Source organism: Erinaceus europaeus, chromosome X (assembly GCF_950295315.1).
Source record: "Erinaceus europaeus chromosome X, mEriEur2.1, whole genome shotgun sequence".
In the NCBI taxonomy this organism is placed as follows: Eukaryota; Metazoa; Chordata; class Mammalia; order Eulipotyphla; family Erinaceidae; genus Erinaceus; species Erinaceus europaeus.
In genome coordinates, this window is record NC_080185.1 from 4,119,828 (window position 1) to 4,190,853 (window position 71,026).

Here is a 71,026-nt window from a genome sequence, read left to right on the forward strand (position 1 = left end):
ATTCATAGATCTATCCATTTGTCTACCCATCTAATAGATCTACTATATAGATATCTCTCCATCTATAGCTCTGCCATATCTTCCTATCAGTCTAATTCATATATCTATCTACCTTTCTTTCTTTCTTTCTTTCTTTCAATCTATCTATCCATATATCTACCCTGTGACACACTGTGCATGTAAGGTCACAAAGTCAATTCATGAGTAGTAAGTAAGCTTTGTTACTTAGAGGTCCTGACTCATGAACCCAACTGCCTGGGTTTAAATCCTTTCTTCTTTAGTACTGAGTACAATTATTTGATTTCTGGGACATAGACATTTAAGAATGGAAATCATTGGGAGTCGGGCTGTAGCGCAGCGGGTTAAGCACACGTGGCGCTAAGCACAAGGACCGGCATAAGGATCCCGGTTCGAACCCCGGCTCCCCACCTGCAGGGGAGTCGCTTCACAGGCGGTGAAGCAGGTCTTCAGGTGTCTATCTTTCTCTCCTCCTCTCTGTCTTCCCCTCCTCTCTCCATTTCTCTCTGTCCTATCCAACAACAATAATAACTACAACAATAAAACAACAAGGGCAACAAAAGGGAATAAATAAATAAAATAAATATAAAAATAATTTTAAAAAATTTTAAAAAAAGAATGGAAATCATTATCATGTATATGACCTACGTGTGTATGTGTGTGTGTGTGTGTGTCCTCTAGAAAGAAGAGTGTTTGGTAGATAGATGGACTGTAGGTAGTTTGCTAAAAGAGATAGACAGACTGTCACAAATGATGATGAGCAACCAGAGATTCATGGTAAACCACACCAGGCATTCTAGCCAGTGTCCTTCTCTGAATCTTGAAACACAGAGCAAGAGACAGAGATATAGAGTTGATGATAGAAACAGAAATAGAGATGGAGGTGGATTTGTGCCAAGGACTTGGTTAGCTCATTTCACTGCAGTCACTTGGTGGCTTGATCATGAGACTAACTAGGAAAGTCTGGAACCCACAGCCAGGCACTCAGAGTGTGAAGTCTCAGGCAAGAGTAGTACTGCCAGCCATGGGGGTGGGGGGGGGTGAGGAGGTGTGCTTCTGGGGGCATGGCTTTTCTCTGGTCTAGAGCTCACACAGAGAGAAGTTAAGTAAAAGTCTCTGCAATGCAGTTGCCTTTGTGACCAAGGGAAAAAAAATAGACAGGGATAAATCACTGTGGACATCTGGGCCAACAACCTCACCTAGACCGTGGAGCACTCACTGGGACGGCGCCTCACTGATCAGCAAAGCACATTCCATTCCCTTGACTTTCGATGGCCAGCTGCCCTTAGCCTTGGCCTGCTTGGGGCTTCCACACAGCTGCATTGCTGCAGTCAGACTCATCCTTCTCCAATCAGGATAACCCTGAAGCATTGCCAGGGGTGTGGGGCCTCTGGTCTGGGAACTCTACGTTGGATACCACAAGGGAGAGCTTGGACTTAAGCAGGCCTTTGCTAGCTCAGCATGAGCTTGTTCCATACACAACACAGGAAGGGAAGACCTGGCTACCTCTCTCTGAGGCTCAGATTCTGCATTCATAAAATGAAGTGGTCTCCTTTATGGGATTCTTTAGTTTTTTTCTAGTTGGGACATTTATTACTGTCTTTTTCATTCATAAAGATAGAAACAGAGAGAGGAAGAGACATCATATCTCTGCCATTCCCATGTGGTGCTGGGACTCAAACCTGGCCCACATGCATGGCAAGATGCATGCCATACTCAATGTTATCTCTGTGACGCCTTAACTCCCCCGATGCTACTTGTGGGTCCTGAAATCAAGCTATGGACATAAAAGAAATGAAAGGTGAATAGGAAGTACTAAGCCTCAGGAACTAACCTGGAATCTGGGTGGAGGTAAACTTCCTCAGCCAGTCCAGAGCCAGTGCTTTGAGCTAGTTTATGTGGGGACTAGAAAAGTTGCTGAAAGAATAGACTTCAGAATGCGTAAGTCAATTTGAATAGAAGAACAACCTTGATATTCTGCCAGACATTAGGACACAATAATGCAAATTTACAGCTCTCTGAAAAGCAGCAGGGGCTGGGAAGACAGAATAATGGTTCTTCAAAAGACTCTCATGACTGACTTTCTGAGGTTCAGTCCTCAGCACCACCATAAGCCAGAGCTGAGCAGTGTTCTGGCATATCTCTCTCTCTCTCTCTTTCTCTCTCTCTCTGGTATTAAAATTAAGTAATTTTTAAAAATTTTTTATTTAAGAAAGGATTAATGAACAAAAACATAAGGTAGGAGGGGTACAACACCACACAATTCCCACCACCCAATCTCCATAACCCACCCCCTCCCCTGATAGCTTTCCCATTCTCTAGCCCTCTGGGAGCATGGACCCAGGGTCATTGAGGGTTGCAGAAGGTAGAAGGTCTGGCTTCTGTAATTGCTTCCCCGCTGAACATGGGCATTGACTGGTCTGTCCATACTCCCAGTCTGCCTCTCTCTTTCCCTAGTAAGGTGTGTCTCTGGGGAAGCAGAGCTCCAGGACATATTGGTGGGGTCTTCAATCCAGGGAAGCCTGGCCAGCATCCTGGTGGCATCTGGAACCTGGTGATTGAAAAGAGAGTTAACATACGAAGCCAAACAATTTGTTGAGCAATCATGGATCCCAAGCTTGGAATAGTGGAGAGGAAGTGTTAGGGAGGTACTCCCTGCAAACTCTAATGTACTTCTGCTTTCAGGTATATATTTTGCAGTAGTTTATGGATACGTGTGAACATAAGCTCTCTCTCACAGAAACTGGTGTATATCTAGGTTATGGGACTTTGCTAGAAAGTGAACTACCTGAGATGAAATTAGAGTGTACTATAAAAGGAAAGGTCTCACCCGAGTAATGAAGCCGAAGGGTTGTCATTCCACATGTGAAGTCTCTGGACACAGTCTGAGGTGAAGCATGTTGAGGTGGCAATCGTTGCGTTGGTTAGGTTGTGATCGGCGGATGCAAATTATTTGGTTTGGATTAGGAGACCCATACGGGAAAGTGGGCCCTGTCCAAGGGTTCCAGGACTGGGGGAAGTAGGGGCTCTATAGTGGAGATGTGAGGTTCCTGCTGTCTTAGGGTTCAAAAGGACAATCGATAGTTAATGTTATCATCACATTATTTGGTAATTGGGTTAACTTTGAAAAGTCCTTTTGTTATGGTTTGCTGTACAGTATCCAGTATCTTGTATATAGCTGTGCTAAAGTAAAATATTTTTAAAGTAACAGGAAAAGCAGTAACAGGTACTGGTACAGGGGAACAAATAGACTGCAAGACTATAGTCAAGAGTTAGCATCTTTTTCCAGCCATGACATCATCTCCCCAGTCAATAACTTGGATCCACCTGCATATCAGATTTCAGGCTCTGGGGGAAAAAAGAGAGAGGAAAAAAACAAAAAACAACTAATATAGCCATAGGCCCTTTGGTATATAGCTAAAATATGCCTACTAGTTATCTACAAAATGGAGACCCCCCCACTCTTCAGCTGCATTATTCCAACCTTTAGATTCATGATTAGTCAATAAGTTGTTTGGCTTTATATGCTAACTCTTTTTTCAGCCACCAGGTTCCAGATGCTAGCATGATGCCAACCAGACTTCCCTGGACAGACAACCCCACCCCACTAGAGAAAGAGAGAGGCAGTCTGGGAGTATGGATCAACCTGTCAATGACCATGTTCAGCGGGGAAGCAATTACAGAAGACAAACCTTCTACTTTCTGCAACCCACAAATGACCTTGGGCCCATACTCCCAAAGAGTTAAAGAATAGGAAAGTTATCAACGGAGGGATAGATATGGAGTTCTGGTGGTGGGAACTGTGTGAAGTTGTAGCCCTTTTATCCTATGGTTTTGGCAGTGTTTCCTTTTTATAAATAAAAAAAGAGTTAGTATATGTGCTAAAACTAGAGTCACAGATCACAAGGAAAGGAGGGGATTGTGAATACACAGTGCCTAGAAAACTGACTACATCCCCATCTCACACTGTTTGTAAAAAGTGATTCCTGATTGATTAAACAAGAAGATGCTAATGTTAAAAGCATAAAGCTATTGGAAGAAAATGTAGACTGTCTTCTTGGCCTTGAAGTGGGAGGGCAAGGATCAAAATTAAAATATAATCTTTATGCCCAAGCCATATATATTGATGCCTCAGAATACACAAATATAAGGATGACACTAAAAACAATGAGTAATGGTTGAGACTTTACTATGTTAATAACATCTTTAATCAAACCAAGAAGAAGGGATCATTCAGCAAGAAGATAGGAATCCAAGTTACAAGAAAAAACAGGTAGAGGAAGAAGGGGAAGAGCCAATTGCTATATTGGCTAATCAAGTAATTCTTCTTCTTCTAGCATTTGCCCTTCTTCCGTAGCCAGTCAACAGCGTCAGGTTGAGCCTGATGTCAAGTTTCGAGACCGCCTTTGAATCTGGAGAGGTGGCAGTCTTTGACTATGTGGGTCATAGTCTGTCTGGAGCCGCAGGGGCAGTTCGGGTCGTCTCTGGCTCCCCGGGGATGGAACATAGCGGCGCACCGGCCATGGCCTGTTCGATAGCGATTGAGGAGGGCCCAATCATAACGTGCTAGGTCAAAGCTGGGTTGACGCTTGCAGGGGTCTGTGATGAGGTGTTATACAACTATATTTCATCTTACTAGCAGCAAGAAAATGTGTATATTTATTTATGGATGGATCACTTATTTTAGATGGTGTTACTTTGTTTACTCTTTAGTTAGTTTTTAAATTTACCAATAGCACGCAGTACTTTAAGATTCCAGGGTAGACTTTCACACCTGTATGTGCATAAGACCCACCACCAAAATTCCAGGGTCATTACACCAAAGATACCCCCACTGCTTGCCCCTCCTCCCCTCCCTATTTTTTCTGGTGACTACAATTTGCATTGTGTGTCAGTTTGGTTATTATTACTGAAAGTTTCTGTGTTTGAATTATTTATATTCTACATGTGAATGAAACCATCTTGTAGGAGCCTCTCACTTTCTGGCTCAATGAAGATGTACACTAAAGCAACAATAAAATGCACTTGACCCCACACAGATTGGCAAGTGTCAGAAAATTGGGAATTCCGAGTCCCAGCAGGGACTGGGTGAAACAGAGGGCCCCAGGTGTTCCTAGTGGGGTGTCAGTTGCTCTACAATCTGAGAGAAAAACCCAGCAGGGCTCAGCAGCATGAAGTCTGTGTGTACTTTGATCCTCAGAGCTCACATCTGGGAGCACTTTTCGATGTTACTGCCTTGGGGACATGTCCTAGGGTGTATGTTTGCAGTGGTGCAACAGGGATCTGGGGCTAGGTCAAGCTGCCACACAAGAGAAAGGCGAGCTGAAACAGAAAACAAGTCAGCAGTTATCAGGAGCCAGATGTAAGTGCAATGAGCACTCATCTGAAAATTACTGCAGTGATTTTTTTTTAAGTAAGAAACAGACCAAGATTTATAGCACAATAACATTTATGCAAATTAAGAACACGTACACAAACCAGCACTATATTTTACAAGAATGCATACATATTCAAAGACTCATCTCAAATACATTAGAGGGGGAACCACGGCATGGGGGGGGTTGAGGGTCTGATATTGTTGGAGAGAAGACATCACATGAGTGAGGGGACCTTGCATAGTGGGCAGGGTGGGGGCAGGGGATGGGGGCTCTGGCAAACTGCCCTGACATTGGGGTGGGTGGAACTCAGTTCTTGGACTTGAAAGACACAAAAGAAGGGGATCAAGGGTCTGGGTAGTGACCTACCTGGTTGAGTGCACACACTACAGTATGCAAGGACCAGGGTCAAGCCCCCAGTCCCCACCTGCAGAGGGGAAGCTTCTTGACCAGTGAAGCAGTGATTCAGGACTCTCTCTTTCCCCTCTCCCTTTCCCTCTCCCCTCCCCTCCCTCTCCCTCACTGTCTCTCTCTCCCTCTCCTTCTTCCTATTTATCCCTCAATCTCTCCTTCATTCTCAACTTCTCTCTGCTTCTATACAAAATAAATGAACAAAACATTTAAAAATGCAAAAAGGAATGGGAAATGGATCCAGATGCCTTAGTGGGGTTTCTTTTTGCAGGTGGTAAGAATGTTCTGGAACTAGATAGGGGTGATGGCCCCATAACATAGAGTGAGCTCCGTGGGTTGACGTGCACATCTTCCAATGGGGAAAGTGTGAATTTCACAGCAACACAAACAGGCCAGAGTGAAGGAAGTGAGGAGAGAAGAGGCCTGCTGAAGCACCCCAGTCTGAGGCTTGTCCCCCCAGCATACTTCATGCTGTGGTCAGGCCCAGGCCACCTTCCCCCACTCTGAGGCAGCTGCCTGCTTCGCTGCTCTGTGGACTGCTCTGTGCCTCTTCGGGCTAAACAGGGGAGGGCTGTGTACAGGCATACTGCCCAGCGGCCTGGGGGAGGGGCCTGGCAATATTTATGACCAGACTGAATTGCTCACAAGGCAATTTTCTCTCCCTTAGTCTTTCCTGACATGGCAGCCAATTTCCATTGCAGCAACTTGGGACTTGGTGGAGGCCAGCTCCAGCCTGTGGCCCTTCCTCTCATTCCCAGGGCTTGCCAACAACCTGCTCATGTATCCTGGGGTCAACTGAAGATTGCAATACAGAGCAAACATACAATGCTAGGGCAGGGGCCAGAGCGCCCACCCACCGAGGGCTCCCCTTCTCCTTCTAGGAGCTCTGGCACACTGCACTGTGTATGTGTGTGTTTGTGTCTGTCTGTCTGTAAGCTCTGATCCACAAACTGTTCATACAATATGTGCCCAGAGGCCTTGCCCTTGTCGTCTCATGCTGCCCAGAGCCCTTTCCAGGGTGAGACATGCCTGGGCTGCAGCACCAGCTGCCATGAGGCACCACTTTTCTTTGCTTTGAGCAACACCTGGCAGCTCTTTCTCTGCTGAACACTACCTACAGTCATGTCATCAGTTCCTCTGAGTCACTGAGCTCTTAGAAAGGCAGCCCTCTCCATGCCCTTGGTGTCCAAGCTTAGCACCTCTGGTCAGGGACTCAGGGACAGTCATGGCTGCAGCTGCACAAGGCCAGCGCAAAAGCCTTTTGTCCCTTCCCAAACTGGGGCAGTGGGGCAGACAGAGATTTGACAAAGCTGCCCCTTCCAGCTGGGACACTGCCTTGTGTCCCCTCTGTCCATGGTACGGCCAGCAGAAAGCCCACATTTCAACAGATCTGAAGTTTGTTTCTTGCACTTTCAAAGACTGCAATCAGAGTGCCAGGCCAACTGATAGGGCCTCCTGCATAGAATTGGCATGGTAACCAAACTTGGTGACATCTGAGCAGAGGACAGTGTTAAGGAATCCCTGATATTGAGATTCGAGGACAGAGAGTTTGACAACAGGAGCTGCAAGAGCTTAAGTAAAGTGTTCCAAGCCTGGGCCATAGAGAAACACTGTGGCACAGTGTCCTGGGGGCACTCTACCCGCCAGTTTGGGCACAGACAGGACAACACCCTCCGAGCAGTTTGGAGCTCGGTGACTATCAGGCTCCCCTTGCAAGTGGGCAGTTGTCTTCTGTGGACCAGGGCCAAATAGGTCCACACTGCCCAGGCCCTGGTGGAACCATCACCCACCTGGACATAGGGGGACATACAATTGTATTCTGAATGACAAAGGCCAGGGTGTGTCACAGAAGGAGCAGAAGAAAGGCAAAGAGGAGAGAAAGCAGGCAGACATCTGCTGAAGAAAGGAGAGCAGAAGAGAAAATATTAACCAAAGGGGAAAGAGAGAGATAGAGGGAGAGAGAGAGAGAGAATAGAAAAGAAGAGATTGAGAGAAGCAGGCAGGAAAGTCCCAACTTGGAACACGAAATCAGAAAGGTTGAAGGCAGAGGGTCAATGCCTGAGCCATGGCACAACTGCAGGAACTGCCAAGATGCCCCACTCCACACAACCTACGCCAGCCCCTGTGCAGTGCCCTACCACCCTGCAGAGTTGAGCCCAATGCACAGTGTGTTGGGTCCTGGCTTGACTCCGAGGCAGGGACAGCTTTGCAACTGTCATTATTCTAGCCATGAGTCATCAGCAGAGGCCCAGAAGTCGCCCCCCTTCTTCTCTCCTCCCCTTTCCCTCAGCCTCCTTCCTTACTCTCCCCTCTCTCTTTCTCTCCTCCTCCCTCCCTCCTTCCCTTTTTTATTGCCTTCCTTCTCCACTCAGTGCTAGCCACAGCCTAGGCTCTCCCTCAAACTCCTTGCTCCCCAGTGCAGTGGGTGGAGGTATGGGTGCACTTTGGGTCCAGATTGAGGCCTTGAGTGGGCCTCCCACTCCCCACACAGGGGGTTATGTGGCAACACCTGGCCACTTGCCAAGGCCATCTCTCTGAGCGCAGCAGTGGCAAGGCCACCTCTCAAAGCCCCTGAGTAGTGGCAAGTGCAGTGAGGGTGCATGCAGGCCTGCTGCTGGCTGCTGGCTGTGAAAAGCTGCTTCTGAAGAGCCAGGCCAAGCTCTTGGAGAGGAATGTGGTACCATTCAGGACTGATTCAATACACAGAAAGATGAGAAGAGAGACCCAAAGCAAGTTCCTGTCAACTGCAATGCAGAGTCTTCAAATGTCACCAGGCAGTGCTCACTCCATCTGGCCCAGCTTCTCTGAGCCATGGGCTAATCAGCCGGCCAGAAACCCATAGACTTGCAGTTTTGGGCCATAGGGCCTGGAAGTCTGGGTGGGGTTCTGTCATCTTGCCTTGGGCTTTGGAGAAGCTCTGGAAGTCAGTCTCTGCCCTGCCCATTCCAGACTTTTCTGTGGAATGGCTGCAAAGCCGACACACTCAGCACTTCTAGACCTTTCCACCTTGCCTGTCTCCAGGCCAGGAGAGTGGCTCTGTGTGCCATGTGGTGGGACAGACAAGGAAGAGCAAGGCTGTGCATACAGAGAAGCCACACTGCCGGGCTCTCCCAGACTCTGGGGCCCGATTACCACTATCCCCCACCCCTCCACCATATAGGCCCAGGAGGGGTGGAATCTGGAAACCACTGTAGTGCTTTGGACACAGGCTTGATTCCTAAAGGGTTGTGCACTCCTTTATAGAAATCATGAGACAGTAACATGAACACTAGTCATTATGACTGCATAGAGACACACCCTACTCTTTCAACAACTAAGAGGTGACTTGATCCAGCACTCAGAGGCATAGGGAATCTGCAGAACAAGGCCAGTACCAGACAGTTTCCAAGGTAGGGCCCAAGAAGGATCAGACGGCAGACATGGACCCGGATGAGGAGGACGCAATGCCCTGGAGCCCCATGGTGCACCTCAAATTGTCCCACTGTTTGGAAGAAGTCTTTGCCCAACTCAGCTGGTTGCTGTAGCACTGTACAGCCAAGTCCTCTGCCATAAAACCAATTAGTAGAGGCTACTCATGGCAGTGTAGCCATGGGGCCCTGTCTGCATTCCCAATTTCCCTGTTCAAGTTGTCACCTTGGTAATGCTATTTACCCAGCTCTATGCCCTCCAAATCTGTCCCCAGCCCTGCTAGAGCCCTCCAGCCATCGTCCTTGTATGCCTGTCACATCTTGTCACTGCCTGCCTGGATTCAACAGGTCTTGGCAGGCTTTCTCCAGAGCTGCCTGTTTGTTTGCAGGGTCCCAAGAACCCTAGTCATTCTCTCCAGTGTCCCAAGTATCCATCCAGCAGGAAAGGCCAGGGGTCTGCTGCAGGCACATGCAGTCAGGGTCCTGAGGGCCAGAGGAGGCTACAGCAGCAAGCTCCCACCTGGAGGTGTAAGTGGGAGACCTGGGTCCAGTACCAGGCAGTTTCCTCATCCTGTGCCCTGGGGCTGTGACTTCACTTGTCACAGCTCCCCAAACCCTTCTTTCGCCCAGGAGGGATGGGGTACTCCCTTTCATGGCATCCAGATGCTACTAAAACATCCCCAAACTCTCTCATTCTCTCTCTCTCTCTCTCTCTCTCTCTCTTTCTCTCTCTCTCTCTGTCAGAGACTCAAGGGCCAGAAAAGGCTTGGAAAACCAGGCTGCACACTGTTTCACTCATGGCGCGAGAGCGCCCCCTACCATCCCTGTGGCCGGAGGTGGAATAGCAGCTAGGTTAGTGGTCTTGAACCAGAGGCAGTTTCGAACCTAACCCAGAAGGGGGCTTGAGGCTAGGACAACCAGCCTGCCTTTCCACCCCATCTAGGTGGACCTGCACAGACTGGGCCCCAAAGGCTGTTTTCTTTTCTTCACCAAGTACTAGACATACCACGTTCCCAGAGCTGGAATAATTCAGAAAGTCAGAAGGCAAGGTTCTCTGGAGACCTTAATAGTGATGCACAGAGCAAAACAAAGACTGAAAATTCCAGGCAGCTCCTGAGTCCCAAGCCATAAATGTCTAGTCATTACCATGCTACTCTGTTTACAGCTGACAGTAGTCCCCAAGTCCGTCTACCATCTCTTAGCCTATCAAGGAATTCTGGGCTGAACTCAGCCCCTCAAAAGCTAGACCTCTCTGGATCACCCATTCCTCTGGCTGGCCTCCAATTTCACCACTCCGGGAAGAAACTGGAACTTGGCTGCAGCGTCAGCCCAGGTTATGAAATAGAGTTGGCATTTAAATGACCTAACAACAAATTGCCCAATTTAATTTGCTTTGTCAATCCAATAAAAGAGGAACAAGAAACCCCATCTAATTAAATACATTGATCCATAGAAACTTGCCACTGCAAGGCCTGCAAGTAGGCGGCTATGCAGGATTGAGTGACGCAAGGGTTCTAGACAAGACTCCTCTCTGCCTCCCACCCCCAAGAGCTGCAAATGGCCCAGAGAAGCTCCTGCTTTTAAGATGAAGAGAAACTGAAATCCAAAAGGAGGGAGACTGGTCCACAATCAGGCAGTGAGATCCAGTTAATCCAAGTGTATGAGGAGAGAGCCAGGCTTCCAATCCCCTCCAGACATAGGCTGGGATCCTTGAACTTGCTCTTCAAATGCCTTCCTCCAACTGTAGGCTCCTTGAGACTCACACCACACTCTGCTTGTCCAGATACTTGTCTACTTCCTTCTAGAACATGGTTTAATATCAGGTCCCCAGGGGGCAAATCTGTCCTTGGAGGACAACAGAGAACTTTGCTCAGACTCCCTTAGAACACCATTAATATGAAATTATGTGACTACAAATAGGTAGGAAGTACTGGAAAAGAGAAGGGCCTCTCACCAAGGCCAGAGAAATCATGGGCATAAAATCTTCCCCAACTCCTCCAGTGTGTCAGACCCCAATGCTGCCATAGGTAGAAACTTCCAAGTCCCTAGCAAACAGAGACAGAACAGAAGCTACCATATTGTGCCAGCTTCATCAGACCCCATGTGTGGTGACATAACCCCAGCCCAGGTCAAAGTCCTGAATGTGGACTTGTGCCAAGTGAACTTTTTAGCTTGTGGGGCATCTTCCCTACCTTCTGCACTGGGGCTGGCTGGAGCTGGTGGGATGTCAGCTCTAAATCAGGACTGAAGATCCCTTCCAGGGAAATGGAGAGAAGCAAAATCACTTAGTATTTGGCAGCTCAGGCCATGCCAAGGGAAAGGTGACCTGCGGTTAAACTCTCAGCCAGAATTTCAAGTCATTCTTCCTGATGGATCAGATGCCGTCTCATGTCTGCCCATCCCAGCCCCTGAACCAACTTGGGGACCTCTGTCACACACACACACACACACACACACACACACACACACACACACACACACACACACCAGGAGGGGTAAGTGCCACTCTGACATGTCCCCAAGTAGCAGGCCCAGGTGCACTGCAAGTTGGCGCAGCAGGAGGGCTGGCCGGCAGGGAAGGATGTAGCCGAGGTCACAGACTCTTAGTTTCTCATGATACAAGTGTGTGGGTTATGAAATATACCCTCCTGGGCATATGTGGATGACCAGAGAGAGAAAGTACATTGAGGGCTGGTGAACCTTTCCATGGGAGAGAAGTGAGGGAGTCAGCCCCCAAGGATTCATGGCACCCAGCCTTTGGAGAGCTCTTTGGAGGTGCTCTGGGCACTGGGGACCCAAAAGGGAGCCTGCAACAGAGTCTGCCTCATGGTTTTGGTGGGGAAGTGGGGAAGTGGGAAGCAAACACTAACTTAGCAAGGAAACAGACCAACTGGTCACAGAGAGTCACCTGTGTCCCTGAGACAGTCAAACAGCAAATACACATGGTAGAGGAGGAGAGAAATGGACTTATAGCACTGAATCAATTGGTCTAGACACACATGCTGATTTTCAGTGAGGCCCACCACAGTCTCATAAATGTAACCCCAATTCGAAAATAAATTGAGAAGAAGAAGAAGAAGAGAAAAAGAAAGAGAGAGAGAGAGAGAGGAGACATCAAACAGAGTGCAGGGAAATAGCATAACCAAGGAGCTGTTCGCAGGTGGAAAGGCAGCAGCAGTCATGGTGTGATAGCTCTGAGGGTCTAAGCAGGAGAGGCTCCCACTCCCCAATGCTTTGGTGAAAGGACAATTGGGGTAGCAATGATGACAAAGGGGTCAGGCAAGTCCATTGTCAATCAACTTAAAACCTATCTAAACCACTGTGCTTGGGTCCAGAATTTCAGCCAGGGGAATCTCCATACAGATTGAATGGAGGGGTAAGGAGTATGGACTGGTGGGTAGAGCAGGGAGAGAAGCCCAGAAGAGTCTCGAGGCTTTGGGTCTGAGTGAGTGAAAAGTTTCTGATCCCATACTGACCTGGGAACTTGGTTGGGGGTGAGGGAAGAGAATGATTTGTGTAGGACACAAGTCATAAAGTATGAGTTTGGGCATCTATGTCGGGAGATGCCACAGTGGCATTTAAATCCTGCCATCATCCCTGTGCTGTTTTCATGTGCACTGGAATAGTTTTTTCCATGATTGTTTTCCAGAAATCAACCAATGAGCTGCTCCCCCCTTTTTTTTTCTGTAGCTTTGCACTAATTATGACTGGAAAGGATTTTGTGGACCATTGTCTTGATGTCAGCCCCCCCCCCTCCGGCGCCCCTGACCTTCAAAGGAATGATAGTGGAGGGTTGAAGTGCAGAGGCCTAGTGCCTCAAACTACATCTGCCCCTTGGCCTTGGGCATGGTAGGGTGACCCTACAGAGCCCACCACCCTTTCCTTAGCTCCATGCGCCCTCTGGTGGTTGGGCTCCCAGACTAAGCTCCTCGGGTTTCTGAGCACCTGTTTCCTCCTCAAAAGGAGGCCCTCTGCCACCGGCTCCCCTCGAGGGAGGGGCACAAAAGTCAGACTTACTCCAAGCTCCAGGATGAAAGACAAGAGAAATGTTTTCTGAGGCCTGGGTTCAAACTGGACCGAGGTAGAGGTGTGTGTGTCCAGGGAGGGGGGCAGTCCACCAGCCACCAGCCAGCATGGGGTGGGTATGAGGGAGTAGACCATGATAGGTGGGAGGAGGGACTTTGGCAATCCATACAAGGTCACCAAGGCAGATGGAAAACAAGTTGATGGCAATATACAAATAGGACAATGTACCTTCAGCGGGCAGGTTCAGAGGACAATAAAAAGCATTCCTATTTAAACCCTTTTAAATTAAGGACAGAGAACATCAGCCTGTGCCCATTAAGTACAGGGCGTAAAGGAAGCTGTCCTTCAGAACTAACACTGCCACAGCAGGTGCCAGCGACAGGCAGGAGGGCTGCTGTCTAAGAGGACAACAGGGATGGGAGCCTGGGTGGAGGACAAGGAGACAGACACTGTCTGCCTAGGCCACCATCTAGGTGTTTGCATGGGTGTCTTCATGGGTGTGAGCAACTGGTAAACTGAGTCTGGGTGGCAGGAAAATCAGAAAAAGGGGTCCAAGATGAGGGAGCACCATAAGAAGAGTCCCAGAAATTGATCACACATGTTACCATGTGCTAGGACCCGAGTTCAAGACCCTGGTCCTCACCTATAGGGAGGAAACTTCACAAATGGTGAAGCAATGCTGTAGGTGTCATTCTCTCTTAATTACTTTATTTTTGTATATTTATCTGTCTATCTATCTCTACCTCTATCTATTACTATTACTCTTTTTCCTTTCGTTGAGGAAGCTTTGGTGCTGTGATCTGTTTCACTTTCTCCCTTTGTCTCTCTCCCTCTCTGTCTCTGTCAAAGCAAAACAAAAAAGTAACCTCTAGTCCTGATGCCAGCTCTTGAGTGCAGCCTTGGCAAAGAGCATTTGGGCAATCCATTGGTTGGTGGTTCAGTATCTAGTTTCCTGGATGTTCATGAAGGAATTCACAGATGTTTCTTTCAGCTGAGCTCCCAAAGGGACACAGAACACTGTCCTGTCATAGATAACACATCCTTACTGTTCAGGTGATTCTGGCTCAGGTTGATACTAATTACTGCAATCTGGGAGGTAGTTCAGCAGATAGAGTGCATGATTTGAATTGTGAGGCCTTGGGTTTGATTTTCCAGCACATACAATGGTGGGGAAATGCTTTCTCTCTCTCTCTCTCTCTCTCTCTCTCTCTCTCTCTCTCTCAGTAAAAATAAAATTATCAAGAAGATGTATTACTGTAAGTTAGGGAGGAGGCCAAGAAACCCCACTAGTCTAAAAAAAAAAAAAACCTCTGGCAAGAATAACTAATTCCGATAAAATGTGTGGTGGCATGAAAACTCACTAAGGTGACAATAGATCAATTGGAGTGCATCAAAATTTTAAATGTCCACAAATGAAGTGAATTGAAAGTGAAAAGGGTGCATAAGGAATGGAAAAATATGGTATTTCACCTGGGAGGACATGCACTTTGCCATGTGTAAGTACCTGGGTTTGAATGTCCTGCCACCACATGGGAGCACTAGAATGGATAAGTTGCATGAACTGTGGAGCATGTTGTCATGTCTCTATTTTTTCCTGTCTCTCAACTTCTATCTATAAATGAAAAGAGAAATTAAGAGTCTATCGGGATCAAAGGAATCATGCTTGTGCAGGAGCTCCATAGTAACACTGGTGGCAAATAAATTGAGAACATGCTTATCCAGTGCTTGCTGTGGATTACTTCCCAAGAGATATAGCAAGGAATCCTGTACCTCAGCAAGAGAGAGAAAGAGAGAAATAGAAAAACCTAAGTTTAAAAACAAACAAAAGAAGAAATAGATATTTTTCCAATAGACACACAAATGTCCACCAAGTATATGAGAAGGCCCTACACTAGTCCCCGGGAAGAGGCACATAGGCCAAGGGAGGTGCTCTGCATTAAGTCCAGCAGGGCAACTGCTGTCCTAAGGAGAGAGAAGCATAACCATAACCCATATTCAATCCCAGTGCTTTGCTTTCTTTCTTCTCTGTTTCTTTAGATAAAAAAAAGTTGGCTCAGAGTGGTAAAGCCCCAGTAACATCATCAACAACAACAAAAAATTAACAACATAAAAACCAGTAAACAAGTGATTTTTCTGGATGTGGAGAAGAGGGAAGCCTTGTGTACTGTGGTGTCTCCTTTTGTTTTTCTGAGTGTGTGTCTGTTTATCTATCTCTGTCTTTTGCTCCTTCCTTTTTTAAAATTTATTCATTTGATAAGACAGAAATAAATTGAGAGACGGATGGGAGATAGAAAGAGAGAGATACCTATAGCACTGCTTCACTATTCATGAAGTTTCACCCCTACAGGTGGGGCCTAGAGGCTTGAACCTGGGTCCTTGTACATTATAATGTGTGTGCTCAACCAGGTGCATTGTGGCCTGGCCCCTCTGGGTCTTTTTATATGAATGAAAACATGGCCTAAACCAGTAAGATCAGCTACATGTGTGAGGCCCTGGTTCAGCATACAAAAAGAAGTGTGTACCCCCTGTACATGGCAGAGTGACTTGCAAGAAGAGCCGAGCACACAACCAAAATGTCTTCAGGTGAAAGCATAGCTTAGCTGCAGGTGGTTGAGGCAGACCTTACAGAGGAAGGAGCTTGCCTGTGTCATGGTGTGTACACAGGGCCACCAGCCAGCAGGATGCCTAGGCCTTGGAGCTGTATGCTCACAAGGTGAAAAAACCTGCCCCCAACACATGCCCTGCATCTCACAAGGCTACAGGCATAGCAGTGAGATCCATCCAGACCCTGCCCTTAGAGATACCCCAGTCTGGAGGGGGAATCTGGCCCCTTGACAGCCTGTGTGGCACTGTGACAAAAGCAATGGCAGTAGGAGGTAGGAACTGGCTAGGGATACCAGCAATGTCAAAGGGGACTTCTTTTATTTATTTATTTGTTTATTTATTTATTTATTTATTGCCACCAGGGTTCTTGCTGAGGCTTGGTGCCAGCACTATGAGTCTACTGCTGGCAGTCTTTCTTTCTCTCTTTCTTTTTCTTTTCTTTTACATTCTTTTTCTACATTATTGGCTAAGACAGAGGGGAAAGATGAGAGATGAGGGGGAAGGAGGGAGGGAGAGAGAGAGAGAGAGAGAGAGAGATCTTCAGACTTGTTTCACCACTTTTGAAGTGTCCCCCCTGCAGGTACGGAGTGCTGGCTCCAACTTGGTTCTTTGTACATAAGAACATGTGCACTCAAATGGGTGTGGCTCTGCTCAGTCTCCCAATGAGGAATTCTTGAAGTGGGAGATGCTTGAGCTGAGTCCTGGGGAACCCACAGAAAAGTTGCAATGAGTGTGTGAGGAGGTGATAGTGGTGGTGGGGTATGCACGGTGGAGCTGAGCAGTAACCACAGTGTTAGCAAGGGATTTATTAACCTGTAAGTACCTCTAGTACAGATAGGAACTTGAAGGGTCCCCACACACCCCACCAGCCTTGGAATGCTCCGTGCACTGGGTGATAGCCAGAGCTCAGCACCACCTCCTTCTTTTGGTGGCATCCCCTTTTGGCCTGTATCCTTGTCACTAGGCTACTCAATGCCAGCCCTGGAAGGGGCCAGAAGCATCAGGGTGTCTTTGGTCCCCAGAAGACTACAGAGATGCCCCTTTCCCCACATGGCAGACAGACACACAGATGGCTGATAGACAGGAGCTGCCATGCCTGGCTGCCTTGAGTGGCCTCTTGCCATGGCCCCTTCCACACCTCTGCCTGCCCTGGGAGACAGACTGTGGTGGCTGTGTCAAATGTCTGCCACTGAGGCTGGAGCTCTGGACATGGGCAGGTAAGTGTGGCTGCTGACTGGACTGGGAGGATGGTACTCAGGGTGTTTGAGCCAAAGCTCTGGGAACAAGGAGGCTTCAGGGAGAGCTCAAGGGTCCTGGAAAGAACACATCTAGGTGTGGAGACCTACAGCTCTTCTAGTGCCTGGGGTCAAGACCAAGATGGGATAGGGTGGGTGGACCCGAGCCCTCAGGGCTTCTCTTCTTCAGCTGGCTCAGGGCTGGTCACGCCATCTGACAGGTAGTCCTCGGCATGGTGCTGCTTCATCTTGGCCTCCAACACCGTGATGCGCTGCTTGAGCTTCTGCTGGGCACCTGTGTACTCAGCCAGCAGGCGGCTAAAGCGGGTATACAGGGTCTCCATGTTGGTCTCCAGCTGCTCCAGTTTCTCCTGAACGTCCACCTCCATGCTGGCCGCCACCTCACTCTCATCCAGCAGCCCTTCCTTCATCAGGATCTCCCGGCCCCTCTCTTCCAGGACCTTCTTGGCATCGGGGTACTCAGTCACAGCCTCCATGAGGTCATCCTTGGACAAGCAGAAGAGATCCGAGTAGCCCAGGCTGCGGATGTTGGCTGTCCGACGGTTGCCCATCTTGCTGCCTTTGATGTTGAGGATGCTAATCTCACCAAAGCAGCTGCCAGCTGAGAGCAAGGCATACTGTGTGACCCCGTCATCAGCCACTACAGCCAGCTTGCCCTCCTTGATGATGTACATCTCTTTGCCAATGTCACCCTTGCGGCAGATGTAGTCCCCCGGGCTGAAGACCTGAGGGCGCAGCTTGAGGACCAGCTCCACCAGCAGGCCTGCCTCACAGTCCTGGAAGATGCGTACCTTCTTGAGTGTAGACAGGTGCACATTGATGGCGATCTCAGCCCGCAGCTTAGCAGGCAGGTTCTTGAGGACCTCCCGCTCATCCACCGTCTTCTTGTTGGTCCACAGGTAGTCGAACCACTTGATGACCTTGGCCTCCATCTCCTTGCTGACCTTGCGGAACTGCATGTAATGCTTAACAGCATCAATCTTGGCCTGGAACTCAGCCCGAGTGGCGTTCATGTTAGAGATCATGGAGCCCACGTTTCCCACGATGGTGGCGAAGATGAGGACACCGATCAGGAAGTCAAAGATAACAAACAGGTACTCTTCATCCTTCACAGGGGGTGGCGTCTCTCCAATGGTGGTGAGGGTGAGCGTGGACCAATACAGACAGTAGATGTACTCCCTAGCCAAGTAGCCATACTCGGGGTCAGTGATGTTGGGGTAAACCCAGGTATCAACCCCAAAGCCAATGGACTTGGAGATAGCGTAGTAGATACAGGCATTCCAGTGGATGATGACCAAGATGTAGAGGACAAGGTTGCTGATGCGGAAGATGTTGGGGTAGCTGGTGCGAGTCTCGGTGCGGTCGAAGAACTCAAACATGCGGGCGAAATGCAGCAGGCGGTTGAACCGCACCTCAGGGTTATGGATGCCCACAGCAAAATATATAAAGTCTGTGGGGATGATAGAAGCCACATCCAGTTTGAACTGCAGTGTGTGGATGTAGTTGTCCCGCAACTTCTTGGTATCTTTGACCAGCAGCCCCTGCTCCAGGAAGCCTAGGAGAGATGCAGGCCAACACATCAACAGCAACATCACCTCTACCCTTAGCTCCATCCCTGCTGGGAAATGATCCTCAGGCAACAAGCCCTTCCAAAGACCTACGGTAGGGTCGACCAGAAGTATCTCATCAGTGGCTCCCAGCATTGACCTCACTAAATATGCAGGGACTGTTGGGATGGCATTACATGGGTCGGGTCTCAGTCAGATAGCTGGTACCATGCTGAGAGGACTTCCTGGAGATGTAGGTTTAGGGCTTAGGGACTATGCTCCCACCTGTGCACCCCAATTGCCTTTTACCTGTACGCAACCGAATGAAGAGGTCTGCCACATAGACCACATCTGAGAAGTAGTCCAGCACCAGCCACACGATGTAGTAGCCTTTCTGCAGGTCACTGAAGCAGGCTCTGAGGAAGGAAGGGGCCTGACTTTACTCTCCAAGGCAGCAGAAGTTCCCCCAGGACCCTAGGTTAAGTGCCCCTTGTGTGGAGGGGTTGCGATAACCACCAGGGGCACTAGTGAGTTGCAGTCAAATATCAGGAGACAGCACTGATTAATTTCTGCTGCTACTCCCATGGCAACATAGGTATCCTACCTGGACATTGCCACTAACTATTTCTTGTTTGCCTCACCCACAGAGTCACTTCTCTGTGGGTGAGACACGCCAGGATTTCAGGATTCAACAAGTGTAAATTGAATGAGTGAATAAATGAATGAATGAGTGAGTCAGTGGAAGAATGGAAGAGTGATGCCCCACTGAACGGACTCCTTTTTCATCTCTTTCTCTACCATCTCTTTAAGCACACAACCCAGGAAATAGGGAGAGGACTGGAGTCAGGGCCATGCAAGAGACTGGAGGCTGGTGAGTTTTAGAAGGAATTGACCACACTTGATGGCTGAAAGTGTGCCTATCTAAAGGGAGATGCAGTTCCGCAGTTCCTTCCTGTAGCATGTAGATGAGAGCCCTCTTTTGCAGAACTGATTAGACCCCACCTCTCTGAGGGCTCAGTGACAGCCTCTGGTCACCAAGAGCCAAGCTAGACAGGGCCATTGCACCTTCCTACTTTTTCCTTCTGGAATGTCCCAGATGTTAACATAGCAGCCTCCGCCTCACCACTGGGATCTCATCTAAGGTCACACCTCCATAGCAAGTTGCCTGCCCTGCTCACCACCTTGTCTCCAGTACTGAGCTGAGATCCAGCATCTCATGGATGCTCACTATATTCCTTCCTGGATGAGGGACTAAAGAGAGATATAGAGTGGGGGGGGGCATGGAGAAAGTGACCTTGGAGTTGAGCCTGCAGGAAGTTCCTTCAGAGACTGAAGGGATGAGTGGGTGGGGTGTTTCCTCTTAAAATATCTCCTTAAGACTGAAGAATAGAGAGCTCCATGGCAGGGGTATGTCCAGGAGGTGGCGCCAGAGTGAAGGTCCACTCCCAGAGGCCTTGAAGGCCAGCCTGCAGGATTCTTATCAAATCCCAGTATGCCCAGTTTGGCCTAGCTGCCAGTGTAGAGGGTGTGTTACAGGGACCAAAGCTCCTGCAAGAAATGGGGGGTAGAGTTGCCCCATGAGGGGGGGGGCTCCCTGAGGACAATTTTGTATGGATGGAGAAGTAAGATAAGGTGGCACACCAGGACAAGTGTTCACAGTAGTTCCAGTGGTCTAAATAATTGGGGCCTAAGGATTCTGGAGTTCCTAGAGCAGAGGGAGGTGCCAGTGGCCAGCAGGAAGAGCAAAAAGTGTCCCAGAGTGCAGTATGTGTCATTGACCCCATGGCAGGGCTGTGGCACTGTCCCTCTGCCAACCTCCCTCCTCACCTGGCCACCAGCAGGCACCAATTGTAGAGGACAGGCATGGCGATGACAAACAACCAGCGGTAGTACCAGTCCCCCGCTGGGTCCAGGACAAAGAGCTCAAACTTTTTCCTGAGGAGAAACACAAAGGCCAAGCGTGGGGACCAGAAGTCCTCACTGAAGTCATATCAGTGGACATGTGTGCAAGGCAAAACCGCTCAACCTGATATTGGGCTTCTGGGTAGAGCTGGGGAGAAGGGCACCCCTCTTTCTATTCTGTCACCCCATAGAAAGGCCCACTGGCTTCTGGGCTTTCATCAGGTACCTGGCCCCATGGGCAAAACAAGGACCAGTGCTCAGGGTAGCACCTGAAGTTCTCCAGAGGGACTCTTATGAGGGGTCCTGACATGGTCACAGTCCTCCTGGGAAGAGAAAGCATCCAAAGCCTATAAGCTCCACGTGCTTCCTGCCTCCTTAGACCCCTGTGCTCCTTGGCTTTGCACCCTCAAATCTATTTACCAGCTGCTGCCTGGACCAGCCTTGGCCATAGCTCTTTCTCTCCACTGGCCCAAGGTGGGGAATGTAAGCTTGGCCAGACATCTGCCTCACCCTCTCATTCCTCAAAGAATGTTCCCTATCTCTGCCCTTCCTCCCTGCTTGTAATTCCCTCTATACTCCCGCCTCCATACAGACATATGGACCTCTAGACAGCACTCCCTACTGGCACCCTGTTCATCTTCCCTGACTGTTGTACATAGGCCACGGGGGGCTGTCACATTCAGGCACCCTTGCTGCTTGCTTCTTGAGCCATGAGAGGACATCAGAGAAGAGTGAGTGACAGTAATAGGAGCCACCCACACTTCTGTCTGTGGGGAAGACTAGACAGGGGTGATTGGAATGTTCAGGAATAGAAACCTGGGCAAGTGTGTCCTGTTCTTCCTTTTACTGTCCCTACAAGGCTGAGGGCAGGGACTGGTATGAGCCAGTGGTACAAGAAGTCCCTCCAGCAAATCTTCCCCTGCCTGATCACCCCCATTGCACCCTTGGAGCAAAAGTTCCAGGTGAGACAGTTATACTTGGTGCCTTTGCCATCGCCGTTTTTGTTGCCTTTGCCATCACCCTGCTGTGTAGTCACGGTCTGGAGCTCAGGCCCTCGAAAACGCTCAAGGAAGGAGTCTGGCCTGGGCTCCTCCTCTCGAAAGTTCTTGTTGGCCCAGTCTGTGATGACACGCACCAGGCGGACAATCCTAGAGAGAGAAAGGAGCATGAGCCAGAGAGGGCACTGTCACCCTGAAGGGTGGGTTGGAGGGAGAACAGTCAGGCATATCCCTACATGCAACCCCAGGGGAGGAAGGTTGTTCTGGGAGGACTTCTTGGAGGCAGTGCTATTTCAGTGCATTGGGAAGAACAGGAAGTCTCCAGGGCCAGAGGTCTGTGAAGAAAGAATGGGCTAGGGGAAGGACTGGCCCAGGCTTCCTGATTACCCGTGATAACTCTGTGACGGGACAGACCTAGGCCCCACTACAGGAAGGATCCCTCTGCACCCATCCCCTGAGATGGGCACGTGAGACCTCTGCCCCCAGATCGCTCCCAGATGCCCCCGGAGACAACAGGGTTGACAGCATAAAGGGTGCATCCCAGAGATCTTTGTGGAAAGGCCCAGTGGCACTGAAAGCTGTGGAGAGGAGGGTTGCAGTGTGGGACACTCACCTCTGGAAGCCCCCCCTCCTGCGTTGGGAAGCATCCAGGTCAGCCAGCCTCTGCAGCTCCGAGGAGGTGTCATCATCAGTAGCTGATTGGGGCCTGCAGGGGCAGGGGCAGAGCTGAGTGGGAGCCTCTGGGAAGCACTGGCTCAGGCCGGGCTCCCCATAGTCCCTTTGGAGGGTTTCCCAAAGTGGAGACTCACCTGCTGCTGGGCCTGCCATTGGCCTTGACAGTTGTGGGTTCACGGTGGTTGTGGTTATTGACTGGGGAGCTCTTCACACCATTGGATTTTTCTGTCATCCTCCATGTACAATGGGGACCCTCACCTGGCAGGAAGGGGACCCAGAGCCAGGTGAGTGGAGGCTGGCCTGGCTCTGCCCACAGCATGAGGCCTGCCAAGGACCAGAGAGAAGAGAAGCAGTTCCCACCCACACCCTTGCCCCCCACCCCATACAGGGCAGTGTCCCAGCATGGCCTAAGGGCCATTCCAAGGACCACATTGATAACACTGAGTACTCTTATTCCATGCTGACAGGATTTAAAGGCTGAATAATGCTGAACTGCAAAATGTGATTTCTTTTACCTCAGCTATTTTTTTACAAGAAAACTAAAGCAAAAAAAAAAAAAAAAAGACAAAAAACAAAAAAAAAATGTCCATGCAAGGCATCATCTAGTGCCCTTGCTCTACAGATAGTTGGTGTACTCATAGCTCTTCAGATAGGTCCCTGACCCCCAGCTCTGGCCCTTAGAAGGAGATGTATCTCCTTGGCCCAAAGCAGCTGTCATTGCCCTATTCTCTGGTTCTCCACACTGGAGGCCACTTCAGGCCTCACAGTCCTCATGTTGGAGTCTTATGAATCACTGACTGCTAATAACCTGGCCGATGTTTCAGGAGGTACTCTCCTTTCTACTCCAATCACACTCTCCCTTGCACCTCCTAGATAATATTCCTTGAACTGAGGAACAAGGAGGAGATCCCTGTATGGGCCTAGGAATGAGGGGGAGACAAGGGAGAACATCCAGTCAGAACTTCCTCTGAGATGAGAGCAGGACTTGGAAGGGTTGAGGAGGAGCAGGAAAATTGCAGACTTCAATTGGAAAAAGATCCTTCTAGCTTTCAAGTGGCCACTGGTATGGAGGGGGAGCAAGAACAGAGGTAGGGTGGTGAGCAGAAGACAGGCATGATGGATCCCAGGGAACCTGAAGCTAACAGGCAGAGTGCAGAGACATTTCTTCTGAAGGACAATGGCTGAGACTTAGAGATGGACAGGGTATGTGTGAGGGGGGAGGGAGGAGCTCCAGGGTCACACAGGAAAAGAACACAGAGCCTTGGAGAACTTCAGCTTTTTAGAACACAAGCCTTGACAAAGCAATAAAAGCATACAATGGAGCAAGGCAGATCTCTTTAGTGAGTGTTCCTGGGAAAGCTGGACAGTCATGGTAAGCATGAGAAGAGATGACTCTCTTTTTTATTTTATTTTTTAATTTTTTTAGGAGATGACTCTCTTATACCCCACAGCCAACTAACTCAGGACCAGCAGCTCCCAGCTGGGGTGGATGATCAGGTTAAGACTGACCCACCTTTTCTGAGACAGTCCTCGCCTCTCCCCTGGGAACTCAGCCACCTGCTCAGGACCACTCCCACTTCAGAGAAAGAAATGATTCCTTTGTGGTTTCTGAAACAATTCTCAGTAAAGAATTAAATAAAAGATCTGAGGCCATATCATGCATAGAAAAAGTATGGAGCCCAAACACTTTGACCTGAGGCTTTAGAGAGTCATCATGGGTTTGTATCCAATAACAAGAAAAAGAAAAGAGAATATGAACAATTGGGACAAAATAAACTAAAAAGCTTTTCTGGAGTGAAAGTTGCTGTGGGTCAAACAAAAAGGAAGCCTTGTGCACAGAGAGTAGATTTTCAAACCATCTTCCAGACACAGAGTCAATAACAAAAATAATTTGAGAACAAAAAAGCACAACCCAATTGTAATAGCAGCCGAGGGTCTAAATAGGCATTTAACCCAAGCAAGCTGAAGAGACATGAAGAGAGATCTGTGTCTCTTATCACTAGGGAATTTGAAACCCATAGTCAGATGTTACTGAATGGCTACTGTTATTAAAAACTCAAGATAAGAGGGCAGGACAATGGCACATTCAGTTAAGCACACATATTACCTTGTGCGAGGACCCAGGTTCAAGTCCTGGCTCCCCACCTACAGAGGGATGCTTCACGAGAGACAAAGCAGATCTGCAGGTATCTATCTATCTATCTATCAATCTATCTATCTATCTATCTATCTATCTCTGTCCCCCCTCTCCTCCTCTCTCAAAACAGAGAGACTGTTATATACAATAAAAGAAAGAAAATAAAATGAAAAAATGGCCACCAGAAGCAGTGGATTTGGCTTGCTTGCAATAATTTAGCCCCAGCAGTAACCCTGGTGGCAATAAAATAAATAAATAAATAAATAAATAAATAAATAAATCAAGACACAACATGTGTTGGTGAGGATGTGGAGCAAAAGGAGTGTCAAGTGTTGTGGACAGATGGTGGGATGTGAGTTGGTGTAGACTTTAAGGGAAATGATGTGAAGGGCTCTTTCGCTATGTGCATGACTCAGGTTCAAGATCAGTCTTCACTTCACTGAAGAAGCTTTGGTGATGTACTCTATTTCACCTTTTCTCTCTGTTTCTTTTGCCTATGTCTTAAAAAAAGACAACGTGGAGTTGCTGCAAAACCTTAAAAAGAGATCTGTTAGATGGTCCAACAATTCCACTTTTAGGTACTTATTCAAAGATTCTGGGAAGTATTTTAAACAGATCCCTACAGCCCTCTGTTCATTGTAGCACAGGTCACAATAGCCAAAAGTGCCCAAGGACAGGTGAGCAGATAAGGAAGTTGTTGTCCAGATACTCAATGGAATATTACTCATCCCTGAGAAGGAATGAACTCTTGTTTTCTGACACAAGATGGTGGAGCTGGAAGGGATCATGCTAAATGAAATAACTTAGAGGGAGAAAGATTACCAGCTGTTTTCACTCATCTGTGGCATTTCAGAAATTTTGTAAAAAACAGACCAAGCCCTTAGCCTCTGAGTATATAGCTTTCTGCCAGAGGGGCAGAAGTGCATGGTGGAACAGGCGGGGGGTGGACCAGGAGGTGGACAGTGAGTGGCATACACAGGCAGTCAGGTGTTGTCTATCCAGGAAGCAAGTACTGCTATGTGCAGTGTGGCCTCAACACCAGCTGCAGGAAAGAAACAGGTAGAGGAGGATGCAGGATGTAGCCACAAAACAGACTGAGAAGCAGTGGTCAGGAGAAAAACTTCCAGAAGCCAGAGTGGAGTTTATGCTGCTCAGTCCCTCTTGTCAGAAAGGCAGGTTTAGTTCCTTTGCCTGCTGAGGCTGTGGCCTGGCTTCCTCTCACCTCTGGACCCAGACAGGAATGGCCAGCACCCCCAGCTCACTCTGGACTTCTGCAGCTGTCGCCATGGTGATGGCAGGCACGTCAGGTTCAGCACTGAGTGATAATAAGCAGCCTCAGAGCTGCTTGCCTGGTGCTCTCTGTGGGACTGTGGCACCAAGATGTTAATGAGGGTACCTGAGGGAGGAGAAGCAACATCCCTCAGTCTCTGCTTTAACCCTAGAGGCAGAAGACCATGGAGACAGAAAAGTTCCAGGTGATGCAAACAAATCTGGGACCACGGACACTGATGAGGGCTTCAGTGCCTGCCTTGTGGAGACCTTGAGTTAGAAGGGAGTATGTCAGGGATCGGGCGGTGGCGCAACAGATTAAGTGCATGTGGTGCAAAGCACAAGGACCAGCGTAAGGATCCTGGTTCGATACTAATATTATCTGGCAGAGAGACAGAGAAAGCCTTGCCTGTCATCACTTGGACCCCAACACTCTGTGCAGAACAACCTCGGTGCCAGTGACCTTGAGCCCACAAGAGAAGCAGAAATACACTATCACCCTCATGCTCTCAGGTTCTGACACTAAGACAAATTCTTCTCCTGTGATATCTGCTCCTTCTTTGCCAGGACTAAGCCCTTCTGACAATATGGCATCCATTTGCCTCAAAATATGGACACCATGCATACATCCCCCCTGCCAGCCTGAGTCATCTAAAGCCATGATTTTCTCTGCACATTCTCCCTAAGAAACCACATGGCTGACTGGGGGAGATATCATAATGGTTATGCAAAGAGACTTGCCTGAGAATTCAAGTTCTCAGGTTCAACTCCCCACACCACCATAAGCCAGAGCTGAGCAGTGCTCTGGTAAAATAATAATAATAATAACAATGACATTAAATGGGGCTGGGTGGTGGTGCACCTAGTTGAGCACACATGTTACACCTGCAGGGGGAAATCTTTGTGAATGGTGAAGCACTCTTGCAAGTCTCTCTCTCTCTCTCTCTCTCTCTCTCTCTCTCTCTCTCTCTCACACACACACACACACACACACACACACACACACGGCCTCATGTAGGCCAAAGGTTTTAGTTACCATGATGAAGTAAATCTAGGTCTCTACTCAAGCACTGCCCCTAAGCTACCCACACCTCTAACTGCCTGTTGGATGCAGCTGAGACACCTCAGTGTTGCTCAAAACAGATTTGCCACTTTATTACAGATCAGCTTCTCCCTCAGTTCACCCCCACAGTGGAATTCTTCTTGTTTTCCATCACCTACTGAGAGCTGTAGGTGTCAATTATGACTCCATATTTCCTTCAACCATCACCTCCAAGGAACCTCAGTCCTTAGCAGACTTCCAGACCTGCCCATCTACTAATCTTTGTCCCCAAGGCCCTGGCCTGTGCTCTGGTCTGGCCTTGCTCTTATGACGATAGTTGGCATGCTGTGACAGGCCTGGTGCTCACTGGGGCTTGAGCCTGAGGGGAGACAGAGATACCATCAGGGTTGACTGGAAGTTGAAGCTCTCAGTTGGGTGAGAGCACAGAAGGAAGTAAATGTGAGTTGTGAGGAACCACAGGCATAAAGAGGACAAGGAGCTGCCACAGCAGAAGAACTGAGGAGAGGCATCCTTATCATGGGTCAAAGACCACCCCATCAAGAAAAACAGAGACCTGCATGCCTGAGCATTCTTTCCCAGAGATGAGATCCAAGTAGGAAATGGCAGCCTCAAACAATGGGAGCCTCCCTCAGGAGACTCAACAATTGTCTTATTAAAAACAGTCTCAAAGAGTGTGAGCCAACAGGCACATTCTATGAGATCTCTGAGAGGGTGAGGAGGGAGGAGCAAAAGTGTGAGAATGTAGGCAACTCTTTCTAGAAGCATGGCTAAGAGAGATAGAGTGGGAACGGCAGGATGTGGGCCAGTGTAAGTTTCTCTGTGTTCTTCTGATTGTTATTTTTTCACAGAGCAGAGATAAAGATATCAGTGTGAAGTTCTAAGGAGGGGCTAGGAGATGATGCAAATAAGTGTACTGTGACTAATTCTAACCTAAGCCAAACACAGGCATGAGGGGCATAATGTAGGGGAGAGAGGGGACTGAGACCATGGAAACACAGTAGAAGACCCCAGACTGTGCCCTCACTGCTGCTGGGAGTGAAAAGGAAACCAGCAAGCACCAGTGCAGATGAAGCACAGAGAAGGACATAGCAAAGCAGGTGGCTAGCAAAGAGAAGGAAGTGGAGACCAACCCAAAAGCAAAAGCCAAATATTAAACACAGCGGACTCTGGGCCATTAGCTCCTTATCCACATGTTGCACAAAACAGTAATTCCCCAATAAAGAAATAAAAAAAAAAACCCAACAACAAAAAAGTCTGCTCCAAGGAATGTCTTGAGCCCTGATAGAAAACAATCTGAGGACAATGGCCTCCAGGATGTTTGGGCTTAGATCTAAAGGGACATGCTGGTACAACTGACATTCTGGTCAAGATGCTTCTGTTCAGATTAGACATGAGGACACAGCAGTGACAGAGGACACTGCCAGCGATGAAAGCCTTCCCTGCAGTCATTTCTCTTCCCATGTCATCTTTCTTTTTTGGTCGAATGTGACACAATTTGTTCCCTCTGTAGGGCCTTCTCCTGTCACTGGTCATGTCCGACCCACCTTTACTGAAGTCTTTGATCGTTCCTACCTCCTACAGGCTCACTGTCTTTGGATGGACTCCACATTGCATCCCTGAATTGACAACTTGGATTTGGAGGAAAGGTGAGGTACCCAAGGCTCAGTGTGCCCCAAGATGAGTGCTAATCTTCCCCTCCAAACCTTATGCTCCCAGGCTCATCCACAGCTCAGCAAAGGAGATGACTTTCTGACAGGTATTCAAGTCAAAGACCCAAGGCCTCCTTGACCCTGCTCCCTTTTAGACCTACACACTGCACCTACACACTGTGCATCTACAGCATGCTGACTCAGCCCTCCAGTGCCTCTAGATGTGTATCCAATAACTTCTCACTAACTCCACCCTTTACTAAGAGTACCTTCACCTAAACTGCCACTCTTTGCTCCCTGTCCCATATAGCAGATGTTCCCTAAAGAAGTCTGGATTGACCCCTATGGGGATGATGTCTGCACTCTACCCAGCACACTGCTCCTTATCCTACTGTTACCACTCACCTCTGGCTTCCAGTAAATCAATTCAATTTTCTTTTATTACTAGGATATTGCAGAGTCTCAGTGCCTGTGGAACAACTCTACCATTCTTCCTGGCCATTTTTCTCCTTTTCTTTTCTTTTCTTTTTTTTTAGATGAATTCAGACAGAGAGGGAGAAGAGAAGGGAGGAGACTGAGGGAGGGAAAGAGGGAGAGAGAGAGAGAGAGAGAGAGAGAGAGAGCAAAACAAAAGCTTCCTTCAGTGTTCTTGGAACTGCGATCTAACCTTGGCGGGTCACAAGGCAAAGCATGACATTATTCAAGTAAGCCATTTTTCCAACTCTATTTTTCTTGTTTATTCAATGGATAAAGATAGATAAAAACAGAGATACAGACATTCAATACAGCTTGACTGCTTGTAAAGCTTCCCCCTGCAAGTGAGCTTGGAGTGCTTGCTCTTTTAATGTGTGCACTCTATAGGATATAATACTACTAGCTTCCTCATCAGTTATATTTTACAGGATTGTGTGGCATATCTGCTTCTGGAAAAGTGGCAGTAAAGGGACCAGATATAACCTGCACAACAACACAAGAAAGCATAGAGAAAAATCTAGGAAGCAACAGTCTTCAGGGTATTGGATACTTGACAAAAATGGGCGTTGAGTCTTAAGAGATGGGAAACAAGTGAAGTAATTCCTATAGTTGTCCCCAGTTCATGCTTTATGGGCACCTCCAGCCCATGGCACAGACAGGGAAGTTCAGATGGAAACCATTGGGTGTCTGCAATAAGAATACAGAGGAGAGAATCCAAGCAGGGGACAGGCAGCTAGCATTTACAGAACAGGAGAGAAGGGAGTTGTAGAGAGGGTGACCCTGGGAATCTTTGGAGATACCCACTTGAGTTCTCAGAGGGTGTCTGTTAGTGCAAGTTGGGAGGAAGAAGCAGTCCTCAAATGAAAGCTGACTCCCCCTAGTCCTCATGCAGGGCCTGATGTCACCACTAGACTTCATGTAGTGCTGAGGAGATTCTTGCTCTTGTGCTGGGTAATATTCCTTCTTAAGCCAAGCATTGCTCTAGCTGGGAAAACAGTATTTAGCTCAAGGCTCAGAAGGATGCAAGGCTTTCCAAGTAACTGCTTCATCCCAGAACAGGGTTCAAGAATTTTTTAGAAATTAAAAAAAAGCATCTAGCATCCATCAAGGCAAAACACATGATGTGTGGAATCCACAAACAAATACTAGGGGAGCCCAAGGGATAGTTCGATGGGTAAAGCAGGCATTTCCATATGTGATCCTTTGGGCTCTATCCTTAGCACCACACACTGATAGAAGCTTCATGGATAACATCAAAGGAAACTGTGAATGGTGGAACAGTGCTAGAGTCTCTCTCTCTCTCTCTCTCTCTCTCTCTCTCTCTCTCTCTTTCTCTCTCTCTCTCCCTCTCTCTCTCTTCTCTACTCTAATTACATAAAATAAAAAAGTAGACCCTCAGTTCATTTCTTAGTCCAACACTAAAAAAGACACTATGAATCACACAAATAATTTCTCCATAATGTAGAAAACATAGTCTATCATGGAATAAACCAATTACAACACAAGGGTGTATTCATAGCTAATGTGATAGGCTGGGGATATAGCATAATGGTTCTGCAAAAAACTTTGCTGTCTGAGGCTCTGAGGTCCCATGTTCAATTCTTAGCTCCACTGTCAGCCAGATCTGAGCAGGGCACTGATCTTTCCCTCTGCATCTCTCTCATTAAAATAAATAAAATATTCTAAAAAAGCAAAGCTAATGTGACTATATTTTATGCTATTAGAAGGCTAAGTAAGGGTGTGGAATGCATGAAGAGACACATACTTCTTTTGTTGTTATGATCTTTATTTATTTATTGGATAGAGACAGCCAGAAATTGAGAGGGATCTGGGAGGTAGGTAGAGAGGGAGAGAGACAGACAGACACCTGCAACCCTGCTTCACCACTAGTGAAGCTTTCTTCCTGCAGGTGGAGACTGGGGCTCAAAACCTGATCCTTGTGCACTGTAATGTGTGCAGTCAACCAGGTGTGCCAACACCCGGCCCCCTGAGACACATATTTCTAAAGACAGAGACTACAAATGGAAAGTGATAGGTGGGACCAGCAGTAGAGCGGACACAGAGACTCATGAAATCAGATATATCCCAAGAAAACCATCCATAGCACAGAGAACAAAAAAAGCAAACATCAACAAGCTGTGTGGGAACTTTAAGAGGCATTTTCTTTTTCTCATATAGCACAAGCTCCCAAAGCAGGCAGGGGAAAAGGCAAGTGACAAACTCATGGCCACACTGATACAAATAAAAGGTACAGATAGAAGAATCGTGGTGACTCCTGCGCCTGAGAACCACAAAGAGAATAAACAGCAAGGCACATCCTAATCAGATTATCCACGTTCACGAGGAACAGGCTGATCTTGGAAGTAGCCAGAGAAAGAAGAAAATGCCACAGTAGCAACAACAAGGGTGGCTTCCTGAGTCCCAGGGTGTCTCTGTGTTCCAGGATTCCTCCCACCTCCTGCTGGGTGTTACTTTGTGGTAGATTGAGCCTTCTAGACTTCATGGGGGCCCTGGAACCCAGAGCTGCCCAGGAGGAGCATGCTCAGGCTCCTCCCTACCCACTGTTTTCTGCCAAGCTCCCAAAGTCCAGTGGGGAAGCCCAGGTCTAGGCACTATTACCCTTCTTGTTAAGTTCCCGAAGCATCCAGGAATGAACTCAGGGCTTCCCAGCCCAAGTTTTGGACTCTATATATTTATAGGGAGAAGTGAGAGGAGGGGCTGGGGAGACAGCATAATGGTTCAAAAGACTTTCCTTCTGGAAAACCAACATCAGCCCAAGCTGAGAAAGGCTCTGGTGTCTCTCTCTCTCTCTCTCTCTCTCTCTCTCTCTCTCTCTGTGTGTGTGTGTGTGTGTGTGTGTGTGTGTGTGTATGTTTCTTTCTCAAGTAAAATAAAATATCTTTAAAAAGGAAGTGAGAAGGAAAAACACAGAGAGAGGGAAGATAGTCTAGAACCACTCTACCATTTATGGAGCTGCCCCTGGACATGTAGCTGAAAACAAAAACTAACCCCTGAACCCCAACATACTGGACACGGGAGTCAAGAAAGCCTGGAGGGGGCAGTAGTGGAAGGACATGACCAGGGGCAGGCAGCCCCAAGCTTGAGTGGAGATGGGGCCTGGCACTTGCAGGGTGGGTGGTGGGGCCTAGATGCTCTGTCCCAGGTAACATCCCATGTGGTCCTGGAGCTCAAACTGTGAACTTAGAGCATGGCCAGGGGTGTACTCTGCCAGCTGAACCCCCTCCTAATCCACCTCTCCACTAGAGTACTCCTCCCCAGGGAAGACTGTGGAGTGTCAGCTGTTAGGCAGTTGAGGGAAGCAAAGAGGGAAAGGAAGGAAGTTTTGAGCACTTCTGGTGCCTCTAAGAAGATGGGGTCTGAGGAGGGAACTGCTGGCAGAGAGATGGTCACCCACAGATCTTGGTTGTGGTCTTGGGAAGCCCTCCTGGGGACCAGGTGTCCCTGCTTTGTGAATAGGCATGGCCAGGCTAGCCTCAGACTTATCATCAGTAGGTCAAAGGTCAACAGGAAGTGAGGAGCCCAGGTGTTTTGTCCCAATCAACTGCAAGTCATAAAAGACCTGGGCAGCAGGCAGAGAATGGTGCTGGTTTGTGTGGGGGGGGGGGTGGTGGTGGTGGCGGCACAGGAATGTCACTGCTGGGAGGGCAGGTGGCAGTGACAGGGGTGCATGAGAAGCAGCTAGAAGCTGGGGGAGAGAGCAGATATTCTGTCACCCTGCAGAAACCTTGCACTCAGCACTTGACCTACACTAACCCTACAACTCTAAGGACATGCTGATAAGTCTAATAGCATTATATTTCCTCTGTACCATTCCCACTCCAGCACCCCAGGCCAGGGTCAGCCCAAAGGAGGCAGCACCAGGGCCTGAAGGGAATGAGGCATACTCAGGGTTGACCTTCAGCATGTAGCTGAAAAAAAAAAGCCTAGCCCTTGAACCCCATGCATACTGGACATGAGGGCCCAATAGGCCTGGGAGCAGTAGTGGAGGGGCCATGGTCAGGGCAGGGACAGGCAGCCATGAACTTGAGTGGAGATGTCGCCTAGTACTTGCAGAGTGGGTGGTGGGGCCTAGATGTTCTGTCCCAGGTGACATGCACATGAAACTGTCACATAGGGAGGGCTTGTGGAATAAAGGAATTCTCCGGGAATCCAGGAGAGAGGGTCTGGCCCATGAGGACAGAAAGACAGCACACAGGCCTCATCAGGGCTTTCCGGAGGGCCTGGGACACCACCATCAGAAACCCGGGGGTGGGGCACTGCTTTTCCAAAGGAGGGTTTCATTCTTTCTATTCTGAACATGTTATTGATTTAGTATCAATTTACAAGGTCTTAACATTTTAAGGCTAGGTCAGGGAGATAGCTCAGCCTTTCAGAGCACCAACTTGTATATCTGATGCCCCAGAGGCAGCAGGTTCAACCCCCAGCATCACCATGAGCCAGAGCTGAGCAGTGCTCTGGTTCTCTCTCTCCCTCTCTCTCTCTCTCTCTCTCTCTCTCTCTCTCCATTCTTTTCTGTTGTTAAAATCATATCAATCTTTTAAAATATATTTTTTTTATTTCTAATAGAGGAATTGAGGCAGAAGAGAGGGAGGGAGGGAAAAGGAGAGAGACAGGCAGAGAGGGAGAGATTGAGAGGAGAGAGAAGCACTGCTTAATTGCTTGTGAAGCTTCTCACTCTGCTGGTGGGAACTGGGGGCTTGAACCTGGATCCTTATGCACTGTAACACATGTGTGCTACTGAGTGTGCCAGTTCCTGGCCTCTCCTTCCATTCTTCTTCTCATAATAAATCATTTTTTTCACTTTTTTCTTACATTCTTTATTTATTTTTTTCTTTTTTAATTTTTATCAATAAAAAAGAAACACTGGCAAAAACCATAGGATAAGAGGGGTACAGCTTGATACAGTTCCCACCACCAGAACTCCATATCCCCTCCACTCCCCTGATAGCTTCCCTATTCTTTATCCCAATGGGAGTATGGACACAGGGTCATTATGGGGTGCAGAAGGTGGAAAGTCTGGCTTCTGTAATTGCTTCTCTGCTGAACATGGGCGTTGACAGGTCAATCCATACTCCCAGCCTGTCTGTCTTTCTGAACCCCAGAGGTGCTAGATTCAGTTCTAGGCAGTGCCATCTGTCAGAGTAAGCAACTAAGCAGTGCTCTGGTTTTTATACATTAGTATATATATTATCTACTGATTTATTTTTTATAGAGACAGAGAGAAATTGAGAGGGAAGTGGAAAGTAATGAGGAGAGAGAGATACCTATAGTACTATTTCAACTTTCATGAAGCCTGTCCCCCTGCAGGTGTGGACTGAGGACTTACACCCTGATCCTTGCAGATTGTAATGTGTTCATTCAGCTACCACTAGGACCAGTGGTCTCGTTTCTTTCTCTCTCATAAAACTGAACCCTTACAAGAACAGTTTCGCACACAGATGTGTGTGTGTGTGTGTGTGTGTGTGTGTGTGTGTTACATTTTTGCATAGAGAACATAGAAAGATAGGGGCCAGGTATTACCAAGCACAAGGACCCACGTTTGAACATCTCCACCTGCAGGGGGGATGTTTCATGAGCAGTGAAACAGGGCCGCAAGTGTCTATTTCTCTCTCCCTCTCTTTAACCTCTCCCCCTCAATTTCTCTCTGCCATGTCAAATAAAAGAAAAACAATGGAAAAATGGCTGCTGATAGTGGTGGATTAGTAGTGTTGGCACCAAGTCCCAGCTATTACCCTGGTGGCAACAAAAATAAAATAAAATTCATAGAAAAATACATCACAACTTCTCTGACAGCACAAATATATGATTGTATCTACATATATGTGTAGATATTAATATATATGAAGAGAGACAAAATGCTGTCTCTGTGTGTCTCAGTATCCCTACATCCACCAGCAAAGTCCCAGTGCCATCACAGCAAGCACAGCCCTCTGCCTAGTCCCACCTCCTCTCCCCATTCCCCCCCGACTAAACACCAGAGGCTGCACACAGCCTGTATTCTCCTTTTGAGTATTCTCTTTTTCCAAGTCTATTTTCATCATTTAATTTCCACACAGGAATGAGGCAATCCACTGGTTGTCTTTCACTTCCTGCCTCTTGCACTGAGCATCATCGAGGGAGCCTCATTTCTTTAAGGAATGTGACAGAGTTCCTGCCAGTTCCACCTGTAGTCCAACCCCAGGTGAGGGGACAGGGGACACACATCTCAGGAAAAGGAGGACCTGGAGCCAGCAGCCTCCTCTGATCCCTGTGGTCCTCTATGGGAAGTCCCTCCCACACTCCACAGCCCCATGACCCAGGGGCCCAGTGTCTCTCCTGTGGCATTCACAGAGCCCAGGACACAGCATGTGAACCCAGCACCAGCTCTCCAGTGCCATGGCAAAGTTTCCACCTGTGTTATGTCCAGAACATCAGTGTCTTCCCTATCCCTACAGTCTGTCCTCAGTGCATCAACATCTCTCCCCACAGTGCTCTCTTCCTGTTACAGATAGGTTGATGGGGATTCTTACCCTTCCTGGAATTCCTTATTCTAGAACCAGCAGAGGCACATCCTCCACAGAGAAATGACATTTTCAGGGCCAGAACTGCTCTGTTGAGTCAAGTCATTGACCGCCCCCCCAGGACCCAGCTCAGTGGCAAACCCCAAGCCAGAGTCTACTGTGTATTGGAGAAATGAAGGAATGAGGGAAGGGAGGAATTGAGGACAGAGATAGCTCAAAGTCACACCTAGTTTCATGCCCCTAACTGCTACCTATAGTTATGGTCACCTGGAAGGGGCTAATACTCACTGGCCTCAAGCTTAGCTGGACAATGGGCCTGTTTCTTGCTCAGAGCTGCTGTCTCCCTTGAGAATCTTCAACCCCCAAGAGCATTTTTGTACATCCCTTAGTCAAAATGGCAGAAGAACTGGCTACAGAAGCTTAAGAGAAAAGCAATGGGTATGCTCCTTCAGTGCTTTTGTGAATAGGCCACTGTGAAACTTGTAGGGATGCAGACCAAAAAGTCCTTGGCCCCAGCAGAGCCCCTGGAAGAGGCACCCCAAAGCCCCCCAGCCCTAGCTCTGAAATGTCTTATAGGCAGAGAGGAACGAGACCCCCAAGGGGCCCCTCTACTTCCTCTAATGCTACCTGCCAGTCAGCCTTATCCCCTCAGCCCCTCAGCTCCAGACCTTCCCCAGAGCCCTCCCTGTAGCTCACTTCAAAGAGAACAAAAGCTCAGCTGTCTGAAGGGAGTGGAATGAGGGGTGGGTGCCTGCTTACTCCTGGAAGTTCCAGGATCACACTTGGCTTTGACAAGGGACAGAGATCTTTGGCACAGCCACTGTCCCCTGACCTCCCTGGGAAGACCAAACACTGAGACCCCACATCAAGGCTCCTCTCCTGGGCCCTACACCCCAGCCCAGAGCACCGCTGACCCATGGCCAAAGGAAGCTATCAGCCCTTGGTTAGTGGCTGCCTCAGCACGTCAGGCCCCTTCCTCACCAGTCAGATGGCTTCAAGGCAGGGCGTCCCCTGGCTGCACTCAGCAGCAGCATCTGTTGTTCTGTCTATACAGCCTCCAATTAGTCCTCATGGGGTCATCTGCTCCCAAAGTCTGCACAGACCTCCCAATGTGTCTGTGCCCAGGCCAGCAGGGTACCTAAATCCCCACACCAGTGAAGGTCTCCAGTCAGAGAGTTGCTGTCTGTTGCTCGAGGGCAGCAGGAGAGACCAACAGAGGCCCGGAGGCACTCATGCCCAAGTTGGGTGCCAAGGAGCTGGAAAGTTTGGTCCCAGTGGCCCCAGCCCAGGGGGGAAGCAGTTCTGAGGTGCTGGGGTGCCTGCAGTGCCCCCCTTATCCCAAACTGTTGCAGGCTAGGGTTGGAAGTCGGGCTGCCCACTGAGCCGGCTTCTCAGCTGCAGACCCAGCCCAGGAGCTAGAGGCCCCTCCCAGGCTCCCCCAGGAGCCTGGCCTTACCTGCAGCCCTGTCGCTCAGGGCTTTGTGTCAAGGGACTCTCAGCTGCCAGCTCACCACCCCCCTGCACCTGCCTCAGGCCATACCCAGTCTTGCCAGGCTCTAGCTGAGGGGCTGAAGGTTTGGGAAGTTCCCACCCTCAGAATCTCTAGCTCCTAAGAGCCCACCATGAGCATGAGCACCTCCAGGCCTCTGCTTGTCTTCCCTGTTGCCCTTAGGTGATAGGCAGCAGCTCTCTGACTGGAGGCACTCATTGGTGTGTAGGTCTTATCTGGAGAAGCTGACATGCCGGATTGTTCAAAATTTTAACATGTTTATTTTTTATTAGAGAAAGACCAGAGCTGTGGCTGAAGGATATGCAGTTGGTTAAACCTGGGACCTTGGACTTGCAAGTCCTGTGCCCTGATGTGAGTATCCCCCTCTACTCGTCCCTGCTCTCAGATGAACTGTGCTGGGCACAGTAGGTTTTCAGGTCTCCCTCCAGGGGAGTTGGCTGTGCATCCTGCCAAAGCCAAACCCAGGCGGGTGGGTGCTGGGCAAAAGACTGATGGACAGACACAGGGAAGCACCCCTACCTCCATGAGCCCTCTCCCCCATTTGTCCATGGGCAAGTTCGAGGCTTATTGGGACAGAAGTCAGTTGTGCTGGACTGAGAGACTGGACAACTTAGCAGGGAAATAACCTCCAGGGATCCAAGGGCCCAGAGATCAGGCAGGAGGCTTGGGCCCCACAAAGACAGAGCTTCTGGTGGAGTGCTCGCAGGCTCAGCACTGGGACAGGTAGCCAAGTAGGCAGAGGTGAGGCACTGAAGGGCTGGCAGGCCACGCAGGCTACAGCCCAGCTCCCCTTGCCCAGCCAGGGCAGGAGCGTGTCCTCCAGGGACTGCCATGCTGTTTGTTTGCATCTCAGCTAAATTGCTCCCACTGGTGAAGCTTGCTTTCACAACATATTTTCAACCAGACTTTTTCTACAAACATGTCGATGTCTGCTCACGCACGCACATGCGCACGCGCGCGCACACACACACGTTTCCCAGGAGCCGGGCCTCAGCCGGGCCTCCCCACAGTCTCTCCTTTCTCCTGCTTTGCTGGAGCAAAAGAAAGGGCACCCGTAGCTTGGGGGCTCTGTGGAGATAGGCTTCCATTCCACTGAAGGCAGAAGGAAGGTGGTATAGTGCTGGTGGCCAGAAGTCAGACTCCCTACTTCCCAGAATGCATCTCTGCTCCCTGGGTCCTGAGCAGAGGTCTCTGGAATTTCCCAGTACCTCTTGGCTCTTGTGACTAGATGTCTGGGTACTGCATCTCCCCATTCTGGGATGGGGGTGGACTTTGCCCCACCTTCCCCAGTACCAAAAGGGGAAGCCCCTGACTTTCTACTCCAAGGGGTATTGTTTCTGGTCTCAGCAGGAGCTAAATAATAAGGGCACAGGTGTTTAGGAGTGGAGAACCTGTCATCATATGGGGATCATTGAGGATAAGAGAGGGGCATAGGACAGGCCCCCTTCCTCTCTCTTCCTTGTTTGTTAGTCTCTGTCTCCGTCTCTCTCTCTCTCTCTTTCTCTCTCTCTCTCTCTTTCTCTCTCTCTCTGTCACTAACCAAGGATCTGTTAACTTCCTGTGGCCATGGGTCAGCAGTGCTCTGGGCTGGGGTGTAGGGCCCAGGTGAGGAGGCTTGATGTGGGGTCTCAGTGTTTGGTCTTCCCAGGGAGGTCAGGGGACAGTGGCTGTGCCAGAGATCTCTGTCCCTTGTCAAAGCCAAGTGTGATCCTGGAACTTCCAGGAGTAAGCAGGCACCCACCCCTCATTCCACTCCCTTCAGACAGCTGAGCTTTTTTTTTTTTTTTTAGATTTGGGAAGTAGGTAGGGTCCCCTTAGCCACTAAAGCCATGAGGAAATTTGAGGTCCCTTCCTCTAAGAGAATCTTGGCTTCTTCACCCCAGGATAGGGTCAAGGCTGTCCTGTAGGCTTTCTGTGTTCAGATCCCAAGTAGTAGCTCTTCACTCTGTGTCACTGTCCGTGTCCCCTCCCATCTGCAGGGAGTTGCAGGGCTGCAGAAGCCTCTTTGCATGGCCTATCACCCCCTACTCCCAGCCCACAGGGGACTGAAGTTAGACTCATAGAGGCAGGAACTGCCGCCCCCTACACACACACACACACCATGGAAATGTGTGTGTCCCCCCCACCCAGCACTCGATTTCCTCTAGCACAAATGGAAGGCCTTCTGGTGACTTCCAGGAGATTTCCTCTGATTCACTCCCTGCAAGGGCAGGCCGGACATGCCACACAGAACCACTTCCCTAAAGCACTCCCTGGGGGAGATCCACCCCTAAGGAGGCCCTCCACCTGGGCCAGGGACGTCAGCCCAGTTCCCAACAACAGGGCCTCATCCGGAGGGGCTCTTCCCCACTCCAGTGACAGAGGCAAAAATCTCAGACAACAAGACTGCTGCTTTCATTAGACTTTATTGAGTGTGTGCTAAGCCTGCGACAAGGAAGGGGAGAAGGGGCATACGGGGTTGGCAGATGGCCTAGGCAGTGCCTGGAGTTGCAGGTGGAGAGCAGGAGGTTTGCAAGTGTGGTCCCAGGCCCTGGGCAGCAGGGGGAGCGAGGCTATGCATGGGTGGCAGTCTCAATGGCGCATCCACAGCCACAGGTTGGCGAGACAAGCGGACACCACTATGGTGAAGAAGATGGTCTCACGGTAGTGCCAGGTAGCTCCCTGGTCCTCCAGAGCACGCAGGCGCTCAGTGATGACACTCATCTGTGGGTGCATGGGGGGAGTTATGAGCCAGGGCACCCCAGCAAGGGGAAAGTGGACAGGTTAAGCCCCCAAAGGACTGGCTGTCCAAAGGCCTATGGAGGAGAAGCCCACACTCTGGGGTGGACTGGGAGCCCCAGCTTCAGGGTTATGAGGACGAAGCCAAGGGGCACTTCTCAGGCCTGGATTGGGCCAGTATGGAAAACAGCTGAGCCAGAGTGAGGGCCTGGGGTAGGGTGACACTGTGGGTGACCACTCCCGGAAGGTCTGGCATCTCTGTCTCCACACCTGCCACTCAGTCTTTCTCCTGGTTAGAGGAGAAAGTCCTTGTGACCAGGAACACCCCCCCCATTCCACCCACCACCATGGTCCAGCAGACCCTCACCTGTCTTCTCATGACCTCCATCTCCAGTCCATTCAGCTCTTCCAGGCCAATCTCTGCAAGCATGTCTAAGTCCGGATTGCTGGGACAGAAGAAAATACATGGTCAGAAGTGCTGGCAGCAATCCCAGGAAGGCCCTGTAGGTCAATAGGAAAGGTTGGCAATCTCTGTGTCATCCTCAGGCCCTCCCTGAGCCAGCACAGCCCAACCTCTTTGTATATCCGGAAAGGAGAAGTAGGCCTTGAGCCCGAGGCCCCAACACTGGGCCATTCGCACCTGGCCAGGTGCACACAGACCCTTCCTGGCCAGCCTGCTGCCCACATCACTGCCCATCCAGGTCCTGATGCTCAGAGTCCCACTCTCCCACCTGCAGGTCCCAGGGCACTTCTCACCGCTCATGACGGAACTTCAAGCCTTGGAAGGCCCCAGTAAAATCCAGGGGGGGCGGGACATCGCCATGGCTTGTTTCCCTCGGCACCCTGAACGGGGGTCCCTAGGGAAACAACAGCCAAAGAGACCAGGCTAATGGGCTGGAGGTTTCCCCCACAAAGAGGAGGACTGTGGAGGTCCCCAAAGGCCTGGGAGTGGTCTGAGTTCACTTCTTGCTGGTGGTGTCCAGGCAGGAAGAGGTACTTTCCAGTCATCCTCTAAGCCCTGGTCCACATCAGACCTTCAGATTGATCCTCTTTTGTGCATTACAGAAATTGGTGTGGAGGCCACCGCATTCAGGGGAGAGTGAACATAGACAGAGGTTAAGTCACTGGCCCACACTGTATAGGTGGCAAGCCTTGACCCCTGGATGTTTTGCTTTAGAGGTTGTACTCTTAAGCAACTGCACTGCTACTTCTCCTTGCCCCACCAGCTGCAGCTGAAGGGCCTGTTGGATTGACAGCAGGGACAGTAAAGTGGCAGAAGATGAATGGGAGCAGAAGCAGGCCTCAACCTGGCTGGGAAGATGGGGGAGGACCGCTGACTGTAAGGGGCCCCAACATTACCGTTTTCTTGTTCCGGGGGGGAGCTGGACTCCAAGCTAGTGGACTAGCAGAGCCAGAAGGCTTTGGATCTGCTTTCTGCTTGCGCTGACCAAAGCCCAGGGAGCGGATCCCACGCTCCATCATTTCTAGGGAGAAAAACAGAGATCCAGGAGTATGCAGAGAGGTGACACCAGGGTCTCTTGGGCATGTGAAACAGAAGAGAAAGGATAGGGTCCCCAGATCTGTCAGCACTCGCTCCTCTCCAGGATGGTCAGCTGCTGACCAGACTTAATTGAAGACCAAGTTCTCAGCTTAGGCACTGGACAGACAGCAATGACTGAAAGACAAGAGCAGATCAAGCAAGGCACTGACTCTCTCTCCACACACAGAGAGAGGGGGAGAGAGAAAGAGAGAGAGAGAGAGAGAGAGAGAGAGATGGAACTGAGGGGGGAAACACAAAGAGCCCCATCATCTACATGGCTCTCCATTACAGAACTTATGCTCCCCAAATGATCAAAGTGGGGTGGTATACTGGAAGGAATGGGATACTTTAGAAAAGTCAGAACAATGATGAGTCAGAGGCCTGAAAGAGAAGAATCCCATCAATAGAAAATGGAGGCAAAGAACATTGGAGAGAGAGGCTGTGTGAAAGAAGAGGGCTGCAAGGACAGGTGGCCTGGAGGCAGTGAGACTTGCTCTGAAGCTCTGTGGCTCCTCACCTGCCATCAGCAGCTGCTCCTGGCTTGGCCCATGGTTTCCAGAGTCCAGGTCTTCCTTCATAGTCAACTCCATCTCTTCCTTGATGTTGGAGGATGCTCCAGCCATGGCAATCAGTGCTTGATTCGCAGACCGCAGGCAAGGATGCGTAACGAGACCAGGCACATATGTCCAGCCTGTTCCTGGAGAGGCAGGGTTGGGGAAGATATAACCAAGCCCTGGGGTGGAGCTGGAGACTCCCACCTAGCCTCAGGCCTTGGACGCAGAACCTTCTGTTCTCACTCTATCTGTTAGCTGGGCCATTTCAGGTCTGCTTTGCTACTCTGTAAGCAATTTTACAGGAGATAAAAAGACCTGAGGCTTAGCCCGTGAGAACAGCCTAGCTAGCAAGTCCCTAGATTTTCCCTCTGGGAGGCAACAAGGGGGTGAGTTGGAGGTCTGGTGGCCACTGTTTCTAGGGAGAGACAGGGACAAACACACAGCCCCCAAGGCCAATGTAGGCTACATAGCAGCCCTTTGGGGTCTTCCGCAAACCCCCTGTGGCCCCAGGTTCAAGGTCACACACCCTTCAGAATGGCTCCTCTGCACAGTACGTGCTGTTCTCACTCCTGAGTTGTTCCTAGCAGAAGTGGTTCCAGATGTCACCAGGAAGGCCTATATCACTTCACGTGGCTTCCATGGGCCAGAGGTTTATGTAAATGACCACTGACAGTGCCCCACTGAGGTGAGACCTGCTTCCATGAAATGCATCTTCAGGAAAGTTATGAGATAGCTCACCCAATAGAGTGCTCAAGGACCTGGTTTAGAGTTCCAGGTGCCACATGGGAGGAAAATGAACAGCACTGGGGAGGAGCTCCATGAATCGTGGAGTGATGCTATCATGTTCCTCTTTCTTTCTCCCTCTCTGACTATGAAGTTGAATAACGAAGTCTGCTGAGAGTAATCTTTTTAAATTTTTATATATTTTTAAATATTTATTTTTTTATTTATTCCCCTTTGTTGCCCTTGTTTTTTATTGTTGTAGTAATTATTGTTGTTGTGATTGATGTCATTGTTGTTGGATAGGGCAGAGAGAAATGGAGAGAGGAGGGGAAGACAGAGAGGGGGAGAGAAAGATAGACCCCTGCAAACCTGCTTCACCGCCTGTAAAGGGACTCCTCTGCAGGTGGGGAGCCGGGGGCTCCAACTGGGATCCTTACGCCCGTCCTTGTGCTTGGCGCCGCCTGCGCTTAACCCGCTGTGCTACCACCTGACTGTCTAGAGTAGTGAAATCTTACAAAAACAGAGCCAGGGGGTGGCACACCAAGTAGACAGCTCATATTCCAGTATACAGGACACAGGTTCAAGCCCCCTCCCCCCGACCTGCTGGGAGCTCTTCACAAGCGGTGTGCCAGTGTTGCAGGTGTGTCTCTTTCCCATTCCACCCCTTTAAAGATATTTATTTACTTATTTATTTATTATTGGGTAAGACAGAGAGAAATTGGGAGACCTGCTTCACCACTTTTGAAGCTTTTTCCCTGCAGCTGGAGGCCAGGGGCTTGAATCTGGGTCCTTAGGCACTATAGTGTGTGCACTTTACCAGATGTGCCTCTGCCTGCCCCCCTCTCCCTCTCTCTCCTTAGTAATTTCTTTCGGTTCTAACCAAAATAAATTAATAAAATATTTTTATAAGAAAATGAATTATTCTTTAAATATTTTAACTTTACTACTTGTTGGGCAGGGCAGAGAGAAAATGATTGGGGGAAGGGGAGATATCAAGGAAGAGAGACAGGGAGACACTTGCAGCCCTGCTTCTCTACTCGTGTGTTCCTCCTGCAGGTAGGGTCTGGCACTTGAGCACACAGCAATCTGTATGCTCAACCAAGTACACCACCACTCAGCCCCAAGAAAGTTATGTGAAAATCTTTAAAAGGAAATGTTATACACGCAAGGGCAGTGTGGATTAATGGATCGATCAGTATGAATAAAGAAGTAACAACCCCAGGGATAGCTCAGTGGGCAGAATATCAGCTCTGCAGGCATAAAAGCCCTGGTTCTAGTCAAGGCATAGCATGTGCCTCTGTGAGAACTATGACTCTTCCTTGCTATTAAGTAAATGGATCTCTTAAAAAATGTAGAAAGAATCCTTATGTGTGCACCCACAAGTGCTTTCATCTCTGGAGTGCCCTGGCTGACACCACCACCAAAGGTGAACGCTGTGCTGCAAGGAATAGCCCAGAGTCCCTAGGGAACAGAGACTTTTGTGAAAAGAGCCCAGCACAGCTGAGGTCAGGTGGGAGCAAGGAGAGGGAGAGAAGGTGGGAGAAGTAGAGAAAGAAAGGGAGGGGTTGCCTCCTGAGACAGGCATGTCCTCCCCTCCCTTCTCCCACTTGTCCTGCTCTGGGAGCACACTTGGGGCAGAGTTGTCCCAGGCCTTGTCTGCATTCCTCAGCCCCCCCCCCCAGAAGCCCTTTCCAGCTCCTCAGAGCAGCTGCCTGAAATCTGAGCTGGAGGAGGGCCATCTCTAGGAAGAAAACTGAGCTTTGTGGGACTGTTAGCTGGTGGAGAGTGGGCTTAGCCAACCCAAAGGAGACAGTGAGCAGATACAGATGCCAGATGCCAGAAGAATTGACACCTCAAATCAACCATAGACCCTATGTCAGGGTCAGTATGTCCCTTGGCATACAAGCCAAACTTGATTTGAGAGTGACCTGTACCCTGCCCACCCTGCCTCCAGAGCAGGGATTTGGCCTTACAGAAGACTTCCTTGCTTTTGGCCTCCATCCCCCCTCCCTGATGGACCCTGGTGCCAATAATCTCTTCCCTTCTGGGGGGCAGGTGGGGGTCGATGGTGAGGGTGCTGAGGTTGGCAGAGCCAGAACGGTGGGGGCACCAGCAGAACCTTGGGCTTCTGTCCTCAGATCAGATCACTCAATGCCAGATAACCTCTACCATCTGTGAATTCTTGAGTACAGGGTGCCCGACTTCCATGCACTGCCCCCTGGTGGCAAAGAACCCCAAAACTGAAATAAAACCCAGAGTAAGTGGGGTAAGATTTTCTTCTCAATCCTAACTCAACAGGCCCACACAAGACCCTGGCGTTTCACCCCCTAACATGCCTGCCGCTCTTAGGTTGGACACCATGGATGACCAGTCAATGAGAGGCCTTCTTTCCTGGGTGACCTTTTCCCTGGCAGGGAGACAGAAGCCCCCGGGAAGGGGAACGTGTGGCTGAGCCGCCAAGCCTGTCCATTTGCACATTTGACACAGATGAGATCATACAGCAAGGTACGTGCCATTCTGCACCTCCTCTTCCAAAGTGAACAGTGTGCCTTGGAGATCTCCCACGTCAGTACAAATCTTTCTGCCAGCTTGCAAGCACAGCCCAGCATCCAGTTACACAGCTACACCCGTTTGTAGACACATGAACATTCAGGGGCCCCAGAGCTCTCCCCTGCCATAAACAGAAAAGCAGAGAGCCTTCCTGGACAGCCTGTTTTTTTTTTTCTGTGTGTGTGTGTGTGTGTGTGTGTGTGTGTGTGTGTATGTGTATGCAGCACACATGCCTACAATGGAATGTGGCCCCCCCTGAGGGGTCACATGCAGACAATCTTGACTGATGTGCAGTGGTACTATTCATGTCTCCTTTGAGGAAGTTACACAGAGTGAGACCAGGCCAGGGAGGGGAAGGTGCTCGCTTTGCTACAGCCTTGGCAATGGCAGATACTGGGAAACTTTTGAAAAATTATCATTATGCAGGCTGAAAAGTGATAGCTTTCTCATTGTTGATTTAATTTATATTGCTTTAATTATGAATAAACCTGAGCAAGTTTTCATATGTTTATTGATCTTCTCTCCTTGCTTCCTGTGAACTGCCTGCTGGAGGGCTCAGATCATTATTAAAATGAGAGCTGTTTTATTAACAAAGAAGGAGAGGATTGCAGGCGCTTCCTTCCTTCAAGCTAGACGTCTCCAAAGAAAACATATCATCTTTTCCCCAGAAGGTAGTCATGAGCGTGGCGCCTCCACTGGGGACCAAACAAACTTAGTTAATTGCATCCGAGTTTTTGCTCAAGTCTAGAGGGCATGCAGCCCCCAGCAGAGCAGGTGTCCAATGAAAGCTGCCGTCTGCCTGTCTGTGTGTGCCTGTCTCATTGTCACGCCTTTCAACCACTGGCCTCCTCCAGTTGTGCAGCTTGCAGTGGACTTTACCCAGGGCCCTGGTCAGCTGAGATTTCCTGATCCCGTTCATTCTCTGCTCCTGCCACCCTCTCAAGCAGCAGCAGCAGGAGTTTGGTGGCAGTAGGTAGCCTGGCAAGTATGACTGGGCAGGAATGGCTTCTTGTGCTGACACCTTCCCTGTCCTAAGACTAAACCTCCTGTCTTCACAAGGAAATTGACCTAAAGCCCAATTTGAAGCTGGGTGTGATGGTTTTGGAAAGGTGTCTTGGTACTGCTGGGTCTTCAAGGCTGACACCAGTTCCTCTGTACACGGAGAAGTTCTATTGCTTTTTTTGGGGGGGTGCAGATGGCTAAGTTTTGTAATTTGTCTTGCTAGATCTGTTACTGAAGTGCTACTGACTTATGGCATTCTATAGGTTTCAGGCGTACAGACTTATAAACCAGCATCCATCCATACTGGGTTATGTCAGAAGTTGAGTATGGGAATAGGCTACCTATTGGTCCTTTCAGCTTATCATCCCAGTCCTGCCCCTTTCCTCTGGGAAATAGCAGATTTTTCTTGTACCCAGAGTGTTTGTTTAGTTTGGTTTGTTCATTACCTTGCATCATTTATTTCTTTTTTATTATTTTTTTTACCTTGCATTATTTCTTAAGATATATTTGTTTAGGACTCCTGGAAGCATGCCCATGGAATAGCAGCAGATACTCAGTCATTCCCCAAAACAACAAGAAAGGAAAACAAAGGAGTACATCAAATTTTGTCAAAGTACAGCAGGACTTCCAAAGAAACATTTAGTCTTAGGTGGGTGTATGTGTGGAGGGGGCAAGAGGCAAAAAAAGGGTGAGGCAGATGATTTCAGTATGGAGGAAGCTGTGAGTGCCAGCAGTTGCCATGATTTTGGCAACTACAGATACACAGTGGAACACAGAGCTGGCTTTGGGAGAAAGGTAGATCTCTGAATCTAATGCGTGCCCTCAGGAGCATCAGGGCACTGAGCTGTTTGCAAAGACTCATCAGAGTAGCGGAAAAATGACCTGGATAAGAAGCTGTATGGTCTGTTCAAGTCCCAAAGGAGGTCTGCAGAAGATTAAACAGACCCCTAAAAGATGGCTGTAAAAATAGCTTCTGACCCTTCAAACACAGAAAACAGCTCTCACACACCTAGTACTCAGAGGTCTGGGTGCAGGCTGAAATACTATAGAAAAGGCCTATACCATGCAGGCCTGAAAAACAGCTTAATGACAATTTGGCACCATCTACCCTACCTCCACCCTCACAATATATAAACAAAGATAAATGCAGTACTGTAGCCACAGTAGAGCCTGCTAGCTCAACTGCAATAACCATGCTAAATGTGCAAGCAAGAAAAACTCTCTCAGATTCAACTGACATGTCAGATCTTAAAGGGAGAAAGGAAACAGAAGAACTTCAGGAATACACAGAACTGGAGGACAAGAATTATCAGAGAAAAAAATATAGAAAAAATATTATGAGGGCAATCTAAGAATCTAAACTTAACATGGAGAGACACATTCACAGACTGAAAGATTATTTCACAAAGGAGTTGGAAAACACAAAAGAAGATCTCCAAGCAGAGTTAAATGAAAATGTAGACAGCATGAAATAAAAATTTCAGAGTTCACTAAGGAGTTAAGAAGCATGAAAAAAAAAACTAAAACTGCAAACAGAATTTCAGGACATGAAAGATACTCTGAATGCAGCAAAGGATCAAGTTTCAGGCCTAGGAAGTAGACTCACAGAGGATAGAACATTTGGAATATAAGATGTGATAAGCTCACTCTGTGACTCCAAAAATTAAAAAAAAAAGGGTTTAGGAAAAAATGAAGCAATTCTCCACAAAATAGTAGACTCCTTCAGAAGGGCAAGCATCATTATAGGCACTTTTGAGGGAAGGGAGAAGGAGAAAAAAGGGGAGACCATATTCAAAGAAATCATAGAAGAAATTTTCCACATTTGAGAAATAGTTAGATTTTAGACATCCTGGAATCTGAGAAAGCACTCAAATTCCTGATTCCAAAACAACCAACACCAAGACACATCATCTCAAAACTCAAGTACAAAGAAGAAGTATTGTGGAATGATAGGGAAAGAAATGAAGTGACATACAGATATTGAGTTACCAGACTTCAATGGGATTTCTCATTGTGAACTCTAGTGGTAACATGAGAATTGAATGATGCATCTAACATACTGAAGGGTAAGAATTGTCATTCATAAATATCTACCCTTCTAAATTGCCCTTCAAATATGAGGGAGAAATAAAAGTCTTCTCAAATATGCAGAAGACAAAGGAATTTGTAACTACCAGTCCTGCCTTGCAAGAATTAATGAAGATTCCTGCAAGAAAATAAGCAAATAAAAACTCTATGCAAGGTTACCAAAAGTACATTAGAACTGAGAACACAGACACCAATGAGATATGAATGCAGAATAAAAATAGAATGGTATCATCTACTGTTTTATATACAGTAAGTTAGATATGATAACCAAAACACAAAATATGACACAGAAACCTATAGAAAATACAGCTGAGATCAGTCGGAAAAGCAACAGAAAAAGTCATCCATATAAAGCAACAGAAGCAAAAGGGAAAACAACAAACCAAAACATAAAACAACCTCAAAAAAATAAAGTGATTATGAATAAACCAAATATATCAAGAACTTACCTAAATGTGAATTACTTAAATTTGCCTGTCAAAAATGCAGAATGGCTACATAGATTAAAGAACAGGATCCAGCTATTATTATATTTCTTCTGGAAACTTATATCTGAAGGACAAACGGAAGCTCAAAGTAACAGGGTAGAACAAGGTATTCCAAGCCAATAATGTACAAAAAAATAGAAGGAATATACATTCTGATAACAAATAAACATTTTTAGGCAAAGAAAGTAATAAGAGTCAGAGATGGATACTACATAATAGTGAAAGCATCAATCCAACAAGAAGTGATGATATATGGTGGTCCAGCTCTATTCTTCTTCATGTTTCAACTCAGTTTTCCCAACATCATTTGCTAAATAAGTTTTCTTTTTTATTATTATCTTTATTTATTCATTGGATAGAGACAGTCAGAAATTGAGAGGGAAGGGAAGATAGAAAGGTAGAGAGGCAGAGAGATACCTGCAACCCTGCTTGGCCATTCATGAAGTTTTCCCCCTGCAAGTGGGGACCCAGGTCCTTGTGCATTGTAATATGTGCATTCAACCAAATGTGCCACCACCCAACCTAATAGATTTTCTTCATTTGTTATTTTGAGTATCCTTGCAAAAAAATTAGATGACCATAGATGTGGGGTCTCTTTTCTGGGTTTTCAGTTCTATCCCACTAATGTATGTGTCTATATTTGTTACAGTACCAGGTAGTTTTGATTACAATGAACCTATATAATATAGTTTGAAGTCTGGAAATGATGTGTTCATTCTTGTTCTTTTTTTCTCAAAATTAACTTGCCAATCCTAGGTATTTTCTGTTTACAAATAGATTTTTGTAGGTTTTGCTCTATTTTCTTAAATCTGTTGGAGACTTCATGGGGATTGAATAAAATTTGTATATGGCTCTAGCTAGAATTTATTTTTATTTTTTAATTTTTTTAATTTAAGAAAGGAGACATTAACAAAACCATAGAATAAGAGGGGTACAATTCCGCACAATTCCCATAACCCGATCTCCATATCCCATCCCCTCCCCTGATAGCCTTCCCATTCTCTATGCCTCTGGGAGTATGGATCCAGGGTCGTTGTGGGTTGCAGAGGGTGGAAAGTCTGGCTTCTGTAATTGCTTCCCCGCTGAACATGGGTGTTGACTGGTCGATCCATACTCCCGGTCTGCCTCTCTCTTTCCCTAGTAGGGTGGGGCTCTGAGGAAGTGGAGCTCCAGTACACATTGATGGGGTCGTCTGTCCAGGGAAGTCTGGTCAGCATCTTGCTGGCATCTGGAACCTGGTGGCTGAAAAGAGAGTTAATATACAAAATCAAACAAATTGTTGAACATTATTTTTATAATGTTAATTCATGGGTAATTTTGGGTCTGGAAGTGTGATGCCTCCATTACTGTACTTTTAAAATTAAGATTTTCCAATTCTAGTTATTTTCTGGTTACAAATGAACTGTTAAGCTTTTGTTCTATTCTCTTAAAGAAATTTGGTGGGACATTGATAGTATGACATTAAAATATGCATATGGCTCTGAATATTGTTGTGGGGGATTGAACCGGAAGTATTGATGCCTTAGGCATGAATGTCCTTTTGTATAACCATTATGCTATCTCCCCACCAATTTTTTCATATTAACTTGTAACCTGCAAACTTACAATATTGCTTAATAATTTCCAGGAATTTCCTGCTAGATTATCTATGATTTTATGTGTTTAGTATTGATATTATTTCATCTGCAAATAGTGACAGCTTTACCTCTTCCAATCCGTATCACTTTAATTCCCTTTTCTTATCTAATTGCTATGAGTAGGATTTTGAGCATTATGTAGAATAGTAATGGTGATAGTTGGCAGCACCTGAACTGTGTGGAAAAGCTTTAAATTTCTCACCATTTAATATGATGTTGGCTGTTTGTTTGCTGTGCATAGATAATTAGAGTTATAATTTTTCTGTATATTCTAATTTTTTTAGTGTTTTGATCATGAAAGAATGCTGGATCCCATAAAAGGCTTTCTTTCTATCTATTGAAATAATCAGGGAGTTGGCGGTAGTGCATCAGGTTAAACGCAGGTGGCACAAAGCACAAGGATCTGCTTAAGAATCCTGGTTCGAGCCCCCAGTGTCACAGGCAGTGAGGCAGGTCTGCAGGTGTCTATCTTTCTCTCTCCCTCTCTGTCTTCCCCTCCTCTCTCCATTTCTCTCTATCCTATCCAACAACAACAACATCAATAACAACAACAATAATAACTACAACAATAAAACAACAAGGGCAACAAAAGGGAGTAAATAAATATTTAAAAAAGAATTTTTAAAAAAAATTTAAAAAAGAAATAATCATGTGATTTTGGCTTTCGTTTTGTTGATATGGTGATCCTATTTATTGATTTATATATTATATATACTGAACCAGTCTTGCATTGCTGGGATAAACCCAACTTAATAATATGCACAATATTTTTAATGTACTGTTGTATCTGGTATCTCAGTATCTTAGCATTTACATTCATCAAGGATATAGGTCTTTAGTTTTCTTTATTCATTGTATTTGTATCAACTTTTGATTCTAAGGTGATATTGACTTAATAGGAAGTGTTAGAGTATACCTGTGTAATCAAAATTTTTGGAAGAGCTTGAAAAGTGTAAGTAGTAGATTCTCTGCAAAAGTTTTGTATGTTGTGTATGATACAGCAAAGCCTAACAAAGGGATTATTTAAAGTTAACCCAGTTGCCAAATAATTTGGTTACAGCAATAACTGTATAATGCCTTCTCAAACCCTAAGACAGCAGGGACCTCCCGCTTCCTCTTTAGAGCCTATATTTCCCCCAGTCCTGGAACCTCTAGGGTGGGGCTCATTTTCTTGCATGCTTTTCTCAATTTATACCAAATGATACTGCATCTGCTGATCCCAACCTAATCAACACAATGAATACCACCTTGGAATGCTTCATTTCAGACTGTCTCCAGAGACATCAGGCGTGGAATGTCAACCCTTCAGCCTCATTACTCGGGTGAAAACTTTCATTTCATTGGATTCTCTAATTCCATTCCAGATGGTTCACTTCCTAACAAGGTCCTAAACCCTAGGTATATAAAAAAAGAAAAAAATAAAAATTTTAAAAAAAGCTTTGTAGAATTCATTTGTAAAACCATTTGTGATTGGACTTTTCCTGTTGGGAAGCTTTTTAAAACTTTTTATTGCTGTCTCAGTTTCTTTGGCTACAATTGGTCTATTCATGGTCTAATTCTTCCTGTTTAAGTCTGGTGTGGTTCTAAGAACTTTTCCACCATCCAGGTTCTCTAACTTCATGGCATATACTTGTTTATAGAAGCCTTGCATGATATTTTTGATTTCTACAGTATCTATTGTGATATCTCCTCTTTCATTTACAGTCCTATTTATTAGAAACTTCTTCCTTTTTATAACATATCTGACCAAGAGTTTGCCAAATTTGTTTACCTTTTCAAGAACTAGCACTTAGCGTCATTGATCCTTTCTATGGTTTTTATTTCCTTTGTTACTTATTTTCCCCCAATTTATATGTCACTCCTGCTTGCTCTAGGTTTCCTTTATTTTTTTCTAATTCCTTAAAGTTTATACTCAGGTTATGTGAGTTTTTTCTTGTTTCCTGATGTGTGCCTGAGTTACTATGTATTTCCCCCTTAGTATTGTCTTAGCTGTCTCCCAAATATTTGATAACTCATATCTTCATTTTCATTTGTTTACAGGAACATTTTAAATTCCTCTTAGTCTCAGTAGTTGTTAAGTGGCATATTATTGATATTTGGGGATTTTTTTTCTAACTTTCTGTTTGTTGTTAAAGATCAGTTTAGTTCCACTTCAGCCTGAGAAGATGCTTGGAATGATTTCTATGCTCTTGAATTTATGGATGATACCTTTGTGGCCTAGTATGTGTTCTATCCTTAAGGATGTTCTGTGTGGATTGAGAAAAATATGTATTCTACTTCTTGGAGTGAAGAGATGTAATAGGAGATATTAATACATAGCAAGAGGCAGATCATCATGATATCAAATCAACAAGGAAATGAAACTATAGATGAAATGGACTTCACAGATATACACAGAATGTCCCATCCCAAAGGAAATGAATACATAGTTTTCTCATGTGCATATGGAACATTCTCGAGATTGATCATATGCTGGGACACAAAGACAGTCTTAACAAATATGTAAATATTTTGTTTACTTGTTTTTAATTTCTTTATTGGGGAATTCGCTGTTTATAGTCGACAGTAAAATACAATAGTTTGTACATACGTAAACTAAAATAATTTAATAAATGAAAATTAAGAGGAAACTGTTTATTAGATGCTATGGAACATGATGAAAGCAATCCCAAGAAGGAAATTCTTAGTAAAGCAGGCCCACATTAGTAAAGAAGATATTCCCCATAGATTTTCTAAAATCATAACTGAAACAACTAGAAAATAAGCAACGAAGATAACCAAAAGTTAGCAGGATGAAAGAAATAGTCAAAATGAGCAGAGGGAGCAATATATAAACCAAAAAGATGATTAAAATATGAGTGAAACCAAGAGCTGGTCCTTCAACAGGATAAATAAAATAGATAAAACCCAAAGGACCTTGCCCTTAATGTGGATCAACAATAGTAGTGAATGTTTCATCTTCTGAAGGGGGGGTTGGATAACATATACTATCTACCACCTGAAGAAACTGGGTCCTGAAATTGGTGCAACTCGGAATGTTCCTACTGATGACCACAGACAACAAGTTCAGACCTACAGGGATGTAGAGGTGACATAGTCTCCTATGCTGAATATGCGCCCCAGATCAAATTGATGGGCTTTACAGTCAACAATATTTATACACTTTTCCCATATTTGGGAGCTACTCTGTTCCCTGATCCAGCTTTCTAGCCCTTTTTCCAGCCATGGCATCATCTCCCCAGACAAAAACCTGGGTCCACCTGCATATCATATGTCAGGCTCAGGCAAAAACTAATAAAGTCATAGGCCCTTTGGAATATAACCAAAATAGACCTACTAGCTATTTCCAAAACTGAGACCCCAAACCTTCATCTGCAATATTCCAGCCTTTAGGTTCATGATTAGTCAACAATTTGTTCTACTTTATATGTTAACATTTTTTTCAGCCACCAGGTTCCAGATGCTATCATGACGCAAGGCTGGACTTCCATGGACAGATAACCCCACCAATGTGTTCTGGAGCTCTGCTTCCTCAGATCCCTGCCCTACTAGGGAAAGAGAGAGGCAGTCTGGGAGTATGGATTGACATGTCAACACCCATGTTCAGTGGGGAAGCAATTACAGAAGCCAGACCTTCCACCTTCTGCACCCCATAGTGACCCTGGGTCCATACTCACACTGGGTTAAAGAATAGGAAAGCTATCAGGGGAGGGGATGGGATACAGAGTTCTGGTGGTGGGAATTGTGTGGAATTGTACCCCTCTTATCCTATGGTCTTTTAAATGTTTCAATTTTATAAATAAATACATTAAAATTAAAAAATAGATAAAACCACTAGCTAGATTGAGCCAAGTGGGCAAGGAGGAAGAAAACTATGATAAAAACAACTAGAAATGAGAACAATGAGATTACAGTTAATGATGCAGAGAAACAAAGGATCATACAAAAATATTATAAATGTCTATATGCAAAGAGATTTGACAACCTAGATGAATGGACATATTCTTATAGTCATAGCAACTGTCAAGCTTGACCCAAGTGGAAGTAGATTGGCCTGAACAAGCTAATCACTATTACAGAAAAAGAAGCAGTAATCAAAAGTCTCCTAAAGAATAAAAGTCCAGGCAAAATGGATATACTAATGAATTTTATAAGATTTTCAAAGAATAACTAACATCCAACTTCTCAAACTCTTCCAGAAAACTGAAGAGAGTAAATTACTCCCAAGCATGTTCTATGAGGTTAACATAACATGGGTCCCAGGAAGCAGGGAAAGACTTTACAAAACAAACAAAAACTTATAGACCTATATAATTTATGAACATTAATACAAAGACCCTAAACAAAATTTTGACAAATTGAATCCAACAGCATATAAGGACAATAGCCCCAAACCATAAGGGTTTCATTCCTGCATAGTAGGGGTTGTTCAACATTTGCTAATAAATTAGTGTTATCCACTACATCAACAAAAATAAAGATAAGAATTACATGGTTATACCAATTGTTTCTGAATTAATATTTGACAAAAATCCAACACCAATTTATCATAAAATTCTTAAGGAATTGGGAATAGAAGAACAATTCCTCAACATAATAAAGGCTAAATATAATACACCCATAGTCAACATCATACTGACTGGGGAAAAATTAAATCTTTCCCCCTAAAATCTGGAGCTTTCAGGAGATAAGGATGGTACCTTTCACCACATCTGTTCAACATAGTCCTGGAAATCTTCACTGCAATCAGTCAAGAAAGATATCAAAGGAATTCATATTGGAAAGAAAGAAGTTCAACTATTACTATTGGCAGATGACATAATATACCTAGAGAATCCTAAAGTCCCCCCTCAAAAAAGAAAAGCTACTGGTTACTACCAACAAATTCAATAAAGTAACAGGATACAAAATTAATGCATACTAATTTGTTGTATTTATTTTTAAATATTTATTTATTTTTCCCTTTTGTTGCTTTGTTGTTTTATTGTTATAGTTATTATTGTTGTTGTTATTGATGCTGTCATTGTTGGATAGTTGAGAGAGAAATGGAGAAAGGAGGAGAAACCAGAAAAGGGAAGAGTAAAACAGACACCTGCAGACCTGCTTCATTGCCTGTGAAGGGACTCTCCTGCAGGTGGGGAGCCTGGGGCTTGAACCGGGATCCTTACACCAATCCTTGTGCTTTGCACCACGTGTGCTTAACCCACTGCACTACTGACCGGCTCCCTGCTGTATTTATTTTTAATAATTTTATTGGGGAGGAGGTAATAGCTGGCAATACCTTTATTGATACATGGGTTAAATTTCTCACCTCACCATGATAGGTGTCTACAAAACACTCTGACATCAACTTAGGTCATTTTTTTATCATCATGTGCCAAGACCCCAAAGTCCCACAACCCCATCCTTGCCCTCCTTCCCAGAGTCCTTTGCTTTTATACAATATACCAGACCCAATCCAAGTTTTACTTTCTATTTTCTCTTTCTGTTCTTATTTCCTAAGTCAGCTTATGAGAAAGACCATCCTGTATTCATCTTTCTCTTTCTGACTTATCTCACTTAAGTATGATTCCTTCAAGCTACATCCAAGATGAGGTGAAGATGGTGACTTACTCATTCATTTTACTTCTTTGTATTTTTTCTTTATTTTATTTTTCTTATGTTTGATAAGACAGAAATAAATTGTGGGTGGAAGACAGAGACAGAGAGACAACTGCCTCACTCTTCACTGCTTGTGAAGCTTTCCCCCTGCATATGGGGGCTGGCACCAGGGTCCTTGCACATAGTAGTCTGTGCACTTAAACAAGTATGCCACCACCGGCCTGGGCCTGGCCCCTACTCCATCATCCTTAGCAGCTGAGTAGTATTCTATTATATATATGTGTGTGTGTGTGTGTGTGTGTGTGTGTGTGTGTGTGTGTGTGTGTGTGTGTATGTTTGTATATACAGTATAGCTTTCTCAGCCACTCACCTACTGTGAGACACCTGGGTTGCTTCCAAGTTGTGTCTATTATAAATTGTGCTGCTATGAACATAGATATACATAGGTCTCTTTGGATGGGTGTGTTTTTTTCCTTAGGACATATCCCTAGGAGACGAATTACAGGGTCATAGGGTGGGTCAATTTCTAGCCTTTTAAGAGTTACCCAGAATGCTCTCCACAGGGGTTGAGCCAATTTTCATTTCCACCAGCAGTGCAGGAGAGCTATTTTTTCCCCAGCACCTCCCCAATACTTGTTACTATTCTTTGTCCTGTATGACTTTCTTTTTAATTTTTTTAATTATCTTTAATTATTTATTGGATAGAGAAAGCCAGAAATTTAGAGGGAAAGGGTTGATAGAGAGGAGGAGGAGAGAGAGAGAGACATGCAAAACTGCTTCACCACTTGCAAAGCTTTTCCCCTGCAGGTGAGGACTGAGCTCCAACCCAGGTCCTTTCACATTGTTACATGTGTGCTCAACCAGGAGTGCCACCACCTGACCCCCTGTATGACATTTTCACAGGAGTAAGGTGGTATTCCTTTGTTGTTTTTATTTGCATTTCTCAGATAATCAGTGACTTTGATCATGTTTTCTATCGAATAGCCTATTAAAAAGAAAAGAGAAGCAACCTTTTAAATATAAGGGGTGACAGCTTAAAGGAACACTAAGTAACATCTAAGTAACACTATCTTTTTAAGTTTATGTTTTAATTTTTTTAATTTATTTTGGATAGAGACAGAGAATTTGAGAGGGAAGGGAATATAGAGAGGGAGAAAGAGAGACACTTGGAGCACTGCTTCACCATTCATGAAGCTTCCCCCCTGCAGGTGGGGGGTTGTGAACTTGAACCCCGATCCTTGTGCACTGTAGTGTGTGTGCTCAATGGGGTGTGCCACTGCCCAATCCCAGTAACACTTTCCATACTGCATAACCTGAACAACCAATCAAAACTTAGAATATACACTGAATAAATTACGGTTGAAAATGATGTGGTTTGTTATTTGTTTTTAGTTATTACTCAGTGTGACTATAATAAAAAATCTATTTATGTTATACAACAAATAAAAAAGTGGCAATGATATGTATAGAGACAGTAATTCCTCAAACCTCTTTTTAATAAGTAAACAAAAATTAACTGTCTTTGGTGGTGCCAGGTCTTTGTGCACGCTGATCTCATCACTTCAGAGAGACTACCCCGCACAGAGAGAAAGAGACAGATGGAGGTAGAAGAAAAGATATAAAAGCAAAGTCTTCCCCATGCTGTAGCTCTCCCATGTGGTATGGCGGGAACTTGAACCTGGGTTAAGTACACGCTGAGTCAAGCACTATAGCAGGCGATTCCTTTCACATTCTCCCCCAATTTACTTACTTACTTACTTACTTACTTACTTACTTACTTACTTACTTACTTACTTACTTACTTACCTACTTACCTACTTACCTACTTACCTACTTACCTACTTACATACTTACATACTTACTTACCTTACTTACCAACACCAAGTGCTCAAGCATATGCCATTTCACCACTCCAGGATGACTTTTTCAGGTAGACAGAAGAGAGACATAGAGGGAAAGACACCATAGCTCCAAATCTTCCCTCAGTGCAGTAGTACTTCCTTGTGTTAATGGAAGGATTGAACCTGGGTCACATGCAGGAAGACAGGTGGCCTACAAGGTCACCCTGAGCTTAATAACTTGAGCTATCTTGCTAGTCTTCCAAAACTAAATTTTTGAGAGTATATTAAGCAGGTTAGTGGTGTAACACTTCCAAAGCTTCCCCCTCTGTTCATTCTCCAAAGCAGCTCCCAAATATGGCAATCCCTTGTTACATCACCCTTTGAAGGAAGGAACCACAACACACTCCTCTTCTCCCAAAAGTGGAATCTTTATACTGCCCTTTCTTTTTCTTTCTTTCTTTCTGTCTTTCTTTCTTTCTATCTTTCTTTCTTTCACTTCCTCCCCCGTCTCTCTCTCTCTCTCTCTCTCTCTCTCTCTCTCTCTCTCTCTCTCTTTCTATCTATCTTTTTTTTCTTTCCACCAAGGTTATCACTGGTGATTAATGCCAGCAATACAAATCCACTGCTTCTGATTGTTATTTTTTTTTTCTCTTCTTGTCTTGTCTTTCTTTGTTGTATATTTTCCTTTCCTTTTCTTTCTTTACCTGACATAATAGAAAGAAATTGAGAGGGAAGGAAAACTAGAGAGGGAAAGAAAGATAGACATCTGCAGACCTGCTTCACTATTTATGAAGTATCTACCAGCAGGTAGGATGCAGGGGCTCAAGCCCAGGTCTTTGTGCATGCTGGTGTGTATGTTCAACCAGCTGTGCCATAGCCAGGACCTGTACTCTGTTTTTTCTTGATGGCTTGGTTGAACATTAGTGAAAAGTCCACTGAGTGATTTTAAAAGGGCAGTGTGGCATTTTTCTGCACAAGTGATGATTCACAAGAAAGGGATTTGGAGGAAGCAGTCCCACTTACAGTTGAACCCAAAGATAAAATACTCTGGAGTGACACAAACAAAGGAGGTGAAAGACCCTTACAATGAAAACTATAGGGCATTGTTAAAAGCCATAGAGGGTGACACAAAGAAATGGAATAACATTCTTTTTTTTTTTTAATTTCATCACTCCTGTCACCAAAGGTCTTTGTCCCCATCCCCACCCTCATAAATAACCACTATAGGTCTCCCATAGTCCTGAAAATAGGTTGACTTTTTTCATATTTGTATGTTTCATATTTGTATGCACTTGTGCTTTGCATATGAGTGAAAGCATTTTGTAGTTGTCCTTTACCTCCTGACTTGCTTCACTGAGCGTAATCTTCTCCAATTCCACCCACTTTATCCCAAAGGACACAATATCATCCCTTTTTATTGCTGCATAATACTCTGTTGAGTATATGTCCCATAACATTTTAATCCAGTCATCTGTTAAAGGACATTTTGATTGTCCAAATTTTTACTATTGTGAATAAAGCTTCTATAAACGTGGGGGTGCATACATCCTTTCAAAACAGTGTTGGAGTATATGCCTAGAAGTGGACTTGCTAGGTCATATAACATTTATATTTATATTTGTTTTAAGGATTTTGCATACTGTTTTTCATGGTGGTTGTAACAGTTTACATTCCCACCAGCAGTGCAGTAGAGTTCCTCTCTCTACATATCCTCTTCAATATTATCGTCTCTTGTTTCATTGAAGGGGCCTATTCTCACTGGTGTGGGGTCGAATCTCAATGTGGTGCTGATTTGCATTTCTCTGATAATAAGAGAACATTTCTGCTTATGTCTTTGGGCCATTTTTATCTCTTTAAAGAACTGTCTATTCCTATCTTCTGCCTACTTTTTATTGGGCTGTTCTTTTTTTCTTTTTGTTGAGCTGTATGAGTTCTTTAAAGATGTTTGATATCAGCCACTTGTATGAAGTGTAGTGTGAAAATGTCTTTTCCCATTTACTGGGTTTCCTATTTATCTTTATGGAATTTTCTTTTGATGTGTAGAAGCTTTTCAATTTAATGTATTCCCATTTATTCTTTTTTGTTTTTGTTTCCCTTGCCCATGGGGTCGAGCCTCCAAATATGTCTTTAATACTGAGCTCCCTACATGTTTCACTGACGTATTCTTCTATGTATTTTATAGTTTTAGGTATAATATCCATATCTTTGATCCATTTTGAGTTAATTTTGGTGCATGGTGTTTGGTGGTGGTCTAGTTTCATTTTTCTGCATGTGGTTATCCAATTAACCCAACACCATTTATTAGAAAGACTTTCTTTTCCCCACTGGACATTTTTGACCCCATATATCATATATAGTGTGCCTATATATGATTGGGTTTAGTTGGAAGGACATTCCTTGCTTATGAATTGGATGAATAAGTATTAAGCTGGCAAAAATAGCTCATTTAGACAGTGTGCTGCTTTGCCATGTATGAGACCCCGGTTTGAGCTGAGCCCTACCTCACTGAAGGAAAATTAAGTAGTGATCCCTGCTTCTGTATCTCTCTGTTTCCATCTACAGAAATGAAGACTAAATATTATTAAAATGAGGGGGACAGGTGGTGGCTCACCCGGTTGAGTGCACACATTACAGTACGTAAGGACCCAGGTTCAAGCCATTATCCCCACCTGCAGAGGGAAGCTTCACAAGTGGTGAATCAGGGCTGCAGGTGTGTCTCTGTCTCTCCCTATCACCCCCTTATCTCTTAATTTCTGACTTTCTCTAATAAATAAATAAAGGTAATAAAATTTTTAAAAATATATTAAAATGATTATCCTAACAAAATAAATATATAGATTCAGCACAATTCCTATCAAAAGCCAATGATGTATTTAAAAGAAATGATCAACTTTCCAGACATTTGTGTGGAACCATAAAACACACACACACACACACACACACACACACACACAGTATAAACACTCCTGAGGAAAAAGAAGAAAAAATAGAGGCACCATGGTCTCCAGTGTCACTTAATTGCGTTCAAAGTAATAGTCACTAGCGTGTGGTACTAGAATAAAAACGGGCATTTGGGTCAGTGGAACAGGATAAAGAGCCCAGAAGCAAACCCAAAAATATGTAGGCACCTAATATATGATAAAGGGGCCAAAACTATTTGACGGGCAAAAACAAAAAAATTATCTTCAATAAATGATGCTTGGTAGACTGGACAGCCACATGTAGAAAAATGAAACTAGACCATGAACTTAACACCTGCACAAAATTAAATCCAAATGCATCAAAAGGCCTGAGTATTAGACCTGAAACTGTAAAATATACAAAATAAAATATTGGTAAAATACTTCAGGACCTTAATATCAAAGATGTATTTGGAGACACAACCGCAGAGGCAAGTGAAGTTAAAACAAGATTAAATCAAGTGGGACTACATCAACTTAAAGAGTTCCTATACACCAAAAGCAAACTGCACAAGGATAAACAGGAGATCCAGTAATTTGGAGATGGTATGTTCATATCACACATCTGACAAACATTGATAACAAGTGTATATAAATAACTCATATGAAGGAGCTGGTGGTGGTGCACCTGGTTGATTGTACATGTTACAATGCACAAGGACCTGGGTTTGAGCTCCAGTCCCCTTCTTCAGGGGGAAAACTTTATGAGTGGTGAATCAGGGCTGCATCTCTCTCTCTCTCTCTCTCTCTCTCTCTCTCTCTCTCTCCTTTCCTCTCAATTTCTGTTTGTCTATATCCAATAACTAAATAAAGATAATAATTTAAAAATTTAAAAATAACTCATATGGCTGTTACAATGTACAAGGATTCAGGTTCAAGCCCTTGGTCCCCACCTGCAAGAGGGCTTTGTGAGTTATGAAGCAGGGCTGCAGGTGTCTCTCTGTCTCTCTCTATCTCCATTCATATACATATATATACATATACATATATATATGTGTGTGTGTGTGTGTGTGTGTGTGTGTGTGTGTCACCCCCTTCCCTCCTGATTTATGGCTATCTCTAGCCAACAAATAAATAAAGAAAAATATAATAAAGAAGTTATGGGACATGTATGTTCTATGGAATATGAGTCTGTAATTTAAAAAGATGATATTTTGTCCTTTCAGACAAAACAGATGGATCTGCTTAGTGAAGTAAGAGATGAAAAACAACTACTGAATAGTTTTATTCATATGTGCAATAAAAAGGATTTAAACATATTAACTTCCAAAAAATGTGAACAAACTGCTTTTAGGATTTTATAGAAACTCTTCTGGTTATCATGGGCAGTGTGGGGGGGTTTTGGTATGTTATGGAACATTGTTGGTGAATGTGATGTGAAGCTATATCCCTATATTCTCATGATCTTGTAAATAATTACTATGTCAATCAAAAACCAATATCTTTAGGGGGCTGGGCAGTGATGAACTCAAGCACACATATCACCACCATGTGCAAGGATCTAAGGATTTGGGTTCGAGCCCCTCACCCCCGAGCTCCCCACATGTATGGAGGATGCTTCACCACTTGGTGAAGCAGGTCTGCAGGTGTCTTTCTCTCTCCCTCCCAAGCTCCCCTCCTTTCTTAACTTCTTTCTGTCCTGTAAAGTAAAAATAAAATACAAAGGAAAAAAATAAGAAAAAAAATAGCCACTGGGAGCCATGGATTCTTAGTGCAGACACTGAGCCCCAGAGATAGCCCTAGTGGGATTGAAAAAGAATACAAAATGTAAACAAACAAACACTTGTGATTCCTTCATTCTAAGATAAAAAAGAAACTTAAAAAAATGGCCATTAGGCACAGTAGAATACAGTAGACAGCAAACTCCAGTAATAAGACTGATAGCAGAAACTAAAAATAATTAATGAATCAACAATTACATACTACTCTACAATTTGAAAAGATAATATTGTGTCTTTCCAGACAACATATGTAGGACTGGAGATGACTGTGCTTAGTTGAGTAGCTAGTAAGAAGGTGAAAGACAGCTCCCAGGTGGTTTCACTCATATGTGGAACATAGAGAATAGAAACATATAAACGTGCAAAGAAAAAAAAGGCCAAACTGTCTTTATGATTTTGAGAGAAATATGATGGTTATCATGGGAGGGGGAATAGAACTTTGGCTGTGGATGTGGTGTGGAACTACACTCCTCATAGCTTATAATCTCATGAATCTTCATTAAATCATTAATGTAATTGTTTTAAGTCTATCTATCTATCTTTTTGTGGGGTATATGTCATATATTGTCCTATTTACAATTTTTAGATGTTTTAATAGTTACTTAATCATGATTAACAATATTGTGGGGTTAAGAGGGCTACAATTCCATACAGTTACCACCACCAGAATTCCAAGTCCTATTTCCTACATTAGAAACTTTCCTATTCTTTATCTCTCTGTGAGTATGGACCAAAATTCTTTTTGGTACAGAAGGTGGAAGGCCTGTCTTCTGTAATTGCTTTACTGCTGGGCACGGGTGTTGCCAAGTAGTTCCATACCCCCAGCCCTTTTCTATCTTTCCCTAGTGGAGTATAGAAAGTGACCATACATACTAGCACTCTGCTATTTCTGATGGTGCTGAGATGGAGCCTGGCACCTCTGTGTACCCCCCACCAACCCACCCCATTCCACCTCTATACCTCCTGTGCCATCACTGAGTTCCCTATGCAGCCCTAGCCTTGTTTTGTTACTTCCCATGGAAAAGCCAAGCCATGCACTTTGTCTTTCTCCATCTGGCTTATTTAGCTGACTAGCAGTCTCCTTCAGACCCACCCATGGCATTGTAAATGGCACGACACTATCTGCTTTTGGAGTCCACTCTCTTTTGTTGGCATCTCCAGGAGAGGCAGCTCAGTGCTTTTTTGAGAGAGAGAGAGAGAGAGAGAGAGAGAGAGAGAAGAGAACTGCATTGAAGCTTTCTTCAATGCAGTAGGGGCCAGGTTCAAAGCTAGGTTGTGCATACAGCATAGCAGCATACTATCCAAGTGAGCTATTTCACTGATCCTCAAACAGGATCTTAAGGAAAAGCCAAGGTCAAAGTCAGCTGTCTCTCTGAGCTGATCAGGGTTCTGAGCCCCAACTCTGGAGCCTGGTTTGAGGCAGCAAATCTACATCTCCTAGACATCTGGAGGCTTCCTGTGCACTTGGTAGTGAAGCCAACCAACCTGTAAACAATTCTCCTTCCTGCTCCTAGAAATGGCTCTTGCTGAGGGCATCCCTGGAGCTCAGGGGCAGTGCGGGGGTGGGGAGGGTGTGAAGAGCCTTGCAGCTGTCCCTCCATTCTTTGCAGAGACAGGAAGGACAGAGGGGCACAGGAACTGGAACTGGCCTGGGGAAACAGGCCTTCCTCAGGAGTGACTGGAGAGCAGGAAACCAAAAGTGGCTGGAGCTCGGGATATATGGGGGTGTGTGGAGGGGAGGGTCAACCCTTGGGACGCACACACAAATGGGGCAGGGACACCAGTACAAGACTCTAGGGAGCACACCAACTTCCAAGTGTGACTTCATCCCACTCAGCAGGCCTGTCCTCACTCAAGACTGACTGATGCTAGGCCTCAGGGACAAGGACAAGGCCCCTGTCCTCAAAAAGCACTTCAGGGGAGAAGCAGATGGACAGGGAGTCCAAGGGTCTGTGGGGACAGCAGCAGGTAGTTCTGTGTGAGGTTCACACCCTCACTCCTGCCATAGTCCTCTCTGGAGTGGTGGTGGGTGTGCCCCATTTCATGATGAGAGAGAGAGACTAACAATTACCACAGTGGCAACCTTCTGATTGGCTTGGTCAGTGACAAGTCTTGCCTACACTGGGCGTGATTCTGAATTCATCCCTGCCTCTGTGGGATTGCTCTGCCTGCACGGTTCATGCAGTGAGTGGAGAGTCCTAGTCCCAGCTGACAGTTCTCAGGGGGACCAGAATGGCACATACCACAGGAACAACAGGGAGGCCAAGAGGGGGACACTCTCTCCATAACCCACTCATCTACCATCCCTGCTTCCTCCTTGTGTCTTCTCAGGTCCCCCTGATGGCCCAGGGCTCACTTCCTCCAAGCTCTGGCAATAGACTCCAGAACATTGATAGGGTACAGTCACCAGCCTCTGAGGACAATAGGCCCAGGGACTAAGGCCTGGGGTGTGTGTGTGTGAGGGGGCTGTCCCTGATATCCAAGGAGGGCGCTGGCCTGGGTGGCCTCACTCACAGAGACCTGCCTGAAAATTCATCTGTTTTTAGTTATCTTCAGGCCATCGGCTTTTCTGGGTCCTGGATTATAGATTGCTGGTGGTGGGGCTTCTACATGGTTTGTGTCATTGCAAAACCTTGAGTTGACAAGGCCAGCTGAGGGGGGTGGGGTGGGGCAGTGTGTTCCCATGATATGTGAGCTGCAGAAGAAAGAGAGTGGGAGATGCAGATATGGAACCGGAGATGGGCTTTGCATCTCTCTGAAGAACACTAACACTAATGCCTAGATACAGACTCTGGTGTGGGGGGCTGGGTTTTGTAGCTTAGTTTAGCGCACACATTACAGTGCACAAGGAGCCAGATTCAAGCCTGCCCCCCATAGCATTGATGGAAACTTTGGTGCTATAGCTTTTTTCTCTTTCTCTCTTCCTCTCTCTCTCCTCCCTCTCCCTCTTCTTTTCCCTCCCCCTCCCCTCTCACTCTCCCATTTATCCATCCATCCATCCATCCATCCATCCATCCATCAATCTATCTATCATCTATATCCTTCTGCCTTCTCTGTCTCTAAAAAAGGGCCAGGCAAGATCGTGCCAGGTTGAGCACACATGCAACCAACTACAAGGACCCAGGTTCAAGCCCCTGTTCTCCAAGTGCAGGAGGAAGCTTCTACAGTGGTGAAGCAGGGCTGCAGATCTCTCTCTCTCTCTGTCTTTATCTCATTTCTCTCTGGTGTGGGAACCAGATTTGTCCCAGTAGCCCTAGTTGTCTTTAATTGTCACTAGTTGGGACCCCTCCCCATGTCTTGCCTGGATGGTGGGAGGTCCTGTGTCTCTGAGAACATCCTACCTCTTCCACACACTGCCAGGCAAGTGAAGCCTTACTGGAGCTGGCCAGCCATGCCCTCCTGTCCTCCATAGTTCAAACAACATTTCTGAGCAGGGCCTGGGGTGCTTCCCAGTCTCACCCCATGCAGCCTTTTGTGTGTGCTGCCTGACTGGGTTCCAGACCCCCTTAGCATCCCTTCCTCAGCCTGCCTGAAATGTCTCCCATGACCTTTGCCTGGATGCTCTCTGCTTCTTCCTTCAATTCTGGCTTGGTTTGTCCTCCTAGGAAAGCCTTCTCTGGTGCCCCCTCCCACTTCCCTCTCCCCCTGGATTTCCCCTGAAATCCATAGACCTGCTCCTCTGTTGCAGGAGGTTCTCACCCATCCTTTGTCCCATGAAAGAACCTTCCATGACACCAGTGTCTAGAAGCTAGAACACCCTCCACATATCATCCAGCACCCACTCCTGGCAGGCTGAAAACGCGGGGTGCAAGGACCAAGGAACCCACCCACAGTGCTCCTGTGATTCCATGAAGTCAGCCTGACGTGACATATTCCCAGTTCAGAAGGCCCACTGAAACTGAGTCCAGCATGCAGTGTGAGCTACGCAAAGAAATTGCTGATGGTCATTGTCATTGGAGCATCCAGTCTTGTGATTCCTGAAAACAGCATGTCTTGCCCATAAAAATTAATTTGAGAGCTTGGCAGAGGCACATCTGGTTGAGCATACACATTACCATGGCTGAGGACCTGGGTTCAAGAGCCTGCTCCCCACCTGCAGGGGGGACGCCTCATGAACAGTCAAGCAGTGCTGCAGGTCTCTCTCTTTCTCTCTCACTCTATCTCACCCCTCTCAATTTCCTTCTGTCCTACCACAGTAAAAAAAAAAAAAAAAAAAAAAAAAAAAAAAAAAAAGGAAAAATGGCCACCAAAAACCATGGCTTTTTTTTGCAAGTACTAGGCCTCAGTGATAATCCTGGTGGCAATACAATGATATGATTTGAGGGAGTGAAGACATCTGGTGCAGCTTGGAAAAGTCACTTGGAGACCCCATGCCCTCCCACCCCTTCTGCCCTGTCAGGTTCTGGTGTACACTCCAGCTCCAGCCACTAAGGCAGAGAGGAAAGTATTCTGGTGCCTACTTCAAACTCGTTAATTTCCTCATCTTTGCCAGAATCTCAGAGGAGTCATTAATGTCACCCCCAAGCTTTTCCAGAATGTATGTGATAGGCAATAGAACCTCCCTCAGCAGCTGTGGTGTTCTGAACTGCATGTTCACCCCCAAATTCACAGGCCAGAGGCTTAAGTCCAGGACCTAAGCATATGGGCACATTGGGCTGAGGTTTGGACAGAAAGGAGAGCTGCACATATCTTGACCTTGGACTGCCAGCCCCTAGACCTATGAGAAAAGTCATTTTCTTGCCCTTAAATCAGGAACCCTCCCTGTGCTCTCCTGTCCCTTCACAGCCTACAGGTCCAGAGCAGCTGCTGAATCTCAGGCCAGTGGGCCTGAGAGAAAGAAAGGTCAGGAGGTCAGGAGGTCAGGATCTCCCTTCTCTCCTGAAATGCAGTCCAGGACCTGCTCCCAACACACACTCCTGACTCCATCTCTTCACCTGCAGAGAGTGGGGAAGCCTGAGTTAGCACATCCCTGCACCATCACTTCCTACCCCGACACACACTCATCTTCCACAAGCAGCTCCGATGCCTGTTATAGACCCCATGGCCATCTGGTTCAACAGTTGGCTCAGAAAGCATGGCAGTCCCCTGGATGGCTCTCAGGGGACTTTGGAAGCCTGGGATAACTTCCTCGAGTAGCTTCCTTGCGTGATGACCCAGCCTGGGACCCAAACCACTAGAATGCCTGCTTCTGGCAAAAAAAAACAAGTAGCCTAAAGCTGACTTTTATTCATAACATGGACCCGTCTACATGCTAGTGTCAACCTCATGGACCTTTGTGTGAATTTGCAGAATGTTGACAACAGTCAACAAGTCAGTGTGGCATCAAAACAGGGCCCTAGGCCCCTGCTTATCAGAGCTGGCATGCAGTCTCCATACTGTACTTTTGGGGGGGTTACCCTCATTACTGGGGACTGATATCAGACATTCCCTGTGGTCACATCTCACTGCACACTGACACTGGAGTGTAAGGGGGAAGACTAGGTCCTTCAAGGGGAGACATGGAGGGATTCCCTGCCTATGTATAGGCAGTCTTTGGTCATCCACAGAACTCAGACAGGACATAGTCCAAGTATTATGTGCCCCCAATAGAATCCATAGGCAATTCTTCCCTCCCACTCCTACCCCAGCTCTGGGAAGAAGCAGGGCATCTTTTTAGCAAGGGGCACCTCTGTTAGTGAGCAGAGATCAGGTAACAGGGAAGTTGCTAACATGATTTGTGACAGATCTTCCTAACCTTGCCCCAGGGGGATGGGTGAGGAGATCATCTTACATAGGAGGGGACAAGCTTTAGGACCCAGGTCATCTCTCTTCTGTCTTGAAAACTGGTTTGGGCTGTTCCCTTATCACCAGTCTGACTTTCAGACTAACAGGCTTGACTCCTAACCATGCAAGTTTGAGGGTCAATGGGATGGAGATGGACAAGCACAGGACACAAGTGAATGTCATTTGATCTTTATTATTATCCATTATCTTCGTGTACAGAAAGAGACAAAATTGAACAGCGAAACTCAACAATTAGAAAAGGAGGAAGAGAGAAACCAGAAGCAAGGATGCCGGCTGCCCTGGGCTCCGGTGTAGTGCTGAGTGCCCAGCTCACACAAGTCAACACAGGAGCACAAGCACAGTTGAAAGTGGTACCAAAAGGAGTTGATGTTACAGTCATCATATCACAAAGTCACAATCACAGAGTGAAAGAGCAGGCGTGTCCAGGCTTAAGCAAAGGACTTCCACAAAGGGAGACAGATTGGGAGGCCAAAGTAGCTGTGGGATTTGTTCCAATCCTGAAGATGTGCGTGAATGCTGAGGCAGGCACCATTCAGTCACACAAGTCACGTGGAACAACTGCTCGGGCTTTCTGCCCGAGGGGGTGTGCAGTTTGGATATCTCTGTCTGTTCTTGCTCAGGTGAGACTCACCGCCTACAGCCTGTGAAAGGAGAATCTCTACACACAGAAATATTAGCGGGGGTGGGAGAATGGGACCAGCCAGCCTGATAACAAGACCTCAACTTGACAAAAGAGCTGGGAAGGTTCAGTTATAGTACTTCATATTGCAGTCTAGCTCACAAACTACATGATTCACTGGGGATATAATAGCGCAGTAGAAATGCTGCAGACCGCCCTCCCCCACCCAAACCCCACAGTGGAGAGAAGACAAACACCATTCTATTCAGAACACCTGATGTGACACAAGTGTTGAGACCCTAAAGCTGAAGGCACAGTGAAGGGATCCTGAACATCTGAAGCCTTTTCCTTGAAGAAATGTACTCCTTTAAACTGGATTCCTCTTGGGCATCTGACCCTGAAACCTGACTGAAGGGAAGATGATGACAACGACTTCTACAGAGCAAGGATCACAAAATCCATGAGTTTTGTGAAGCTTCAACTTCCTCAAGGTCTGCATTAGTAGTGGGCTTGACCTCCATGGGCATTGTACCACAGCTAGAGGCAGTCTGATGACAGTCCTTTGCTGTTCGCTCATTCTGCTGACAAGTATTAGTCAAGTTAGGGTGTGTGTGTGCATGTATGTTTGCTTGTTCCTGAATTGCTGTGGTCCTGACACAACACTTCATTCCTTTTCAAACTGCAAAGCAGCCCAGAGCCATAGCCCAGCTGCCCACCTCAGCTTAGAACTTGAAGGTAAGCGAGCACACATGAATACCCAAGGAGGAAAGAGCAGGGGTGAATAATGGAGTCTCTCTTGAAAGTCTGTCTCTTTCTGGTCCCAAAGAAGAACCTAGAGACAGTGGTTTTCTTTTCTCTTTAGTGGGATGTCTTTCAGTTGTCAAAAGACCAACCCCATCTAGAGAGGACCCATACAGCACTAAGAAGCCACTCTGTCACAAAAGGACACTTTCTTATCCTTGGTCCCTCATATTTGAGCTGCCAGGAAGATGTCATCCAGAAAATCAAACATATTCCTGTTAACCAAAGCACCCTAAGGAATTCACACTAATGGCAGTGGAGTTCACAAGGAAAAGGGACTTCCCTGGCAGATGACCAGGGGCCTGCGTCATGCACCTGTGTGCTCCCCTCATGGCTGGAGGTTCTCTTTGGGAAATCCAATGCTCAGAGTGGGGGTGGAACTAAAGGAGGCAAGCTTGCAATTCTTGATTTCAAAAGTTTTAAAAAATTTTTGGTTGAAAACAGGTAACAGTACTATTTGAAGGGATTTTTAAAGAATTTTTCTATTTTTTTAAAATGACAATGATCTACGTAAGTATCCCAGCCATTCCCAAAGTAAATAATCACACATCTCTCCATGAAATCCAATCTCACAAAAAAAGCAAAAGGTCCAGAAATTCTGGGATTATCTTCAGTTGTTGATTTCAGAGCAGAGGGCAAGGAGCCTACACCTGGGGCAGGAAAGAGAAGGGATGAGGGCTGAACCCCCACAGGATGGGCTACTTCAACTTCTTATTGATGGTGCTTTGGCAGATCTCCGCAGTTAATGTCCACTCTCCCTGCTCAAGACCCTGCCACCAGGCTCTCCAGCCATGGGAAGTGACATTTCTCCCTGCTGACTGGAGCCCTCCTGGTACAAATATAGCCACACAACCGGCTATTGTTTCAGAGAAGCATGTGAGAAAAGGCAATGTGCACACGTGTCTACACACACATACGCACACACAAGAATTTAAAACAACAAAAGCGGCAGCTGAAGACTTAGCATTGTATCAAATCAGCATTCATACAAAGACAAAGTTTGAAAAGGTATGTACAGGGCATTCATCAAAGCCAAGTGTGCACCACAAAGAATTATGACCATGGTGTGCTGTACAGTCTTTGCCCTACCCTGTGCTGCACAGATGTCCCCGAGACCACAGTGGCGGCCCTGGCAGGAAGAACGCCACCGAGCACCCTGACTACAGCGCACAGGCCTGAAGGCACTGCCCTGAGCTCCTGCAGGCTGAGCACTGGACCCCCAGGGACTTGGATGCCTCCCTGGCCTAGGCCCCTGCTCCCCTCAGTCTATCTCTACTCAGGCAGTAAGTGACCCTTGGCAAAGGCCCTGGGACTCTGGCTTGTGAAGCCCACACCTACTTTTCTGCTCGGTGGGGAGGGGACCTCTCCCAGGCTTGCACACCACACAGGGCCTTCTGGAGGCAAAACTGAGGGTGCAGAGGCTGGTTGCAGATCCCCCAACATGGGAGGACCCAGCCAACATTAGGAGAAGAACAGAATTCTGGAAAGGGCAGAGTTGTGATGGGAAAGGCCTACTGGGGGCAGACACTGGAGGGAGGAAGGAAGGTGGCTGTCACC

General features: G+C 46.5%; 3 protein-coding genes across 6 annotated transcripts in view; all 3 read right to left on the reverse strand.

The window, feature by feature from the left end:
* Positions 1-16,627: 16,627 nt before the first annotated feature.
* CNGA2 (cyclic nucleotide gated channel subunit alpha 2) lies at positions 16,628-22,936 on the reverse strand. Its single transcript, XM_007530456.2, has 6 exons — positions 22,354-22,936; positions 22,158-22,250; positions 21,524-21,694; positions 20,472-20,579; positions 18,954-19,060; positions 16,628-18,652 (listed from the first exon to the last, which is right to left on the reverse strand). The coding sequence occupies exons 1-6, from the start codon at positions 22,635-22,637 to the stop codon at positions 17,247-17,249; spliced, it is 2,169 nt and encodes a 722-aa protein (XP_007530518.2). The 5' UTR covers positions 22,638-22,936; the 3' UTR covers positions 16,628-17,246.
* Positions 22,937-39,228: 16,292 nt separating this feature from the next.
* On the reverse strand, positions 39,229-41,792 carry FATE1 (fetal and adult testis expressed 1). The gene is made up of 5 exons (XM_060182515.1): positions 41,618-41,792; positions 40,920-41,044; positions 40,317-40,417; positions 39,928-40,006; positions 39,229-39,545 (listed from the first exon to the last, which is right to left on the reverse strand). Exons 1-5 carry the CDS (start codon positions 41,721-41,723, stop codon positions 39,414-39,416), a joined length of 543 nt encoding a protein of 180 aa, XP_060038498.1. The 5' UTR covers positions 41,724-41,792; the 3' UTR covers positions 39,229-39,413.
* A 26,409-nt stretch (positions 41,793-68,201) lies between these two features.
* The window catches only part of PRRG3 (proline rich and Gla domain 3), a 9,763-nt gene continuing 6,938 nt past the window's right edge, over positions 68,202-71,026 (reverse strand). For all 4 annotated transcript variants that reach the window (XM_016191451.2, XM_060183218.1, XM_060183217.1 and 1 more), the window contains one exon: positions 68,202-71,026. This exon is cut by the window's right edge and continues 2,482 nt beyond it. The gene's annotated coding sequence lies outside the window, so the exon portion shown is untranslated.

Excerpts from the sequence above, each read along its gene's own strand:
- CNGA2 (XM_007530456.2), bottom strand. The coding sequence starts at position 22,637 with ATGGCCCTTAGGCCATGCTGGGACACTGCCCTGTATGGGGTGGGGGGC. Across the intron at positions 22,251-22,353 it reads AATGGCAGGCCCAGCAGCAG|GCCCCAATCAGCTACTGATG; the intron begins GTGAGTCTCCAC and ends CTGCCCCTGCAG. Across the intron at positions 18,653-18,953 it reads CTTCATTCGGTTGCGTACAG|GCTTCCTGGAGCAGGGGCTG; the intron begins GTAAAAGGCAAT and ends CATCTCTCCTAG.
- FATE1 (XM_060182515.1), bottom strand. The coding sequence starts at position 41,723 with ATGGCTGGAGCATCCTCCAACATCAAGGAAGAGATGGAGTTGACTATG. Across the intron at positions 40,007-40,316 it reads TTGAAGTTCCGTCATGAGCG|CAATCCGGACTTAGACATGC; the intron begins GTGAGAAGTGCC and ends CTTCTGTCCCAG. Across the intron at positions 39,546-39,927 it reads TGGAGGTCATGAGAAGACAG|ATGAGTGTCATCACTGAGCG; the intron begins GTGAGGGTCTGC and ends ATGCACCCACAG.